Here is a 68,395-nt window from a genome sequence, read left to right as displayed (position 1 = left end):
TTTGGTTAGAATGCTTCCCTGCCTTGCCAATCTGCCGTGTGGTGTCTATATAGCGCTGTCTAATGACATGCTTTGATTCCTGTGGTAATGAAAACGTCCGGCGTGGAAGTGGCGAAGAGGGCCGTGGTGACCGGTGACCGGCGAACATGCTCGGCCCTACGAAGGTTTCTTTTTCGGACGTTGAGCCATCAAACACGAAGCTCACGCCAAACCATTCGTGATCATCTTGACAGTCCTCTTCGAGCGTGACGCCGCATCGCGACGTGGACTATCAGACTGGTTAAGGCATGATTCAGTAGCATCGTTTCATCGTCAGAGTGAGAACGTTCCTTAGAAGTTTTCATTGGACCTTTCCTTTCTCTTCCCGCGCCTAGCACCACCAACCATTTACTTCCCTTTTGTTCCTGTTCCTTTGCATTTGCATTTGGATGCAGCAGATGTGCTGCGCTGTCAATTGTTCGCAGCCACCTTTCCCCCGCTCCGTCACAGCCGCCACTACACACCGTTACCGTTGTCGTTGTCGTTGCCACTACCCTGATACTACCCTACCCATCGCAGGCATGTGTGATCCATGAAGAAGCCCGCTGATAACGCCGGTCTGGTGCCTCCTTCGCCCGAAAAAAAAACGGGTACCAAGCAAGGACTAGCTGCTACTAGCAGGCAGTTCCGTCGGTCTGTCCGGTATGTCCGACTCCGAAAAATATCCACCTTGTGCGACCCGAACGAGCAAACGCAAGAACTTCACAGAGAACATGAACGATCTCGAACACACAGCAGAATTCTTTTGATTATTAGTGCCGACATTGTATGTTTCATCTGCAACATGATCCCAAACTTCAATTGATCGCCTTTGTAGGTACGAGCAACAAATTTCCTAACTTGCAGGGACTATACGTATCACACTATCACTGCAATCCCAGTTCAGCAGTGCGGCTGTGCGCATACTATCCCCCATTGTGCTCTCAATTCTGTGTAAGGCGTATCTCCATATTGGCAACGTGCAATGATCAAGGTGCTCCCTGTCCAACTATTGTCACCTGGCCAGATGGGTAACGAGCTGTAACGAGTTGCCCGCACCGGAATACCGTACTACGGACCCTGCCACAAGCCACTATCATTCATGCCCTCCGTCCCTGCCTGCCAAGGTCATACACACGGAGTACTGCTACATACATGTCAGTGTCACCTCCATGGGATACGGGTACTGACGCAGAAACGATATGCTGTCACGCCAGAGGAGATCTTCCATATGGCTCTCTCCTCAACGCCCCAATCTATCACTCCGCCATCACGACGGAGTGGTACAGCCACCCTTGGTCCCTGCATACACTGCAGTTACCGGAAGGAACCCCGTCGATAGAAGAGAGCAACCCAGTCACTGCTCGTTGGCCCGTGGCATGGAGAGTAACAAGCGCTTGACTCATGACCCAATTCGGCACGCCTCGGGCTTCCCAGCCTGGGTCCCTGGACTATTATTCACATAGATTGGATCAATCGATGCTGTACGAGGCTCCCCGGAAAGACCCGATGTTTGAAGATCGGTCGCGCGGTCGCATAATGGATGCAAGGTATGCATCCCTATCAATATCATCTCATCTCCTATGTGCTCAATTTGCATGTCGGATGGCCGGCCATATGGGCTCGCTTTGTATGAAACAGTAACCGTGCGACGCGTTTCCTATTTCACGCGAGCGCTACTCTCTTCGATCTGAAGTCGGATATATTTGCTTAGCTTATATATTATATCAGGGTTCACCCCTGTTCTGCTTTTTCCGGTTTACTTCAGCTTCCTCGTGCTCGCCATGCGCGAAGTCTACAAAGAAAGAAAAAAACACCGAGGTCCGAAAGGAGCGTATTACCTCTAACACCACACCTTTCCCCCCCCTTTCTTTTCTCCTACTTAGTTGCTGCTCAACTCCGAGGGGCCCGCCCACACTCCTATGACCATAGTTCGGCTCCATTCGGGAACACTAACCTATGAACCGGGAGGATAGTGTGCGGCCCGCACATGCCAACCTGGTGAGATGATTTAGCAAAACGAAAAGACTCATCAATTATCCATCCCGTCCGTTCTAGCTGATATGATGATGCATCCCAATGGCGTATCGTTTATGTCTAGGTGCTCATCGCCTATCGGACTGGCTTCCGCTGCCAATTCGATAATGAACAATCTGTCGTTCCGAAAAAAAAAACTAGGAAACTGGTCCTTGTGATCCGAAAAAGTTGAACTAAGGTTCCATACACTGGGTACATACGTCCATACATAAACCGTAAGCTATAGCGGGCACTAGTGCTACACTTGTCATGCTATAGTCTCCACAGCAACTTGTTTGTGCGCCCCTTTAACTTCCATATTTGTGTTGTTATTTTTCTTTTTGTTCATTTCCACTTGTTCGGGAAAATCACTTTGGGAAATAAATTAAATAAATAAACAAGTAAAAAATATCGGGCCTCACTACAAATTCTGCTTATGTAATCTCCCGTGTGTCGGACAGCAAGTACCCATGCAACAATACAAACGTCGCCAGCGATCGCTGTCCAAAAGGTCCCAAGGTCGCCAGGCGCAACCTCCTGCCAGACAGGACCTGAAAATCAGTTTTTGAAACGTATGCAACGTATGTACAAAGTCGGAAAAGTCGAATTTGGAACACACGCTCAAAAATGATACCTCACCGTCGGATTGAACAGGGTATTATTACCTTACTCGAGGCTAGCGTCGCAGCAAGGGAAGCTGTTATACTGGTCGCGAATAAGGTACCCCTTTTATGTAGTGCTGTACTTGCCTTGCATGGTATGCGGAACAGCGTCGTCTGAACGCTGCGCTCGAGCTTAGCCAGCTCCGGGTGCCACGTGCTCGTACCCGCAAGTGACAGCCAACTTTGTCGCGAACTCACTCGACGGTCGTCGTCATCGTCGAGGCCATCTCGGCTGAAACACCCGATTCGAATTGCTAAAAAAAACATTAGAAAAAAAAAAGAACCTGCCTGGATCGATATAACCCTCTCTGTCCGAATTACGCCGTCCGTTTGTCGTCGTCGTCGTCGTCAGTCGAGTCGTCAATCGTAGTCGTGTCATTCCGAATCAAAACCCGAAATTGAAAAGTTTAACAGGAGAGAAATAATATTATGTGCCACAGGAGAGATCAAAAAAGCCCAAAATAAATATATATAAAAAAACAAAAAAAGGTAATGGCACAGCGGTTGTTTCTTTTTTGCAGTCAGCCCAGCCAGCACAGAATTTCACGTCATACCATATCAACAGCTCCTGTCTCAATCATATATGTCGATCCCCACTACACGTCCCGCGCTCGGAGCTACAGTGGCCGCCTGAACGGATGATGATGATGATGATGATGATACGATGATGATGATATTGATCACGGTGAGCTTTTGCTGACCGGTGCTGACCGGTAGGGCTGCTGCTGAGTGATCACGGCGGCGTCCTCCAGTACCTCCTAAGCATGAATGAGCTTGCCACCGATCATCATATCTACAGAAATTGACACGAACAGCTTCAGGGGCCCTGAGACCTGAGAGAGGATGATCCGTCGAATCCTGATTCAAAGCTGAGCAGAAGAAGAAAGTCGTACAGGACAGGTCTGACGACCCTTGATCATCGTGTCCGTTTTTTTTTTTTTCCACTGTCCCCACCGTAGTCAGCCTTCACTGCAAATATGCCAAACGGTATCACATGTCCCCTTCTTTCTTTTACGACTGTGCGTGTGTATATGTCTTGTGTCCTGTCACTGATCATATGTATGTGTCAAAAGGTCGCAACGAGTCACCCCTCGTTCACAAGCTGTACTTACACAACAAGTACTAATCGAAGCGATCCTCGTAATTAGCCCTTTGAAACCCCTTCTCTCATCCTTATAATATGAGGCGTGTCAAGTATGTCCCGGTTGTTTCTTTTTTAGAGTTCTGAAACTTACCCGTCACAGTATAATCGTAATAATGTGTGACTCCAAAACCCACGATCACATTCTGATCACGCACTGTCGCCCACATCGCCTAATCACGATGTGTCGATGTGTGTGTACACACATGCACATGATTATGGTTTGCTGTGTGTACCGAGAATCTATATTATCAGAAGCTCCGGGGCTGTTTCTCCCGTCCAGCCACCCTGACCCCACTGAGGGGCTCACACGGCTCGCAGCGCTGGCGATAACAGTCTGATCAGAACCACCAAAACGTCATTGTCCAACTAAGATGCAGATTCGGATGTGCGGCGTTGTTTTTATTCATTCCGTTATGCAGCTGTACATCATTACTAGCTTACTTTAGAGTCGTTCTGGTAACCGAGGAATATGGTAGTATCGATGGAGCGTGGAGTGCTGCGGTCCCAATTGTTCGCAGGAAAGAGAAAGGCAGCCAAATACGAACTAATGCGGTTAGGAGGATAATGATGTATGGATGAGGAGGCGTGACGAAATTGCTGACCTGAGTTGCACAAAGATAGACCGAGAGAAAAGAAAGAAAAAAGAGATACCCGTTCAATACTGTAGTACAATAAAACAGTTGTGTCATGTCCTCAAGTGAGAAATGTTATGCGGATGCCAATCAGAAAATGCCACGTATAAAGGATGAAAGTAATAAAATATTTGCAGAATGCCAAACAAACCAAGTAGACGACAAAAGCAGACGAAAAAGTCATCTGGCATACGCCCAGGTCTGTGGCGAAGGATATACCGGCGAGCCCCGGTGGTGAGATGCTTGATGGTGATACGGATGTGGGTGCTGGCAAGCGGGAGTAGACGCAGTCGTGTAGAACTGTACTCCGGGAGGACCAGCATTTGCAAATGGCGCAGAAGGGATGACACAAGATCCGTCCCCCCTCAACGGCGGAAGCTGCAGTGACTGGTCCCTGTCCACAGGAGACAACTTCATGTACATATGCGCAGAAACTGAACGTGCGGTTCCACATGTGGAAGACAGCTTTCTGGCCCAGATTGCATCGTGCAAGTGTGGCAACGAGGGCTGTCGGACACCCAGGGTCACATGAGAGTCGTGTGGACTCACGGACGCCGACTGAACATCCATAGGAACGTATGGAGGTGGCTGGACGGTGTATGATGGCGGGGGTTGCGGGGCAGGCTGGAAACACCGCAATCGAGCCTTGCGGTTCCCCTTGGGCTGCTCTGAGTCACCGTTGATGGATGAGCCAGCGAGGGAGTAATAATACAAACTCTGCGGAATTAATGAGATCACGGTACGTACTACAGGCTGGGAATGAATCATACCTCGGGCACATTGACAGGACGGTCCGCACGATAAGCGGCGACGAGGGTTTGTGGATGGCCTTCGATCACATTCGATCTCTGTTGCGACTGCGCAGCTCTCTGTGCATGCGGCGAAGAGGACAGGGTCATTTTAGCAAATGAGTAGAGAGAATCGAGTGGCGAAGAGCCAGAACTTTGGCAATTGGCGTAGTTGGTGTCGGGGATTTGCAAGGTCATGCCTGTGGGACGCTTGAGGGGTGGCAACTCCTTGAATGACGTGGAGGTCGGCGAGAAGGCATCGGCTGCGGAACGCTTTGTGCCCGAGCTGGGCGAGGGTGCGTGTTGGGGTGGAGTCACGTGATACGCAGATGCGGGCGGATTGGTGAGTTGCAGTGGGGAAGTCGAGCGTGCCCGGTGAGACGAAGACTGGCACCTCAATCGGTATGTGCGGGCGACGGGTACAGACGACATCGGTTGCGACTGACGACCGTGTCGCGAGTAGCGGGCGCGTATTCCACGCCACTTTCTGCTCTCCGTCTCCTTTGCAAGCACCAAGCCTTTCAGTAGGTTGAGCCACGACGCATATTGCTTGCCAGATACATGTAACGAGAAGTCGACTGCGGTCAAGAACTCTCGCTCCATTTTGTGGATCTCGCTGAGATCGATACCGGACACCTCCGACCACGTCTTGTTCGTGTAGGTGTTGCTGTGACGCGTTCAGTATGCATGGATAGACGCGTCGAATGGCACTCACTCGTCCAGGAATTTGTTCGCCATCATCAGTGCTGCGACTGCTATCCGGAACTCGCTCCCTGGTAGTCCGTTTGTGAAACGGTTGCGTTCCTTGAGACGCCATATGTAATGCAGCGAGAGGACGATGACAGACTGGCTGACTTGCGTCGTTTCGAGTAGCTTGTGCATGAACTGGACAAAGGCCGCGGATGGAGCGAGTTGCAGTGGCGATGTTGTGGCGGGTATCTCTGGAGAGTAAGGGGGACTCGGTATTTGCTGTGACGAGGAGAAGTGGGAGGACGGAGAGGGAGAGGAGAACCAGAGATAGCAGACCATCTCACATGTCTTCTCAGCGATGAAGCTGGCTGGACGTTTGAGAGTTGAGTCGAACCAGTCGATGAGGTGAGGGGCGTCATCTGGTATGAATGGCTTGTGTTGGAACGGTGGCTCAAAGACATCAACCTCGTCGTCATACCGCTGCTTTGTCCACGGAGGCGTGACTGGTGGTAGACACTGCTGGGTGGGTCGGCGGTCGAAGTGAGTTATGGGGGGCAGCGAGACGAAGGCGGTGGACATGGGCGGGGTGATGAGGCCATGGGAGGACCTTCGCCAGACATCAAGCGGTAGGAGAGTCGAGGTGGCCATTAGGATGAGTGTGGATGGGACAGGCCACCATGGTTGTTTTATAAAACCAGGGGCCCGCTTAGGAAAATCATAAAATAATAAGGAGGTGTGTGTGTTTTTGCAGAGGGACTCGAAGAATTTTGCAACCTGCCATGCATGCCACGGCGCCTCCGAACTCTCTCCGAGTCCCGCTTCGTAGGCGTAGCTGCTCCTGCGCAGATCTCACCCACCCACCCGTCTGGGAAACTCTCTCCCACGCTCTGCCACGGGGACTTTCCAGGGATTCCCCATAGCCTTGCCCTTATCCCTCCCCACGTGACCTCCTGTTTCACCCATATCACGGCCACAACACCCATAGTATAATGAAATTTAGCCTTATTATTTATTTTTCTTTATTTATTTATTATCGCCCGGCCAACTTCCACCGAGCCGCCACCTCGTCCCACTGCACGCCCTTTTGATCATTGTGCATGATAATAATTTAGTGATGAAACCATAATAATATCTCGCTCTCTGTCCCCCCCCCGCGGCGGCCTTCCCTCTGCGTTCCGGCCACCACGGTCCTCCTCCGTATAAACCATATCCTATCCTATTTGACTGCGCAACGACGTAAACCCCGACGTGACGGTCTAGCCTGCACCCCCTCGGCGCGTAAACCTGCCATTTCGAGCCTGCATTCTCGCTACATACCGCCACCCATTCTCCGGCTCCTCCGGCAATCCTTTACTGTACTAGCAACTGCCTTTGGCCTTGAAGTCTATTAGGAGGGGCGCGGCTCTACTACAGTTGTACGGATTATGACATTGATTCCGGCAATAATATTTTTGTCTGCCCTCCAATGCCTTCTCTACTGCTTTAGGCCCGCCCGTGCGGTAGCTCACCGCCTTTGTTCTAATTCATTCGGGTGTCCCGTTTATGTGTGTGGGTCTCCTGCCACCACTCCGCTCAAACTGTCCATGACATGATATGATGGTAATCATTCCCCCATCAATCCCAGGCCCTCCCGAAACTACTCGGCTGACCGCGCCGTCCAATTGTTTGTGGTCGCCGCCTCACCCCTGTTATAGGTAGTCACTTGCGAACGTTAGGGGGGCCCACTGCGTCGCCCCTTCTTCCAAGGAAACGCTTAATACTCGACAGTGAACCTTCTGGAAAATAATAGTTCGCCACATGAATTAAATAAAGTACATATTGGCAGGCTAGGCACCTGTCCGATTCATTATCAGACTGGACACGACAGCAACTTTCTTGTCCATCCGCATCGTATCGCGGCAATGTTCCTTTCTGGTGATCCCTTTCTTTATTCGATCACGAAACCTAAACGTTCTCGTCCACACAGTACTGCAACCCGCAATCGGAGACTCCCATCTGTTCTGGTATCTTTGACTCTTTCCTGTGTACCTCGCTCTCTCCCGTCCGACCGCGCTAAACTCGAAACCATCTTTCTCAACATCCCTTTTTGAGCCACTACCGTATCAGCGCATATGTATATGGCATCGCACTCCAGTCTATTACCTGTCCCTCACGTGTCCATATGCATCACGTACACCGGAATGTATCGCCTTGCTGCCACCCACTGACCGGCCAAAAACTCAGCTCCTCCCAACCTTTCCAGGTTTCTACGCCTCTGTGCCGTTCCCATGGCCCCTTTCATATCACGTGTGTCATTGTGAGTGTGCGTATTGCCATCCATCTTGTTCCACAGCTAGCTCTTGCCGAGTTTGGCTGACCCGAGAACGGGTGCAGAGACCGGTGTCCATAATACCCATCGCTTCCAGAAGGTAATACACACGATTCAGCCCATACAGAAGCTGTATGTGTGGATAGATGAAACTTACGTATAGCCATCCCCCAACCCCACATTACCCTGACCACCCCTACCCGCTGGGTAATTATCACCTCACACGAAATAGCGTTCAGGCAACACACGCATCCATACAGAAGGGGACCACGCACCTCTCTGATGCCGTGACCCTCGAACCCTCCATACCCGTACTATCCACTTCCCAAGTGGCGAAAAAGCGGGTTTCACCTGTGCGCCAAAACTGGATCCCAAAGTACGCCGATAACGCTGATCCGTGCCCACAGCTAGCTGCGCAGGGCCAGTGGTTACACAGAATGGAGTACGTCACTGATTTCGTTACTAAGTACACGGGCAGCTTATCATTGTCCGAACGCATCAAATTGGTGACTTAATCCGCCCCCAACCTCTGAAGCGAGCAGTCAGGGCAGGGTTGACACCCTCCTGATCGATTTCCTCACGCTGTCCAGTAAGTTAGACCGCTACAAGGTTTCAAATCTGCTTGGGTATGGTTTTAACTACTTACATTGACGGACCTCTTCCTTTGCTTCCGGCTGTTTGGTCCGTGCGATCCTTTCTCATGGCGCTCATCGGCGTTGCATAGTTTCCCCAGCCGGTAATGCTGCACGCACCTGCGATGGAACATATGTCACACTCCACGGAACAAAGCAAGTACATTCCGATCGTCTCTATTACTCAGACGCCGCGCTTGCTCTCGACCCATCATTATGGATCGGTGCATACATATGCCTGCGCGTTTTTGGCGCTTCGTCTCGTTCGCAGTGCGGACCGCCGACCCGCACGGTGGGCTATAGGCGTAGGTGGTAAGTACCGTGCATGTCGGGTATGTTTATGGAGATATGTGCACTCGCGATCAGTGTGTATGTGGCTGCAACAGATGGGTGGTATGGACTATAGCACGATGCGATATACATATGGGGTATTGTAAACCATGCGATTGGCAATGGGTCATTGTCGGTTCTAGCCACCTTGTAGGCAAGTCCGCCGCGATCATGGGCTCCGTTGGCGCCACAAGGGAATATCGTCTTAGTGCGTCCCATAAGTATCTAATGCATGCATGTGCACTCTAAAGAACGCACTAGCAACGTGGGCCGGCCGTCGACTAGAGGTTTCACATGCTTACTCGAATGTAGCACCACGTTGACGAGCATGTGCATATTCGAATCGAGTTGTGATTCAGTTACACGAGCGAGTTTTAGCCATAATAGCCCCACTAGGCTATCTAAGTTTCGAGGTGGGTACGTTCTAGTATGTACTTGGACATGGTGGGAGCGAAGTATGTACGTACGTATGGCCGCGGGGTTATGCATGTATGTACTTGGTCAGTGTCGGGTAATGTTCAGGTCTGGCCAAGTATGTAGTAGCGTTCCAGCTTCGGCAAGGTGTACTTACAGGAAGAATGTAATATAAAAAAAAACAAGTGCATCATCATTAGCGGAGATTTGCGGGCTAGCCTAAACTTCCTATTGCCCGACTGTCAAGCTGTCTCAACTATGAGTACAATTGCTAGTGAATTAATAAGTGATGGTGACCTCAGTGATAAAAGTTTGTATACTAAATACTACTGAACTGCCACAGACTAGTCTGACTCTTGCTACTAGTAGCTTCTTTCCCGACGTGATCTGAGCATTTCGTGGCCTTTCCCAAATGGAGGCGTGCAAACGTTAGCACGAATATGGATAAGTACGCCATAATAGCGGCAGAGTTGGGAACAGACTGAGTCCCTCATGACATGCCCAGTGCTTCTTCTGCAGGGATGAGTCATCGATATGATCCTCAGGTCGTTCGGACGCAAATGAGTGTTTTCACCGGCCCAGACCCGGATATATACGAGGTAGTATATGTACGATTGAACCGAGTGTCGGCGTAAGGCTCATCGGACGAAAGGAGAGTATGGACATACGGCACATGCCTGGTAAATCTCTTGTCCGCGACACAGCGCTAATACGGTTCATGGTAAGCTCTCTATTTTTCTATTTGTTCCCGAGGCCGCATCTAAGGGTGTATATCGGGAGGGCTAGGAACGATACGGTATATACGATACGTAGACAACACCCCCGGAATGTAACTGACAACACATAGTGCCGCAAACCAGGGACGACGGAACGCAGCGCGACGCACGCACACACGTCAGTCGGGAGACCCACCGACCAACGTAGCAGAAATTTTTCCTTGATTGCGGCAGATCCGACTCCCCCCCAACGGCGTCTAGGTTAAAAAAGGGTTGGGAATTCGAATTCTTTTTTTTCTCAGAATCTCGTGGCAGGCCGCAGTAGTGAGCAATGAAATGGTTTCGTACTACAGAGGGCATTCGCAGCCTAGCGTGCGAACGCACTTTGTGGTACTCTTTGCAATCCCTTTCTGTTTGCCTCTCTCAGCCAAGTCTGGATCGGCAAAGAGACAGAAAGAAAAAAAAAAAAAAAAGGATTCCGAATCAACGTCAGGCCGTCGATCATAACTTTCCTTTTCGCGCGCCACAGAAAAGTTGTGGTAAGCGGTCCCCTCCCTTCCCCTCCCATCTCCGGCCCGTCGCTCCTCCATACTTACCTTCCATAAGTACAAATACTGTCAAGTCAACGTTCTAACTGTAAAGCATTCGTGGGAGGGGAACAAAGAGTGTCAACATTGCTGCCAGATCATTCATGACAAAACCCGCGTGTCGCCGATCTATTGCTTACATAATTTCAACTTGGGAGAGCCGTACCTGGACATCACAGCCACCAATTCGGAAGCGGTGAATAATACCTGCCGATAAAAATTCCGTGAGGTATTTCTTTTCCTTCTTCTCCCAAATTCGCTTTGGAAAATAATATAATAAAGGGTCCCCCCGAGTCTGCGTGTGACGAAACGCAACTGGAGGACCCCGATATACTTATTGACGTGGACGGCGGCGATCTTTGAGTAACACAGGGTGAGATGAGACAGGAGGCGAGAGTAAGAGCGGCGATGCGCGTCTTAATTCTGAACCTGAGGAGTTGGATGTGTTTGGCGGTGTCAGTTTTCCAAAAGAGTGTGATAAGTTGATGCGGGGGCCCTTGTAGAACGTTCTGCGTCAACGTTTCGTTACTTTCTTCTTTGTGTCTTTAGTTACTAGGCGGACTCAGGAACTAGTAGAACGGCGTTGTATGACGTGGAAAGCAGTATAGTCCACGTACAGCAAATTTGGGGTGGTGCATTTCGCGAATAGTGGCAAGTGTGGTCCGGAGGTGATGCGACCCGGAACCTACAGGTACACAGTACTGGTACCCTCTTCTTCATGTTCCGGTGTTACTTACCCATCATAGTAGAAACCACAACCGCACAAAGTCCTTGGAATAACCCGGGCGCAATCGGCTCATGGCGGACCGTCACGGGGCTTCAGTCAGGTGAAGATCTTATATCCGAGAACCGCTTCTAAGGGCTGTGAATGGAGAGAGGAGGAAAAACAAAAGGGAAGAACAAACTTGGTGAACGTGTTTTCTGCTTAGAGATCTCCCAAAGAACGGACCGACGTGATAGTATGGAATGATGACGTTTCCCGCGGGCGTCCGTTAGTGGAACCGTCACATCAGCCCCTAATACGGTGCGGCTTGGACAGTGACATGCGCTGTGACACCGCGCACATGAATACGTCAGGTGTAAGCTCTGCGGTCGTGAGAAGTACATACATACAGGCAAGACATCACCGCCCGGATACCCTTTCCACGTCAGCCAAGAGGGAGAGGAACGTAGTAATCTCGAAAAAAACTTCTGGGGTGCATGACAGTGATGATATGATGTGGTTACTTATTACTTATCAGATATGGATATGTACAGATCAATTGGCCGGTACTCACCATTGCAATCACCCAGAACTATGCACGTAGCAACCATCCGAAGGATAGTGCCATAGCACGAGTAAAAATTTCCGCAACTAATCATAGCTACGCTGATGCGCTCACTGCGCAAAAAGTGGTTGCCGTCGCCCCTAGGTAGTAACCTACCTGTCGTAGTAACTTCTGCCAGATCGTGGGTCCATCTTGCATTGCCGCCACATCATCAATATATATCGCCCTGGCAAGGGGAATCACTGGCTTGGATATAGGTATCTTCGCGGGTTCACACTCGCAAGCGGTAATAGCAGTCTGTGATCCCTGTCTTTCTGTCTTTGCGGTGATTGCCAATGTCACGCCACGTGGCAAAATGGGGGGTCCTGTCTTTCTTTTTCTTTTAGATAAAAAAAACTCCTGGTCATAATAACACACCGCGGAACCCGGCTGGCGCTTGCAGACAGTTGCAATGCAGATCTGTCAGCCTGAACACGAAACAAAAAAATATATGCTATGCGTAATGAGAACGGGGGTGGCAGTCTGAGGTGACAGACTCCCTGTGGGTGTTGCACTCGGACATGATGCTGATAAACCATTTCATCCACATGTGCTGCCGGCGAGCCGGGCACTCATTGCATATCACGTGTTGTATTGATCAATCCAGCATGTACGACCCTTCTTACGTTTCGCCAGGTTTTGCCCCGTGTAGCGCAATATGCGAGCTACAGCATTGATCATGTTGTATTGTCTGGCTGGTTAAAAGAAAAAATAGGGGCGGGTCATGTGGACCGTCGGAATTTCGTTAGCCTTGTGAGTATTCCTCTGGAAGTCACCCGTATACAATTAGCGCGGAACTGTTCCGCTGCAAAGTGTCAATTGTGGTGAACCGCTGCAGCGATACAATCGATCTCTCAGTGAGGCCTGAGGCCCAGCGGAAGACAATCAAGTTCTGTTCCGTCTTGGACTAAGATGCGTGTCTCCTCTCAATCCAATTCAGTACGTATGTATACAGGTTTCCAAATCCACACATCTCCGCTGACCTTGCCATTATTCGACACTCCGATATCAGCTGGATCTAATTGAGGACAAGGCCCGAGGATGGTCAAGCACTGATTTGTGGTATTACAATGCACCGCTGATCATCGGACGCACTTGGACAGATTCAGCATCCTCCGACATGCTGGGGTCGAGGCCAGGTTACATACGACAAGTACTATCCGAGTCAGCGGTCTTTGGTGCCGGTGCGAAGCAGTCAAAGTGATCTGTGACTACTGGTATGTATACAAGTACCGCTCCCAGTTGTTTCTTTGACGTTTCCTGTGGCATTTGAAGATAAGTACCACCCCAGAACCTACTGCTACCATGCAGGTCTCGATGCTGGCGTTGTAGTGGATCGGATAACGGACGCCACGCTGTCGGATATATGGCTGGATGCCCTCGGATCATGCCATGGGTCATGGGTGGGCTTTCCGCAACCACCCATTCAATCGGGAAGTCGACGAATAAGAGAACTGCCACTACCGACGCTATATCCGGCAGCAGTGGCTGAGTTCCTGCTGAGCTGGTGAGAGGTTAACATGGGGATAGTATTCCACAGATATGTACTAATCCCGATTCTGGGCTTTCATGCTAATTTGCCCCTGGCGCGTGGTTCTGCTCGTTGACTCGGAGCCAGCGCAATGCCTGTGTGCTGGAGCTGGGTCTTGGTCTTCAATGCCTCACCGCCACAATACAATTGCAAATCCCTGCGTCGTTGTCAGGTGCCAGTGATCCTTGGTCGAACTTGAACGAAGGTGATTATTTGGATCGTCCAAATTTGCATCGGAAGACCAGGTATGATTCCACGTCTGATCGTGTTTGGAATGTGTCCTGTATAGAGCAAACAATATCGATGGTGGCCAACAGAAAACGTTTCAAGAGGATCGATATCGATGGGTCTTTCATATCGCCATCGGGAACGACGACAAAAGCGATGCGCCAAAGAACGGGTCGATAGCTCGAATGAGACATTCCTGAGTCATACCAACAGATTGAGGATCCACAGGAGCCACTTGGATCGCGCCTGTGTACCAACGTTTCAGGCCATACAAGGAGTCGCACGTTCCATGTAGGTGTGATGTTTGTGCCATTTCGTACTTTCAAGTCCCTGATTAAAATCGATGAGCTAATACGCCATTTATACGTATGCGATGAAGTCATTCCATCGATCGATACGGTTTTCGATGGATAGTCTGGGATTCGGACTTGCATGCAACGTTGAGTTGGGAAAGTTCGAGGTGAGGCGGCTCCACATTTACGCCAGCCGAATATAGTCGCGTCTGGTCTTTCTTTCTTATTCTTATTCTTCTCCTTTGGTTCCGAGTTGATTTGGAGTGGATAAGTTTGGTCGATGGCGGACTCATGGGATGCCGCTTTGCGTATGTGCAGGCTATACAGATCTCACGGCCTGTTGGAATCAGCAGGTAAGCCCAAGGCAAGGAAAGAGGTAAGTCGCCGCGCCCATCTGTCATGGAAGCCACGATGTCGTGTTTCGTTCCGGTTTCAGGAAAATACCCCATACATACGGATATTTAATTTCACCAAGTTCCTTGGACGTACCCGTCGGATGATGGTGCGTCACGAGTACTGCCGATGGTGACGGTGGCGGTTCTGTAACTTCTTGAGGTGGAGTACTCGACCCCGGTCAGCATCACCGCTGTACGAGAGAATTGAAACGGGGGGTTTCGGGCGTCCAAGGTCCGCGGATCCATCTCCCCTTCCCTCCGCATCTGTATGTGAGAATCCCAATATGGGGTTATTCGGGGTCTCGGACTGCTCGCAAGTTTAGGCACGACCTCGATGTGCCTTACTGGAGGTCTCAAGTGTGGCTGTGAGGTCTGCTTCGTGCCAGCGTGGCAAAGCGTGGCAGTCGATTTTCTTTTCTTTTCTTTTCCTTTTCTTGCGATGATGTTGCTTAACAGCGTGTTTAGGAAAGGAAGCTTTCTCGGGACGAAAGTCGATGCATAGGTGCGGGGGAACTTCAACGTAGCTCGGGTACTTGGTAATACCGAGTGCTGTGGCGACGGGGTGAATCTCCGAGAATCAGTTTCGTTTCGTTGTCGATAGATGTTCCATGTACCTACGGAGCTGTATTGATGCCTGATAATTAATTTCTGGCACAGAATACTGTTTGGTCCAGGGCTATACTCAGTACAATATCAAAGTTGGAAGGGTCATTTTTGACGTGATGATGGGTGGACTTAAGTAGAACTTGTCGCAAGCTAGAAGTCGATGCAGAGTGACATCGTCTGGCTCATTTATTTACGCTGTACATACCGGCTCGACGTCGTGTGGGATGATGGCGGTGAGGTTGTGTGTGTGGCGTGGTAACTAATTGCACGCAGCCCCGTCGCGGGCCGTCGTCGCAGTGGAATCCAAATCGAACTCATTGGAGTCGGCGGCTGGCCCCTTCTGCTCAGCGTCTTTGGCAACGACGTCGACCTTATTATCGAAGGACTTTTTGTCTGGGACATTTCCAACTTTATTTCATTCGCTCTCTGCCACTGACACGCACGTTCTCGCTCAACCCAAGATCCTTCGACGACGTTGACATTCTGCAGTCAAACAAAAGCTCTGCCTAAGGCTGCTATTCCCCTGAGAAATGGGTATCAGTTTTGGGTCCTTCGATGGCGTATGTAGCACCGCTGCGCTAGTCATCTGCCCGCTATTGGGCGCATCTGGTCAAGGCATCGAACCCAATTGTTATTCTCGCAACGTGCAAATCGGGTCCACGCTCATCTTCCAACCATGTAAGTTCTTCCTGTCCTGACTCTCTCTCCCTTGGATCCTCACCTTCCGTGGCCACAATTATTCAGCAACATGCTTCGTTCACATCGTCGCCATTATCATGACTGCGATCATGATCTATCACATCCGTTCCAAGTACACCGCAGTTGGTCGTAAGGAAATCGTCATGTTCTTCTGGTTGTACATGGTTATCGAACTGCTTGCGATGTTTCTCGACTCCGGAATCATACCAACGGCCAACATTAGCTATCCTGTAAGCGTCGAATAATATTGTCGGATCTGAACGTGGCACGCTCACCGAGGAAAACCCGTAGTGGTTTGCCGCTGTTTACACAGGTCTCATTGCAGCTGCATACTGCTGTCTTCTGATAAACGGCTTTGTCGGGTTCCAGTTCGCAGAAGACGGCACCCCTCTCTCGCTATGGGTTGGTTTCCTCCAGTGGTTCTTTGTAATTACGTTTACGTTTCTGACACCGCTCTCCTCTTCAGTTCCTCCGATTATCGTGCCTTTTCATCTTCGGAGTCTCATTCCTCATCGCCATTGCAACCTTCAATTCCTTTATCGGTTTTTCCCCAACCAAGACCACTGCTCTGTTTATTGTATACCTCATTTGGCCCATCTTCTGTGTCACGACGTACACACTGTCCCAACTTGTCCTCGTGTTCCGGACGTTGGATGACCGCTGGCCACTGGGCGATATCATTTTCGGCATTGCATTCTACACTATCGCCCAAGTCCTTCTCTTCGCTTTCAGCGTCACCATTTGTAATGCCATCAAACACTATCTCGATGGACTCTTCTTCTTTACGCTCTGCGTTCTCCTGAGCGTTATGATGGTATACAAATATTGGGACAGTATCACGGTACGTGTCAAACGCCACTGATCTCGCATCCAACATTCGTACTTACGTTGTCTTGTCTGTTTCTGCGATCATTCTACTTTCGTTCGTCCGTCGGCCATGTAGCGGGAGGATCTGGAGTTCTCGGTCGGATCCAAGGCTGCTGTCTGGGAAGTCAAAGATCCGCTGCTAACGGCGCCCGTTGCCGCGGATTTCGAAGAAGACACGACAAGCAATTATCATACGGGTGGTACCGCGGCGAGTTTGGTCGGTGGCGTGAGCGGTGGGCAATATTATTATGGCGGGGGAGGCAAAGGCGGAGCAGGAGGAGGGTACTCGCAGGGGGGATACGGAGGTGCACAACGAGGTTACCCACCTACATCAGACAGGTATTGAAGACTTCTTTCGGTGACTTTTGGGGGGATGGACCTGGATAAGTTTAAGCTAAGTACGACGACACGGACGTCGTTTAATGATCCCCTCCTTTGGTTTACGATGTGCATTACAAGCTGAGCTGTAGACTTAGGTTGAGTTGCATCTGGTGACCCTGTCCTTCCGAGTTGTTTACAAAGTAGTACTTAGAGAACATACAGGTGATATATCATACATCGGAACCGCCATGTCAGAGTCCATCGGTCCCCAAATTCCATCCCATCTGCTTCTAACTGTACTTGCCACCGCCGACGACGACTCAGACGAAGATGATTACATGCCAGCGCTACCACCCGACCTGACAACTGCGCGAACTAAAACTGGTCCGTCTCTGCCACCCAAGGGTCCGATTGCGCCGTACTCTGCATCTGTGTCTACCGAGAAGTCAGCGTCAGGCTCACGGTCTTCCTCGAGTGCTCCGGCTCCTTCGAATGCAGGTGCCAGAAGAGTATATGGACCTGCGTTCCCCACCGTCGGTCCTTCTGAAACAAAAACTCGCGCTGGACCGTCTTGTTATTCAGACAATTCGGACGGGGACTCAGACTCTGAAGTAGGCCCTCAACCTCCTCCAGCACATCTTGCCTCTGCCAACGCCCCCAACGAAGGAAATTCGGCTGTAGAAGAGTTTATCGAGAGGGAGGAGAGGAGACGGAAGAATGTGGAGGAGGCGAAGAAACCTAAGAAGTTGGAAAGAGAGGAGTGGATGCTCGTTCCACCTAAGAGTGGGGATTTGCTGGCATGTGAGTAGCTCCTTTCCTTTCTTTTATTTGCGGGGCCGGTCGGTGTCGAGGATATCGTGGGTACACTATCCTACCTTACTGTATGCTGTCTTGCCGTGTCCCCTGTCCTGCCGTATTCCACCCACGCACTAAACCTCCAATCTCATCAATAAATCCCAACAGCACTCGATCCCACCAAACTAAAAGCCCGCCAATTCGGGCGAAGTTCTGGCCAAGGCCGCGACGTCGACAACTCCCTCTGGACAGAAACCCCCGCCGAACGACAACAACGTCTCGCAGACGAAGTCTCTGGTCGGAAACGGAAGGCAGCGAATGCAGAGCCCGTAGAAGACCCTGAGGATGCGAGGAAGAAAAAAAAGAGGGATGAAGAGATTCGGAGGGGTGTCGAAGAGCATACGGTATGTTTATCTATCGGCGTTTCGCCCTATCTCTTTATTATCTATTGTTCTGATGCTATGATGTTATTACAGCGCAGAGTTCGGGGTGCCGCATTGGTCAATTCGCATATGGAGCGCGAGGCGCAGAAGAAAGGCGACGCCAACGAGGAACCAGCCGCCATATGGGATCACTCACGCGACATGTCAGTCGGGGGTCGTCTCATGGACGAGAAACAAAGAAGGCAAATGTTGAGAGAGGCGAGAGCCCTTGGGGACAGGTTTGGAACGGGGAAGAGTGGCGGGTTTCTGTAGAAAGGTTTACACTCCGTACGTATGTGCCTCGAGTTTTCCTGAGTTTCTGTGATTTTTTTGTGCTGTGTGCATGTCTTTAATTTATGTTGAATTCGATGGTTCCAGCGTCTATCATGTCAGTCAAGGAGAACTCTACATCTTTCAAGCGCATTCTGTTCGACTTTGTGGAGACGTTGCTGTCCGATTTCGAGGGTTGGGTCATGGTCACATCAGACACATACGGTCTATCTGAGTTCTGCGTATGCTGACGATACCTTGGGGTTCTATCGTGAACTCATAATAATCTGCGGTACGATCAACCCACGCTCAACTGCGATCTTATGTGCGGACATGAATTCTATGACCCGAATCCCAATGAGTCGCGTCTTAGAGTATCTCGCACCGTAGGTTCGTGATAGGTGACCGTCGTTGGCAGTCTTGCACTCAACGGCAACTACACTGTTTAGCAAATCGGAACAGTACATCCCTTCTATTTCGCTGATTTTATTGCGTAGGGCCAGTTGTCACTCATGGCCACACTAGATGTCATAGGTGTTCAGATGAAACCAAGTAATTCACACGTCCCCGTCCTCACTCATCCTCTGGAAAATAATGGCCGCTGTCACCTCGCGTGAAGTCGTCAATGCAAGAAGCCTTGGGCTCCTTGGGTAGTAATATGCCTTGCTCTTCCCCTCGAGTGAGTCCGGGACCATACGGTGTTTGTGCTTGACGAGTCGACAGTTGAGCCCCAACCACATACTTGCATTTATAAATTTATAAATCAGTTTCGCATGTGGGTTCGAGACCTCGAAGCGGACTTGGGCATTAGGTGGGCACCGACACTCCTGTTTGGCACTTTTTGTTATTTGTTAACTTATGGGAAGTAGTACAGAGAACCACCCATCATTCCTTTTCGTAGACAATACGACCGGGTATCCCGAGGGCAGATACGTACCTGAGCGACTTCGGATGTCAAGTCGTGAACACAGACAAACTTCACTAACCAACACCGCACACTAGAATTCTCTTGACATCCATTTTACACACCCGACATAAAAATGCATAGTACAGGCTATATTGGCTAGTTCTACGTGGGGTACACTCAACTGGGAAGGGACATGAACGGGAACGAAAGGAAAAAGAGAACCAAAAACAAAGGGAAACTCGAGGACGTTAGTCTCGTAACCCGCCATTTCAGGACGCATGCATCTGGGGGAAACTGTCTGAGGCAGAGACCGAAACATCTGGTGCTGGGACTATCGGAGATGCAGCTACTACCACGGGTAAATGTTGGTCATTAGCCTCTTGAACCTCTGTTCAAGGTTCGGTTTATGGCCATGAACGAATTCGTACAATTGTCCCTTGATACAAGCTGCATGCAAATCCATGGGGTCGACCCATGATGACTGAAGGAGTTCTTTATACAACCCTTTGAGAGAGAATTTCTCTTCAACTGTTCTGCAATTGAAAAACCCGTAGTCCACAGCAACAGACGGCACAGGATCCACATCTGGGGAGTTAATGAAGAGTTTGAGGTACCATACACTAGGGCGCACATCGCATCCGAACTCGAAGGCCTCGAGATTCCGGACTTGCTTTCGTTCTGGTTCAAGCCCCTTTGCATCCATCAACGCGACGAGGCTGTTGGATTGAAATGCAATCCAAAACTCCGCGAAAGAGCATTGAGAGATGAGTCTCCTGTACACCTGGGACAACACCTGTTCGCCTTCGTAGTCGCAGCAGGTTACGAAGCCGAATTCGACATAGAGGTCGCCGTTCATATTATCAGACTTCGAAGTGGGATATGGATGGTACCCGTTCAACAGAATAGCATACAACAAGAACGACTTGCGTTTCGCTTCTGGGATTAACTGGTGGGGATTCTTCTCCCTATCCGCTGGATCGAGGTATGGTCTGGCAACCGCTAACATGTCGGGGGGTCCACCTTGGGAGTTGAAGATGTGCAAATTCTGGCGGAACCATGCATAGTACGCGCCAGGAGTGTAGTTGGTCATGGTTTCATGCTTTGCTATGATATTTTCAGTCAGCGTGCCCTCAATTTGCCACTTGTGCAATTCCCGGCTTCCGACCTTCAAAAAGCGGACCAGAAAGGAGTACAGGCCAAAGAGTTTGGTTGAATCGTAGGCCGACGCAAACTTTGTGAATCCGAAATCTTCTTTGGTGTCTTCATCAAGGTCATCGAGCCAGTCTGTACAGCAAGCCCGGACGAGGTAGTCGGCAGTATCGAGAGGTCGACCTATGGCACACTTGAAAGTATGTCTATAGGAGTCCCACTCGTTCTCGCAGCGTTCACTACACAGCCACGGTCCGCGACATTTAGAGCACTTCCTCGTAGTCTCGCGTTCGCACTTTTCACATTCTCCAGAGAGCTCTGGAGTTTTGTGGCACTCCGAAGCTATGGGTATATCGTAGGTTTCAGTGGCTTCAACGGTTTCAACTTCTTTGACTGGGTCAGAATTCCTACAAATACCATGGTTGGCGCTCACGATCGGCTACGCAACGGAAGCACGCACATGATTAAATCCATTATACTGAAACCAAGTTCACGTCGACGGACGAAAGACGACTGGTGATTATAATCCGTAACTGCAGCCGTTGATTCGGCGACATGAGGAGTGGTCGTAATAGCCTTCATCATCTCGTCAACTAGGAGGTTCTGCATCTTTTTCAACGCGGAATGGAGGGCGGTGACCATGTCCTCAAAAACCCCACCTATGTCCGGGATGGACCACAGCGTGTAGATTTTGCCGTGACCCCCGCGAGTCCTGAACGTAATGCCATCGTGGTTGAAGCTCTCAAGGAATGCTGCACAGAGAAAGCAGGATAACTTGCTGCATCCAATGTATGGGTAAATTTCCTTGTCCACGGTCTTGATATCCATTGTCTTTATGATGTGAACAACAAGTTGAAGCTCTGCATGAGTCGGGAGATGTTGCCGAGAGATGTTATTCTGAAGCTCTTTGAAAGCGCGTTCCGCACCAATAACGCCGGACTTTTCGCTGATGAATTTCTTAACAAAGGTCGGATTCAAGGTCTGACCCAAGAACTTGATCGCATCTGTCAAAGGCGGCAAAGTGGCTGGACAGGTACGATGTGGGGAACTCTTCACAAAAATGATGGATAGACCGGAAAATCCTGGTAGATTGAGCGCCGCTTCCATGAGCGTATAATAGCAGGACCTCAGACGGCCCAAGAAGAGGATGTCCGAGAGAAGCCCACGCCCAATGGAAACCTTAGGACCGGAATTGATAAATATCCTGAGAAATGTCATATGCCGGATGGAATAGGTATGCTCAACGAGAAGGCGCCGCTGAGTCGCTCTGTTTCCAGTGCAAAAAATAGCATCAAGTTCGAGGATATGCTTCTGTGCAAGCTTCATGTAGTCGTCATGAGTAGCCTCTGAGTACGGGCCAATGCAAGAGTCGTCGCAGAAAAATTTGTGTTCAGAATCATCATCCTGTGGTAGCCGAGGGCTGTAATGAGGAATGCTGTCCAGGGATCCAGCCGCTTTGAACGCTTTCAAATTGGCTCGTAAGCTATCTGCATAAAAATCGAGGCGAGGTTGGTTATAACACAACAGTTCCTCCCAGAGCTCATTTTTGACCGCAGATATATCTAGGATGCATGAATCATCAAGTCTGATATGGATGCAGAGAAGAACGGGCCTACCGTTTTGCTGTCCGGAAACAGATGTACCGATAGTGGCAAGCAGCTTTTCAAGCCTGCGACGGAAATTCTCGTCCAGATTCTTGAAATTAGCATTACGAGCAACTAACAAAGAAATCTTGACGTCCTCCTCGAGGCGTTGATCTCCAGACTCGCGGAGCGCTACGCAGCAGACATGTTTTCCGCCCTTGTCTCTAGACATGATCTCCGCGAACCTGTCTAAAAAGCGCTGCTTGAATTCATCTTCCTTACCACCCCAAACGGTCGACTCGTCGTCCGCACAAACATCATTGTCTTCATGTTCCTCCTCTTCCTTCTTGCTCGGTTGAAGCTGGCCACCGTTGCGCAGGGATAGCAAGTTAACTAGGCTGATGAATTGTTCAGGGTTGTCCAACCGAAACTTGGCCATATTAATCGAGCTCTCTCGAGGGAGTCAGACGAGATGGGTTGACCAGGTTAGAAGGGGGGGGATTCAATAAGCAATAGATTGACGCTCGTAGATGTTACCGTGGGACACCAAAAGCAGATATTGAGAGAGGCCAGACCCCTCGGCCACAAGTTTAGAATGTACAAGAGCGGTCTCGCTTACTGCCGGTACCTGGATGGCCCAGTTCACCTTCTGAAAGTGATGCTGTGCCATCCTCGCAGTGCTTTGCACCGTAGTTTCGGGACAGCCAACAGTGGCCAGGAACTTGCACTCGACAGCGAGTAAGCTCTTTAGCAATTCGGATCAGTGTAGTGGCATTGGGCCTTAGTGGATAAACCGCTTCGACGTTGTTGATGTTGATGCATCGGACTGCGACCGGGCCACAGCTACGGAGTGGTCGACAATGCGGAGAGATTGGCCTATCCGGGCACACTTGATGAGGTGTGTACGTCCATGATTACTAGTCCCGTTGTCTTGGTAAAACATTTACTGTATAGTCACGAGCTGTGATATCCGAAGAGTCTCCTCGCATTTCCTCGCTCACATCTCCGCATTCTCCAGAGAGTTCTGGAGATTGACAGTCAAAGAGCCCGAGAACGTCGATTCACGCCGAGCGACCGGAGTCTAGCCATGTCGATGAATTGGGCATCAAGTATTCGTGGCAGGCTTGGAGGCGGAGCTGGCAAATTCGACAAAATGGACGTGATATTTAGTATAATAGCACGTACTCCTAGCTCAAAGCGTTCGAGGCGGATCCGGCGAAATGGGTGAATTTCTGTACAATCATGTGGCGACGTGCGTACTTGTGGTCGGTGTAGCAGAGCGAGAAGAAAGAAAAGAGTGGGAAAAAAAAAGAGGTTAAACCGTACAGTATACTGAACAAAGGTGAGTACTTGTGTCTATTCATCATCTGTATCATCTGTAACTTCGGCAGGTGATTCAGGGCGATGAGGAGTTGATATGATAGGCTTGTTGAGCTCGCCGCGCAGTAAGTTTTGCATATCCTCCAATGCAGAATCAAGAGCCATGACCATGTCATCATGCAATCCATCCATGTCCGGGATGGACCATCGGGGGTAGATCTTCCGGTGACTCCCACGCGTTCTGAATGTAACACCATCCAGAGTGAAGTAGTTGATGAAAGCAGCACAAAGGAAGCATGGTAGCCTGCTGCATCCGATATACGGGCATATTTCTCTGTTCATGTTTTCACTATACGCACACCTTGTGATGTAAAGGATGAGCTGAACTTCGGCATGAGTAGGGAGGGGCTTCCCAGAGACCTTGCTCTGAACCTGCTCGAACCTCAGTGTTGCCTTGATGACGTTCCATTTTTTGCTGATGAATTTCTTGACGGTGGTCATACTCAGAGCCTGACCCAGATGTTGCATCGTCACATCCGCCAAGGAAGGTGATGTGTACGAAAGAGAACGACGTTGAAGGTTCTGTACGAGAATTATAGATAGTTTGGCGAACCCCGGGATGCGCAGCGCTGCTTTTACGAGCGTACTGAGGCAAGATCGAAAACGGCCCAAGAGCTGAATGTCTTGGATGAGCTTACGCCCAGTAGAAACATTAGGACAGGAATTGATTAGTATCTTGAGAGACGCCATGTGTCGGATGGAATAGGTATGCTCGGCGAGAGGGCGCCACTGGGCTGCTCCGTTGCTGGAGCACAAAAGATTATCAAGTTCGAGTATATGCTCCTGGGCGAGTCTCATGTGGGCGTCGTGAGTATCCATAGAGTAAGGACCGATGTTAGGATTGTCACAGCAAGTGGTAGGTTCAGCATTGCCATCCTGCAGTGATTCGGAGCCAGTGCTATAAGGAGGGACGCTGGCCAGGGATCCAGCATTTTTGAATGCTTCCAAATTGCTATGCAAGCTTTTCACATAAACGTTGAGGCGCGGTTGGTTGTAATGCAACAGGTCCTCCCAAAGCTCCTCTTCGACCGCAGAGATATCTAGGATGTGCATGTCATCATGCCTGGTCTGAGTGCAGAGAAGAACAGGTGTGCCATTTAGCTCTCCGTAAACAGACGCACCAATAGTGGCGAGTAGCCCTTCAAGCTTGTTACAGAATGTTTCGTCCAGATTCTTGAAATCGTTATTGCGGGCAACGAACAAGGAAACTTTGGTATCCCCATCGAGGCGTCGATCTCCTGACTCACACAATGCTACAGAACATATGTGCTCTCCACCCTTGTCTCTCGACATGATCTCCGCGAAGCTGTCCAGAAAACGTCGCTGGAGTTCACCTTGTTCGCTAATACTCCTAACGGAGGGCACTCCTTCATCTGCTTCATCGTTGTTCGGTCCCAACTGACCGCCATTGCGCAGGGATAGCATGTTGATGAGGTCGATAAACTGTTTGTGGTCTTCCCACTGAAAATTGGCCATAACAATGGTGTCTTCGCAAGGGAAACAGACAATGGGCTCACTGGGTTGAGGGGTTCAGTAAGATGACTATGTAGCAGGATGCAACGTGTCAGAAGGCGTCAGCTTGACGGCCATGAAGCTTCCAGAGCCAAACAATAGTGCACGAACCTGCGTTGCCCATCGTTTGTCATTGTGCGCAGCAACAATGACTGCCCGTTTGAACGTAGGCACTCAACCTAATACAAACCTGACTTACTCGCAACCGTGCCTGTCACTGTCGACGACGACCCGGATGAAGATGACCACATGCCAATACTACTACACGACCTTGCAGCTGCGCGAGCTAAACTGGCCCGTCTCTGCCAGCTAAGGGACTGGCCATACCGTATCTGGGTTCCCCACTGAGGAGCTGGCATCGGGTTCATGACCTCTGTCGAGTGTTCCAGATGCAGGTGCCAGAAGAGTATGCAGACCTGCATTACCCACAATCAGTCCTTCTGCACATCCTGAAAGCACGACTACCCCTGAACCGTCCTACTCGAACTACTCGGACGCGGACTCGGATTCCAAAGTAGGCTCTCGACCTCCTCCAGCACATTCTCCCTTTTCCGGTGCCCCAAACGAAGGAAAGACGACTGTAGAGGAGTTTATCGAGAGGGAGGAGAGGAGACGGAAGAATGTGGAGAAGGCGAAGAAGCCTAAGAAGTTGAAGAGAGAGGAGTGGATGCTCGTTCACCCGCGCACTAAACCTCTGATCTCATCAATAACATTCAAACAGCACTCGACCCCACCAAACCAAAAGCCTGCCAATTCGGGCGAAGCTCTGGTCAAGGCTGAGAGCTCGACAGCTCCACCTGGACAGGGACCCCCGCCGAGCGACAACAACGTGTCGCCGATGAAGTGCCTGGTCGGAAACGGAAAGCTGTGAATGCAGAGCCGTTGGAAAACCCTGAGGATGCGAGGAAGAAGAAAAAGAGGGATGAAGAGACTCGGAGGGGTGTCGAACGACGAAGAGCATGCGGTATGTTTCTCGGCATTTTGTCCCATGGTTTTATTCTCCATTGTCTGTTTCTGATAGGCTGTGGTGTTATTACAGCGCAGAACTCGCAGGGCCGCACTGGCCTGATATGCATGCGGAGGGCGAGGCGCAGAAGAAACGCGACACCGCCGAGGAACCAGCGGCCATATGGGATCACACACGCGACATGTCAACCGGGGGTCGTCTCATGGACGAGAAACAAAGGTAACAAATGTTGAGAGAGGCAGGAGCCCTTGGGGACAGTTTGGGATGGGCAAGGGTGGTGGGTTTCTGATTTTCACACACCTACTACATATTCTCTTTGTGGCAGGAGGTGACAGTATACAAGAACTCAATAAAAGGTAAGTACTTGTCTCATAATGATTCCACCAATCCCAATCTCCACTTGCATATTTGTTACTAAATACATTCACCAGATTTTGGAACATCCCTACTTTTGGTTGCAGATCAATTTGGAAGTTTTCCCACAATGTGTCAGCCATGAAGAGACTTGCAGCATGAGACTTTGAGGACTTATTACAGGTTTGTGTGAGCCAGAGACAAACATTGTCTACCTATTTGACTTTGGCTGGATTAGTGTGCTATGCCTCCCTTCGAAAATTTGCTGCCAGAGCCTCACAACAGTTGCATGTTGAATTTGAGATCATGTGACCTCAGGGCCAACTACCCAACCACTGCCAAGCAGTGAACAAGTAAAGGAAAATATGACCAAGCCAGGATTTCAATGGTGCTTGTAGGATTAGTGCAGATTACTACTACTATTCGACCTTGCTACTTGGCATGCATATGCAAAACTTCAGCTCCATACATCTGACACACTAGACTTGTTTGACTCTGCAACAGTCTCTCTAGGTCAGATGGTCTGTACTTTCATGAAGACAATGTGTGAGTACTATGACACATGTGAACTACAACTACCACAAGAGACAGCTGTCCATGGCCACCATACTGCAGCAATGGCAGTAAAGACTGGTATATCAAGCTCAGCTGGGTCATCTGGACCCAAATGCAAATCCCTCAATCTGCAAACATACTGTCATAGTTGTGTCTCACCCTGGCTGGACTCAGACTTGCACTCATTCAGTCCAGCCTCAGCCTTGCCAGTCCCTTATCCCCATATAGTCTAGCATGATTAACACTGCTTTGCAGTGCATGTCACTTCAGTTAAGCTCTGACTGGTCTTGTCCCCAGTGTAAGTTAGGTAAAAAGCAATGCTAGGGAGTGCAGGGAACTCCTAGGGCTTGATAGGAACAGGTCTAGTTTGACCCAGAGGAGTTCTGAGCTTGGAGTGGTGAAAAGAGGTGAAGGAGTGACAGGAGTTGATCAAAATGAATGGAGTGGGGAAATGAGTGAGTAAAGGCATCTGGAGGTTGTCTGGGAGTGCCTCAAAGAGGGCTTGTCACAGTCTTTTGTTTTCTGTCTTCAATTTTGCTGTCTCACTGTCTGGTTCTTCCTCTTTTTTTAATTTGTGTACTCTAGATCTACACTAGTGCACAAAAATGCTGGCTAAGCTACCAAAAATGCGCCACACAGGTGGGCTAAGGGCCTGAACAGTAGTGGAATTTCCACTTCCTTATGCAAAACATATACAAACCAACTCTGTGTGGAGTTCAGCAGACTTCTAAGTTGATACTCAGCTGTGGTCACATGGCAATTGACCTCATATGCCACTACACTGTTGAGACCATTGCTATGGTCGAGAATCACCCTATCACTGTGAGGGACAAGAATGATTTGGACAAGGAGGATGAAGATTCTGATACCTTGTCTGATATTGCTCAGAGGGTGCTAGTCTTGCAGCAGATTTGGAACTACATGGTGGTTGCCACTACACTTGGTCTATACCAGGCTGCAGTCTCAACACTTTGAAGTGCTACCCCAGAACCTTACCATATGTCTGCTCTTTCAGGACAGGGATGGCTAAATGAGTTGCTTAATGGGCACCCCAAGTGGATCAGAACTGAGCTCAGCATCTACAAACATATCTTCCTCAGGCTGATATCCATCCTTCATGAAGGGGATCTCCAAGATTCAAAGAATGTCATGTTAGAGGAGCAGCTGGTGACTTTCCTGTATGCAATGGTGACAGGCTTATCAGCTCAGCACATCAGTGAGCAATTCCAACACTCAATGGATACAATATCATGGTGAGTGCACTGTCATTTGGATTGAAATTTTGCTAAACTTTACCCAGGTATTTTAAATGAATGCTCCATGCATTCTCTGAGGGTTGCATTTATACCACATATGTTTGCCTTCCTAGAGCCAATTCACCAGTCCCCAGTTGTATTGCCACCAATCCCAAATTTTATCTGTACTTCAAAGACACCATAGGTGCCCTTGATGGTACACACATCGCATGTGTGCCATCTGCAAGTGAATGAGACCTTATGTGCAACTGCAAGGGTTTCTTATCTCAAAACTGTCTCATTGCATGTTCATTTGATGGTATCATCACATACATTCTCAGAGGCTGGGAAGGGTTGGCTGCTGATGCCATGGTCTACCACAATGCCCACTTGTGGGACTTTGCTATTCCTGATGGGTGGTATTACCTTGCTGATGCAGGGTATCCATTGACTCCACAGCTACTCATACCATACCATGGCCAATGCTATCATTTGGCTGAGTGGGGGCAAGCCAATCTATGGTAAGTACCACTACATTTTTATGTGCATTTGATTCTCATTCATTCCCTACAGGCTGAGGGATGGCAAAGAGCTTTTCAACCTTTGCCATGCCATGCTCCAAAATGACATTGAGTGTAACTTTGGAGTTATAAAGCAATGTTTTCAAACCCTCATTCTCCCACCTGAATATGACATGGCAATCCAGTCCTGACAACATTGACATGCCAGATCCCAATGAATTCAATGAAGATGACAGGCCACTTTTACAGCTGTTTGCAAAACGATGCAGAAAATCTGTTTGACAATTAGTCTGTTTGGATATAGCCAGGATAGGACCCCGAAACCACCTCTATGGTAACATTGTGTAGTGTAAGCACATACTTAGACTTCATCCCTACAGCAGACTTGTTTTTCAACATGTCATTGCCATCACGATCCCCCACTCCTGTTGCAGAAAAATTACATTCTTTCACAATTTCACTTTCTGTCTATGGACCCAAGAAAAAGGAGAAGGGAAAGGCTGCACCAAAAGCGACCATGAAGACAAAAGAGCTTACTTTTGCTGTCAATGATACTAACTACCTTGATTTTCTACAGCGTGTACTGGACAAGCATGGTCAAGGACAATATAGGGTCTCAAGCAGTAAACATTTTCCCTTCAAGTTTGTACCACCCAAAGCATGGAGGTAAGTCGTTTCTCACTCTGCAAATCTGTGCTAACCATGCTTTACCTTAGCCAAGCTGTCAGTAATGCGATTGATGTTGATAACAAAGTCGACTACAAGGATATGGTCGAGAGGATTTGTAGCATTCACCCTGGCCCAACAAAGATCTATGTTGATATGGAACATGTGGAGAAACTTCTGACTATCGATGGCTCTGGAGATGAGAGCAACTTGTCTGGTGAGGATAGTGGAAAGCAGAAACATTCGGACCTTGATATGCACCTTGCCCAGTGGTGCATGAAACTCCTGAGCTGGTGGATAGTCATGTACAATGCATATCTTCAACTAACTTGCAAATTTCCTCACCATGGTGAATGCGGCAGTTGTCCATAATAATAACGCTGCAGGGGCCAGGATATGGGTTGGTAAAAGGCATCTGTTGGATAGATTAGCATGTACCGGCTTGAAGATGATTCACTTATGATGTGCTCCTTCAGAAATTGCAGAAATTGCTCTCCATCAACACCACCCTCGATGATATTGTATGTGATGATGCCATCAAGTGTGATGGCAGGGAGAATAGAGTAGCGCATTCCATGTATGAAGTACCTCCTGACTTGGCAACATAGACCTCTGACTGTTCGCCCATGTGGGCAAGTGGAGGTACACTTGTCCTTGGAAGCTTCATCAATGAAGACGAGCATATTCAAGTCTGGTGCTTCTGCTGCAATGCAATTCATGTAGAGTGCACGTGACTCCTTGTTCCTCTCAGAGGCAGATGTGGAGATGACCTTCCAAGTGATGTGGAGGCCCTGAAGAGTTCGAGAAAGTGTAGATGGAGTGATATGAACTTGATGCTTGAGCCAGAGCTCCTCTTGAAGCTCGTCTAGGTAGAATGTGCTGCAATGTTGAACGATGGCAAGGATAAATGTGATGTCTTTGAGGCTGAGAATGTGATGATGACTGATGGTATGGGAATAAGTGTTTGGGTTGTACATGACACCGTACCTGGTGTGAAGCCTGAGAGTTTTGTAAATGAGTGTTTTCTTGATGCCTAGAATACTACAGATTTGCTTGATGCTATAGCCATTTTGGTGAAGGACAGGAATATGAGACTTGAGGTTGATGAATACCATGCGAGAGGGCATGTGGGCAGTATGTTTGATTCTTAGTGTACTACAGTAACAGACAGTAGCTACCCACTAAGGTACTTCTGGGGTCCTATCCCAGCTATATCTGAACAGTCTGATTGTTGAACAGATTTTCTGCATCATTTTGCAAACAGCTGTAACATCTGAAGAAATGGATGTCAGAGGCCTGCAAGATACTCCATTGAATGCTGGGTCACATAGTCAGATGAATGCTGTGTGTGACACAATTGCAGCACAAATGTGGGAAGATTATTGTGCTGAGCTTCGCAAGAAGGGGTTGATTCAGTAGTTCAGTAGCTAGTTTTGCATAATATCCATGTATCCACTATGTCACCCTCAAATTTCATCCATGTCTTATCTGCCCTCAATTTTCACACTTGCATGGCAATTTTAAAACAGTGGTGATTGCTGTATAGATGCACAAGTACAGATGAACTACTTATTTCCCACTCAAATTTGCATATTCTGGAACCTTGTAGCCAGCAGCCTTGAGCCTCATCTTAACCCACAACATTCAGTATGTTGCTGACTGAGCAGTGGTGTTCTTGTAACCTGCAACATAGGAGGATTTCTCTTCAAACAACATTTGCAAGTGGACTAGGTTCTGCTCTGAAAGGTTCTTCTCAAGCTCAAACATCAACATGTATGCTTTGTTGAGACTTTGGCCCATGGGATTGTTGAGGGTAGTGAGCATCTTGGAGGTACAGTCTTGCACACCAGACATTAGATCCCACACCACATCTTCAGGGCCAGCCATCTGCAAGCACAACTTCCAAGAACTGCTGGAACTACCCAGGGAAGCCACTGTGGATGTGGTGTTGAGCTTGGCAGTGGCATTGCTTTTGTGCTTCTTGCCACAAGATGACAAACTAGATGATGGATTGATGGAAGTGCTTACTGATGTCATTGCAGAGGATGGTGGTGATGTAGGAATGGATGAAGGGGAAACCATCAGGCCAGGCAGGGACACAGGTGGCACACTGGACAGGGCCTGTGAAATACCCTGTGGTACAGGTGTTGTGAGTCAAAGTGTGGTTCAGTGGTGAAAACCAACCAAAACCAACACAAAAGACAAAAAGAGTGAGTGGTGGTGTGCCTATGTGGTACCTAGATGGTGGAACCTTTGATTTGGGTGGGGTTTTGCAAGCTACAACACTCAAAGACAAGTGCTGAGGGATGGGGGTGCTCCTAATGAAGAGGGAGCAAGAACGTGATTGAAAGTGATAGGGTAGACTGCTGTCAGCCTACAGAAGGATGGATGGCAACTTAATTTGATGTCCTAAGCTGCACTGAGGGCTTGGAGTGAAGTATATTGATGATAGACAAGGATAAGTGAAGTAGACAATAGTTAGACCCTTAATAAAGTCTCAACTATTGGAGCTGCTGAATGAATTACTGAGTGATGATAAAATGCGAGCAAGAGGGGCTCTCTCTGATGTCTTCTTCTTTTTTGCTATCTAAGTACAGTGATTTATATACAGTACAGGGGTGTTGCCCTTGGAAAACAAGGTGCAAACACTTGGTAAGTGATTGGTAACTGATGAGTAAGGAATGAAAGTGATGGGTAATTGTCTTGGAAAGCATTGGTAAGCATTGGTAAGGATTAGCAAGCCAAAAAGCGAAGAATCAGTAAGCAAAGTCAAAAGATTGGTAAGTATTGGCAATAGGTGAGTCAAAGACAGTCAAAACATCAAAGTATGAGTCAAGTAATGTCAGGAACTGGGAAAGTGCACTGGAATCACATTAGGGGGAGGCTGTGCATGTCACATCTTGAAGAGATTGCTTCTAGGCCAGGGTGGGATGACAGAGAGGCAGCACTGATCTGATGCCAATACAGTACATCCAAAAGTGGACAGGGTGAGTCAGATGTCAGCAGGGGTAAAGCTTTGGGGGTCTGTGAGGTGACAGGAGCATAGGGGATCACAACTTTCCCCCCCAAACCATCCTCTCAGTGAAGCAAATAAAAACTTCATGAATGAGGCTCCATTGGAAGAGAGGATGAAGGGGGAGTGTCTTCTGCTGTATCTTGCAACAAGGAGGCAAGATGTGCATCATACTCATCCTGGATGTGATCAGGGAGAGTGGAGAACAGTAGATTATACTGTAGCTGTCACAATCTTGGAAGAATGATGGATGAGACTGGTATGAAGACATTGCAGGGAGCAGGGAGGAAGGATCCATATGCTTCTTGGACTGGAGAGACTGAAACAACCACATAAGACCTTTCCAAGTGACACATCAATCATTTCACTTGTCCCCTTTGCTAGGGACCATGGCTACATATATCTACCAGGAGTTCCTGCTGGCCTCAGGTTCATTGAGGTCCAAGACCTTGATTGGCCTTGTACTTGTCTTCACCTGTTTCTGGTTGCTGGGCCCAGCCCTGGCATTCTCTTCATCAACTTTCCATTTTTTGCCTTTGTCAACCTTGCCAATGGCCTTGGGACTGGCCTCAGTGTCCTTCCCATCCCTGGGCCACCAACACTTCCCCTTCAACTGATTGCATTGCATGCAGGCAATGCACTTCTTGTTACCATCCACAAGGAATTCACAGACAATTTTAGCCTGGGCACAGCAGGTACAGCTAAAAAGTGGGTTAAGAGGAGAGTGCACAAGGATGAAAAGGACACTCACCTGGGGTCCATCACTACTTTCTTCACTTCAACCCTGGCCTCACTGCCCTTCCCAACCTCAGCCTTATGTTTTCACTTGGCCTCCTTTTCCTCCTCAGCCCTGTGCCTCCTCTCATCCTCACATGCTGCTTTCTTGGCCTCAGCCTTCTCCCTCTCCACTCTCTTGGCCTCAAGCCATGCCTGCTCTTCCTGCCAGGCTTGCTCAGCTGCCTTTTGCCTTTTTCTCTCCTTTGCCTTCACCCTCACCACCTCCTCTTTGTCATCAGTGTTGTACCTGATGTTGTCATCAGGGACTTGGGCCCAATCAACAATGACTCAGCCTTCATTGTTGTTGTCAGCAGCAGCAATCAGTCTTGAGTCAGACATGATGGATAAGGAGTGAGAGAAAGATGCAAAGGGTTTAGCAAGCCACAAGTAGCAGTTTTTCAAACTCAGCCAGGTTTTGGACTCAGCCTACCACTCTTGCAGGGGTCTCATGGGTTGAATCCCTAAGAGGGGGATACTCTCATAGTCATGTCTCACCCCAACCAGACTCAGACTTGCACTCATTCAGTCTGGCCTTGGCCTCACCAGTCCCTTATCCCCAGATAGTCTAGCACAGTTAACACTGCTTTGCAGTGTGTGTCACTTCAGTTAAGCTCTGCCTGGTCTTGTCCCTGGTCCACCCTCTCCCAGTCTCTGTTACCTTAGTCATACCTTACTAATACTAGTCTTACCAATCACCTTAGCAATCTTTGTGAGACTGGCATTACCAGTCTCTGTACTATAGTTATCTCTAGTATATGAACCCATAGATACTCAGCCTGTATCCCCTCAGTCTGAAATCAACTAAGTTACTCTGATAATCCTGCCTTGGCCTCAGACTTGGACTGAGACCCATGCAAGGGAATAGCACTGTAACCTCAGCTGCTAAGTCCAATCAGTCCATCCCTCTGTATCTCTGCTACACCTCTGACCCTGACCCCTCTCAGCCTCATGCCTGCTTCAGTCTCTGGTCTGGCCTCAACCCAGACATCATGAACTTAACACATACAAGTTCCACACCCTAGGTGACTATCCAAACATGCTCTGATGACGTGGTACAACAGATAATTACACAACACAACCAGTAGGATTGCTTTCACACAATTGTAAAACACTTACAGATGAATTTCATAGGGTGAATTTGAACACAGGCAGTTGAAGTGGCAGTACCCATGAACTTTGAAGAACCATGCTACAACAATGGCATTCATGAGCAAACACAAGGCTCGAGAATGAGTTATTGACCAAATAGTCAAGTCTTGATAAATTGGCATGTGACAACACTGAAGGAAGTGAAAGCAGTGGTGAAAACTGCCCAAGGCAGAAATGTGAGAGGTCTTCACCTTCTCAACATTATCACATTGCAGCATCATCACAAATTCCTGTGGACATCCCTGGTTGGCTGAGTTCATTGGCAGGTGACAGAGCTACTGAGGTATGTCATCTGGTGTGCATGGCTGCATGCGACCAACTAACTCTTTGCAGGACTTTATTGACTGCCTCAAAGACCATCTCCTTGAATGTATTCTTGGAGTGGACTACACTGGTGACCCACTGAGCTTTTCTGATGCCAACTGTGACAATCTTATCATCTCACATAATATGATGTATGAGCATCAGACATTGCATGTCAACTATACAACCTATGACCTCTGCCAAGAACAAGACACCATTAATCCATGCACTCATGCCAACATCATGCTCTTGTCACACAAGACAGATGGTTGTCATCACCTGTATTGGTACACACACATCATGAAAATTTTCCACATCAATGTATGGTACTATGACAACAATGCCTCATCTGATGGGATAAAGTGGATGAATGTGCTCTTTGTGTGGTGGTTTGGCCATGATAACAACAGACCAGGGGGATCAGGGTTTGCTGCATGCCAGCTGTATCAGGTAGGATTCATTTCTGACAATGACCCAGATGTAGTCATTCATGGTGTCCATCTGATTCCAGCTTTCTCACTCAGACAAACATCTGAATATTTGGGACCATCATTCATGTGGCCTGATGAGGACCTCCATGAGGACTGGTGATATTTTGATGTTAACATGTAAGTGAGGAAATAAATCGACATGGATGCATACTTAAAGCTCAGATAGGTTTGTTGATTGAGATATGTTCATGCAGTTTTGAGGTGGCACCATCAGTGTAGGGAACAAGTTTGAGTTCCCTAGGAGAAGTGGTCTTGGTCAGGAGTTTAGGGATGGAGGAGTTTGTTTCTCTTTTTGTTTTGTTTTGTTTTGTTTTGTGTTTTTGTTTTTTGTACCTCTGGACTTGGTGATGAGCAGCTGCATTGCTGACTAAGCACGTACACTGTGTTCACACAAGTTCAGTTTACCAAAAGAAAATCCATGTCACAGGCCCTCAGTAGTAGGGTGATTTTGTCTTGCATTTTGGTGAGTTTTTGAAGTTAGAATTATTATTTTGGGGAGTACCCAAAGGGCCAGGAGGACTGGCAAGAGGTATTAGACAGGCAGAGCTAAGTATTCATTTCAGTTCACATTTTTACATTTTTACTCCACTTCTTTCTCCAGAGAGAACCTCCCTTTTGGGTCAAGCACTATACTTGCCCATTTACTGACTAATTTCTATTTCTAGGTATCTTCTCTTACCAATTCCTACATCAGGCATAAGGTATCCAGGGAGTGGGATTCCTTCTTACAATCAGACTGTCAAATTGCTGGTGAGGAGGTCAGTGGCACACATGAAGAAGCTGATACAGCACAAGGAGCTGAGGAGGACAACAAGATGAGTGGAGAAGAGGAAGATGATGATACAGACCTGGATGAGGATGAGGGAAGCTCCAGCAAGCCTGATGATGACAAATTGGATGATAATGATGGTGAATTGGTGGCAGGCCTTGATGATAACAAGAACTTGTATGCCCAGGAGGGATATGGGATGCTTTAGTCACTCATCATTTTCATTCAAAGTCAATGATTTCTTCTTCTTAGATGCCTCTCAGCTTGAATTTGTAACATATATTCACACTAAATCATCATATATTTGATGTCATTTCTCAACAGATGCAATTATAGTTTGTAATTTGCATTACCAGAATTTGCCAATCTGCTTCTAAGTGGCAGTGGCCCTTTTGCTTCCAACATGGGGCCTTACTACAACAGGGTAATAATGGCAGGCAAAATCAGGGCAATGACTGTCAACATGCTTCAAGATGTCATGTACCTTGAAATTAATGGTGCCCTTTCATCCTGGAACATGCATTACTTCGATGTCAACATCACCACCCCTGGCAGGAAATGAGTCATGTTTCATCTGAAAGATGTCTGCAGTAGGTAACACAAGCTATCCTTTTACATTTAAACATGTATTCTAATTGTTCCCCTATCCCAGGAAGCCTTGTCATGATGTTGCTATACAAACAGCATCAGTAAATCACTTTTGCTGTCCAGAGCTGTCCAGCACTGGACAGGTTCCCTAGGACTGCCAGCACACAAAGTGGTTTACTGATGAGACAGCAAGGAGACAAAGGAGCAGGCCACACAAGCCAGTGACCCCTCCCTCACCCAAGCTGATGATACTACACTCACAGTAAAGTGTGAGCTTACATTGCAAGATGTGGAGAATGGAAAGTTTAGGTGTGCTGTTGGGTATTCTTTGTGGTTTCTCTACTGATGTCTGCTCACAGCCCATGCTCTGCAACTCCCTGCCAGGTATTCAAGCAGCACTCACCCTCTGAATATTTTGTCACTCCCCTTGTTCCTCTGGTCATTGTCAATGAGCTTGCTATGGCACACAAGAAGCTTAAGGTGCTGTTCACCCTCCAAAGTCAAAGTCAAAGTTTTCAACTTCAACTTCAGCAATGTAGTCACATGGTGATTATATAAGGTGTGCATGTGCTTCAGTAATGTAGTCATGTGATGATTATACAAGACAACAACACAACTTGTAGTTCAATAGATAACATTGTGATAACAGATCAGACAACTCTGCTATGGATCTTGAAGCACAGCAGCTCCAGCACCATTGTCATGACTCAGAACCAATCCCCTACCATACCTCAATCCTGACTGGTGAGGGGTGGATGCTAGAGCTCCTGAATGGTCATCCAGACAGGATACAGACTTGCCTTGGTGTCAGCCATGGGGTTTTTGATCACCTGATGCAGGTGCTCACCCATCATGGTTTTGTGCCTTCTTGCACTGGAATTTCTGTGGAGGAACAACTTGGGATATTCCTCTACACCTGTGTTACTGGGTTGTCATCCCAGCATGTTGCTGAGAGGTTCCAACACTCACCAAGGACCATTACTAGGTAGGGAGTTCATTGGACTGTCTGACATTTTTCTCACAATTTTTTAGATATTTCAAAGCAATGTTGGCTTTCTTTTCTGGGGGACAATTCTATGCATCCCAAGTGCAATTCCCCACCAACAACACTCCCATATCAACTATGATTACTAGTGACCCATGCTTCCAATTTTTCCAGGATTGTATTGGTGCAGTTGATGGCACTCATATTTGAGCATTCACTGCTGCTGAGGACCAGCCTTGCATGAGGAACTGGAAGGGCTACCTATCTCAAAACTGTCTCTTCATCTGTGATTTTGACTTCTTCACATATGCCCTCACTGGCTTTGATGGGTCAACTGCAGATGCACACAGGAATGACTTGCACATGCCACCTGGGAAGTACCTTCTTGCAGATGCAGGGTTTGGGACCTGTGATGCACTTCTGGTTCCCTATTGAGGTGTTTGTTACCATCTGAAAGAATGGCACCAGGCTGGATTAAGGTAAGTTGCTATTCCATCCTGCTCAGTGTACCTGTAACTTCTATTTTATAGACCTCAAAACCAAGAGGAGTTATTCAACCTTCGCCATGCTGGACTTAGAAATGCCATTGAATGGATATTTGGTGTTATAAAATGCAGATGGAGGGTTCTTCAAATTCCCCCTGAATATAGCATCCACACCCAAACTCAAGTACCTGCTGCTCTCTGTGCCCTCCACAATTTCATACAGCACTATGATCCAGAAGAGTTCTCTGACCCTGAACTTGCCATGGACATAGGAGAGGGTGATGGTATTGGAAGCCTTGGTGATGGACCAGTAGATGCTGCAGAGAGGAGAAGGGCTGATAATAGGTGTGACAACATTGCAGAGGAGATGTGGATTGACTATCAGCACCAGCTTACAATTAGGGGCCTTCTCTGAGCCTGAACATTCAGATTTCATGGTGTACAAATATATGTTCTTACAATTGTTTCACACTCATGTAGAAAAATAACTTCCATTGTAAAAAGGAAGCTAGTCATAGTCATGTACATTTTATTATGTACATATTTGTATAAAGGGGTGGGGGGACTTGAAAAGATATGCAGGGGGGGGGGGGGCACATTTGTATATTGTAAAAAAAACAAAAAAAACAAACACCTATCTCTGCCCATCCCAGTATTTCATCAGCTGACACTGCACCCAAATCTGCTTCACCAGCTCCTGATGCTTGAGGAAAATATTCACTTCATCCAGAGATGCACTGAGGAAGTAGTCACCAATGTTGATCTGATTGTCTGTTGAGAGCTGCAGCATGTTGTTGATGTAGTCCATGGCAGTGTCGATGAGGGGATTGGTAATGGGTGGTGGGGGCAATGGGGCAGTGATGGTGTGTGTGAAGTTATCAAGCCTGGAGGTGATGGTGGTGATGAATGAACTGTGATCTTCTTCAGCATATGCTTTGGCTGATGGGGGCTGAGAGTGCTTTGATCCACCTTCAGACATTGCAATGGACTCAGCTTTCCTTTTTACATGACTGATGCTGGTGACAGCTGATGACAATGATGACCTGGCTGACACATGCAACAAAAAACTTGATGGTGCAGAAGGGGGGATGAAGTTTGGATCCATGGAATGTGTGTCCTTGCGACAGTGAGCATTGAGAGCATGTGTCATGTTGAGGAGGGAGAGGGAGGGAGGGGTGGTAGGAATAGTTGAAGCAGCAGGGGGTGCAGTAGAGGCAGGAGTATCAAAGGCAGAGGTTGTGGTTGTAGAAGGCATGGTAGTGGCATGTGGCCAGTAGATAAACCAACCTCAGCCATGTGAGGGGAGAAGGAGCTCTATGCTGGCAAAGTGGGGGAACCTGGAATTGCAAAACAGCTTCACATCTTTGTGTGCCTGACTAGATGTTAGTGGATGATTTGACAAGAAAAAAACTACATTACCTTTACATACCAATCCAAAAGATCAGCATTGTCCAGTGAGACCATCATACCATGCTCATCATCATAAGCAAAGCCAGAGGCCACCAATTTAAGATTGGCAATGGCATAGTAGGATTTTTTAAGCTGGATAATTGTTAGCAAGGCAAAAAAAAAGAATGATACAATGACTTACCACCTTGAACTTCCACTCACACAATTCAGCTGTCTTATCACTGTTATCTTGACCCAGTCAATAATTATGAGCCATGTGGGCTGCTGCAGTGTTCCATGTAGCCTTCTTAAAGTTCCCATCACTGCGCTGTGAAAGATGAGAGGCCAAGAAATCCAGTAATGTGCCTTCCTCCTCTGTTGTCTATACTGCAGCTTTCTTGTGAGTCCTGGGGGGAGGCAGGGGGTTCTGTGGGTCTAGAGGATTGATTGTAAGGCCATGTGAGTGCAACAAGCAGGTTGATCCTGCAGATGAGCCAGTCATTTGATAATCACAGTAACTGGGTGACAATGGTTGCATACCTCAGGTGGATGCACATGATAGTTCACATCATGTGAACCTCTTAACTGAAGCTGAAGTCAAAAACTTGGACTTCACATTTGCAGGTTGAATGGCACCTTAGTGCTCCTGGAGCACTTGGCATTTGCTGAGTTGAATAACAGTACTTGCCAAGCTCTTGAACAATTCAAAAGCTGTCGAATGTGTATGCTGTAATTTGACCATTTTATAGATGAAGCAATTGTTTCTCATGTCCTTTGATTGATACTTCTATCGAAGCCCTCGCTAGTGGCGAGCTCAATTCACCATCGTTGCACCAATGGCCCTCCCAAAAGATGCATCCCGACCTCAATCATCATTGAATAATGATATCAAACCTCCGCTTTCCATCGCTGATTCTCTCACGAACATCCCTGATTCAGCGAGGAATTTTTTTACCACCGTATCGAGTCCCACCGACATTTTGTCCTCGAAACTCATCTCCAGAGTGGAAGGAATCGATGTTATCGAAGGGGGTTACAACTTTGTACACATCCTTAATCTCAACACCGGTGAATCTGGCCACCCCTTTCCCTTTGTTCTGCGCTTTCCAATTGATCCAGATGCCATCTCCCGATGGCAGACCTGTACAGCTATAGGCTGTATGTTGTACTGTCAGCAACACCCCGATCTCAACATACCCACTCCAGCCATCTACGCTTATAACTGCACCCATGGATCGGAATTCATCGCAATGGAATATATCGATGGTGATACCCTGAACAACGTGTGGCCGGACCTTCCAGAAGAGGAAAAGCAGAATACGGTCAACCAAGTGGTAGAGATAATGCGTACGATGAGGACAAAGGCGAGCTTTAAAATGATCGGGGGAATCAGGCCAGATGGTTGCTCCTGTCCTCTAGTCGATGGCAGGGATGCCGCGAGTGGGAGGGTATGTTTACCTGGACCGCATAGCTCCGCAGATGCTGAGCCTCGTACAGGGGGTAGTTGACGGTTTCGGTCTATACAATATTGGGCCGTTAGTGCTTCGACAATCACTTTCGCTCATATCTGCGTGGTGTACTCAGTTTAAACAGGTACGCTTCCGTGCGAGAATACGTTCAGTCCGTCTTCGACCGTCAATTCCATTACATAGATCAAATGTTGCACAAAGGTACACTCTTGGCTCACGAGGCAGGGTTCAGGGAGGAGATGAGCGAGTGCCTTCAGAGTTTGACGCCGGAGGAGGCATTCGAACTTGTAAAGAGAAAAAGGGATGATTTCATGGCACAGTCATACGACTGGAAGTACCCCTTCGTGTTGCGGCATGGCGACCTACATGGGCGGAATGTCATAGTGAGGTATGTTCTACTTTCTCTTGGAAGTCTTCCAGAACGAAGTCAATACAACGCCTAGCCACTCTTCCCCCCGCCGTATACTCGCGATTCTCGACTGGGACTTTGGTGGTTCTCACGCACTCCCGTTTGCTGATAAAGCCTTCGAGGTGTCTTCCCCAGACAGCGACGAAAATACTGATGTGCGCATAACACAAGCGGAAGGGTTGTATCACACACAACTCCAGATCGATGAGCTCGTCGGATTTCTCCCAAGAGACGATCAGCTGACCAAACTAGTGGCATCCATGAAACTGTTCATCCTCGACCTTGAAGCGGAAGCAGCGCGCGGCAAGGATGCCAACGCGAACGTTGGTTCTGATCCCAGTATCGATGCTGTGGCTGATGTCCCCGTTGATGCTGAGGAATAAACTGGTGTTCGGAGTATGTGCACGAAACCTGTGTGTGAAAGTGGATGCTCTGCTGACTCGAGCTTATGCTGCAGAGGCTTCTGTGAATGATCGTACAGCACGAACCGGGGCAGGACCCAAATAAGGATGAGTCCATTGACAATAGGAGATAGCTAGAATATGTACGACTTACGTGCCGAGTGAGCGGTAGGGTTCAAATGGGAATTGAAGGGATGCGTCGTCGTAGTCGTCGTCCCTGACTTTGTGCTCTCGATGATCCCATCTGTGTCAGCATTAATGACTGCTCCCAGCAATACACAACATCTTGACTTTTTGCATTGAAGACTGAGAAATGGAAGGTGCGACCTCTGCATTGAATGTGGTGCCTTGGTGGGCATGCATGATTTCCATTGCTTCCTCTGCCCTCACCATCAGTAAATCACTTTTGCTGGCCAGAGCTGTCCAGAGCTGTCCAGCACTGGACAGATTCCCTAGGACTACCAGCTCACAAAGTGGTTTACTGATGGCTTGAACAGCCACAGAAGGATGAGTGCTCAGTGACTGTAATGGGTCCTATGTATGAATTACTGTTGGGTGGCAGGCAGGCCAATGACAGCACCTATCACAGTGAGTTTTCCACTATATAGTACCCTGTTATATGTAATACAATGCATTAATCTCACACTTACGTTTGTGATGGCATACTGAAAAAATCCACACTTGAAGTTTAGATCCTTTTCTACATGTTTGCTCAAGTTTGAAGTTGGAGCAAATGTCTAATCATTGTGTAATCAATAAGTATGGTTGAATAGCAGATGTTGTCCAAGAAGGAAGTTATGGCAACATGTGCAGTGCAGGGTGAAACTTTAGGTTTTGTCCTAATTTGCATAACTGACAATACATGAAGTACTGCCAAAATTCCAGTAGCAAATTTTACTTCAAGTCTAGAATTAGTGTTCCTACATGTGCCTACACTTGAATTTTTTCCATGGCCTGTACTAATTACCCAACAGTCACCTGTTCATTGTCCAATGATTGCCCAGTGTGATCATCCATTTTCACATAGATGTTCTCAGTATCTATATGTACATACATACACTACATTGGGTATCTAGTATCAGGCAATGGCTATCTCCATCCACAGAAATGGTTCCTCTGACACTTTCAGGCAGTCCTGTTCATGGTGAGTAAGCCCAGAAAGCCAAATGGAATCATAGATAGACTGTAGTAAGCCTGGGACTGGAGTGCACAAACTTTGAGGGTTTCCAGGGGCATGAATCCTCTGGATAGGCTTTGACCCTTGGGGTGCAAAAACATCATTGTTGACAAGTCTCTGGAGGTCAATAATATCAACTTCCTGTTTGACACTGTGTTGCCATGCCATATTCTTAGCTTGGAGGATAGTCATGACATTATTGTCAATGTCACTGTCCTTGGAACTCATCCCATGCTTACCCAGTGTGTGGATCAGCTGCAGGAGCCATTGCCAAGTATGGAGATCACCTTCACCATTCATGGAGTCTTTCTTGAGAGCAATGATATGTTTGAGAATGGCACATCATTGTTGATATTTCTAAAACAGGTTGAGTTACTGGTATGAAACAGCAAAATCAATGCCCTACATTTCATCATCATGTGGTCTGTCTGCTCTTTTTGAGTACCCAGGTTCATTCCACTACCAACAATTCTTCAATCTCAGTGGAAGTTTCTACTGTGCCCTTTGTTGTAATATCTGGCTGAGCTTTCCACCATGTCATGTGTAGACATTTGTAGGGTTCACATAGGATTTCCAACATGTAATCATTGGACTTCATTACAGGCCAGTGTTCTTCATTGCCTTGTCTCTGAAATTCATTGAGAAGGTGGTCGATGATGAAAGAATTTCATGGTGAGGAACAGCCCTGTGTGAGGTTGAAAGTTGGTGAGTCCATGTTGGGTGGTGGACCATCTTTGTGATCATATGCATGGACATCATTGGGGGGGGGGGGCTGTTTCATTCAAAATAAATTCATGGTCCAGACTTCTTTTGAGTTTTTCCTTGAAGAAGTGATGGACTTCACTCTATCACAGCTGGTTTATCACATGAACAGAATGAGCAATATGTCACTTACCAGTATAAGATCACAATGTCCTTGTGGCTTTGTAGCCTTCTGTCTCCACTTCTTTATTCACCTCCTTTTGTTTTTGAGGTGACTGCCATGACCACCCTGTTTGTGGCATAGTGATAGCACCATCACCAAGTACTTTCCAAAGTGCAGCTTCAACCCCCTTGGAAATTGCTTCCACCATTGATACAGGATCACTGTTATTTGCTGGTCACCTTGTTTACAAGGTCACTGCACCTTGAAATTTGTCACTCATTTTTTGACATCTGTGAACATTCCCCTTTACAAAGTCTGATTCAAATCATGTGGGTGAAGATTTGTTGGCATGCATTTATGTACTTGCATTTATGTATGATTGTAACAAGCTCAAATGTAAAGGTGGTTAACTTGCAGATGAAGATCAATTGATGGTGGCAGCAAATTGAAGTCATGTGCCTATGTACAATTGCATGCCCAGACTGTCCCCATTCATCTGTTTGAACTCGAAGCCCAAGGGTTTACATGTGGATAAAGACCAATTGATGGTGGCAGTGAATTGAAGGCATGTGTCTTTGTACTCTGGTTTGGCACAAGTGCAATCTATGTCACTTTGGCTCTTTCCCAGTCTAACATTGTCTTACAATTGAGAGCCACAAGCCTTTGGTCCTCTTCTCACAGATATTTGCCCAGATGTTGAGTGAATATCTTTTCATTGAAATCACACAACAGTTAACTTGTATCCCTGCCCCAGCTGTGCAACAATGCCATGTATGCATTGAAGGGTGTAAGCCCCCCAGAACCCACCTTGTCTTGCACTTTCTGCATCATCTTTGGTATGCAGGGCATGACATCAGCTATCACCAATCACTGTACACCTGTCAAGTATGGGTTTACCCTTGGGTGACAGGGGTTAAGTCCAGTTGACCAGAGTCAAGGCCAGAGGTCAGGGGCCAAGTCCAAAGGTCCAGAGTCAAGGCCAAAGATTAGGGGCCAAGTCCAAAGGTCCAGAGTCAAGGCCAGGAGCATGGGAACAAGTCCAGGACCATGGGAAGCCAACTGGTCTTGGAGTGCACACAGGGGGAAGCCAGTCTGGGGTTGGATCTACCTCCCTTGGTCTCAGTTTATGTGCTGTACCCTTATGCAAGCCAGGGAAAGGTCCAGGACAGGGTCAGGGATAGACTAAGGCTCAGCCTTAGCTGTAGAGTAGACTCAGAGAGTAGTACAGGGTTGAGGGTAATACTAAATTGATATTCTGACTGGAGTGCTACAAAGTATGCACAGGGGTTAAATACATGAGGCTGGTCCAGAATAACAAACATGAAGCTGGACTTGTTAATAAGCTATTAGCAAGAGGATTAGCAAGGTAGGACAGCCACAGAGGCTGTGCCAAGACTAATAGTCTAAGTCTGGGTGACTGGCATAACTGGGGTCAGACACAGGTTTGTACAGTAAGCAAAAGTCAGACAAGAGGACTAGACTAGATATAGTACAAACATAGGAAAACAGACTGGAGTTGTGTCTGAGTGACCTGGACATGGACCTGGGAGGACTGGGGTGGAGCAGCATGAGGCTGAGAGGCCAAAGGGGACTGGAGATAGGGGTAAAACACTGGACTTGAGTTATCTAGGCCAGAGTTAGGTTATTTAGGGCTGGAATTGGGTTTCTTAGGTCAGACTAGGTTTGGACTTGACCAGACATAGGGGCTAGGGGTCTGGGCTGGACTGGGATTGAGTCTGAGAGTCATGGATATGACAACACCCTCAGACCTAGATATTTATGTGCCCTTGCACCAGATGTGTTACTTGTCCATGAAGCTAGAATGCAAAGGTACATCTTTCTCATTTCCATCACACATTAACATTCTCTGAGTAGAAATACACCACATGTGGTGTCAAGTTTGGCAGATGCCAAGAGTATCATCATTTGCCTTACAGTTGCAGGTGCATGCCCTGCAATTTGACTGATGGTGGCTGTCTATGGCTTCAAATGTCTGAACTTCATCACAATCTTGTGAAGTCCACTGACATCCTCAAGTGCTTGGGGGTCATCTGTCATGTGGTTACTGGGTGGGTACATATGCAGCATATATCCTGCCTTTCTGGATGGCTATTCATTCATGTTCAACAACATGTGAGTTCCTGATACTGACATTCCTGTGCATGCACTCATTATCTGAAGGGATCATCTCTCCAATCAGTGCTTCATCAGAAGTGGGGAAATTTAGAAGATGCCCACCAAAACCTCTGAGGAATAATATCACATTGTTGATGATTCATTAGCATATAATGAGGTGATGGAGTGGAGTGGAGGGCAGGAGATAGGCTGTGTTTAGAGTGTGGGTGGTGATGCTGATGTGGCAAGAAAGGGGTGAGACCTCCAATGGCACTGCAATGGAAAAGTTAGACTGGTACAAATATTGATTGCTAGCCATAAATTATGGGAATCAATGGCATGTCTGTAAACAAGGTGCCTGCTGTCCCCGATGGCCCTATCCTCTAGTGATAGCTCAGGTTCTGAAGCAGTAGATCAGAACTCTTCATCATGAATAGGCTATTGATGGTGAGATATTCATATCAAGTTGTATATTTCCTTACTTAGCTCATGAGACATCCTGATGAGGTGGGTTCTTCATTAAACTGCTTGGGTTTGTTTGGCCTTCTTGATAGTGTCCAAATATGGAGTTCATGCATGCCAGGGCAGTGGTGCAGTGGATGCTTGTTGTGGTGTTTGCAGCTGGTTGTCCTGGAAGGTAGGAGACTCCAATTCAGCTGGGAAGCACACTAGTTCAGCTTGAGATGCTGTTTGCATTGTCCAAGGGCAGTCAGCATAGCCTGACAAACTACATAGTTTGTTCACTTACATGTCTATGTTGCATATTGTGTTGAACCATTGCTGCCAATTCCCCCTCTTTCTTTGCTTGGCAGCATGTCACCACATCATCACCAACCTTCTTTAGTTCTGATCACAAGTGCTCTTCCATAGCAGCAGTATGTTGCACAATCTTGATTTTCTGTAGTTGATCACATTCTTTCAGTGTGATGTAAACTATCAGGAGTGTATAGTGATCCACAATGACTCACCTGCAGTTCACTTCAGAACCTCAAAAACTCCTTCTTTTGACCTGCCAGTAAGGTATCATGCTGATGTGTTGTTCCTTCATTCATTGAGCAATGGCCTGACAGAGCACTGAGGATGGCATACCTGAATTTCATCTCTGAGCATGGTAAGTTCCTGCTCATGAGATTTAAGAAGAGTTTCCTGCTGTCTGTTGTTTTCCTTTTGAACACATGAGTGTGATACTAAGTAAAGCTATGGACTTCTCACACAAACCTCTTCTTGGAGGTTTTTCAAAACACTGCTCTTGGTGATGCTCCTTGGTTCATATGAATACAGTCTAAGACAATGATATGTAGCTGCAGTTAGTTATCATTGTGGAATCCAATGCATACATGTATGGGTACCAAATGCACCTGGCATTGAAAATGGGTTAGAGTTAGTAATTGTGGTATGACTGGAGACCTAGAGAGTTAAGTCAGAGGCAATCAGTGCCATGACTCCCTAACAAAAAAAGGAAAGACAATAGAAAGTCACATGGAACAAAAGTGTCCATGGTTGGGAATCAGCAGACATATAATGGAGTACAGCAACATGTAGTGCACATCTGGGATAAGGTTAGAGGGAACAAATGAGGTCAGCACTAGGCAAACAAAAGCAGACAAAAATGGGGCAGTCAAATGTGGGCACATTGCCATATGGGAAATAAGTTGATATCACAGACATACTCACATCACACATGCAGAGGTATGGGCCTATCACCAATAATTGCCCAAGTCAGGTGAACAGAATGGGTCTGGAGGTAATTGCTCAAAAGTAAAGACCTGATCAGTCTCCAGCACAGCCAGGCAAATGCACTTCTATTGTTGCTACAGGCATCTACTATCTGATAGTAGTTATGGTAGTAATTTAGCTGTGCCACTTCATTATGTAAATCAAATTTCAAGTGGAGCTTTTTGTTCACCTTGTTAAAATCAGATTGGGCATTCTTCCCACAATTAAACCTCACAAGCAGCTGAAATAATAGGGAATGTTGTAATGGTCATAGTCAGGAGGAAATGCACCTTTATTAGCCATGGTAGACACTGTTGTGAGGGTGTGATAATAATAAAATTGTCACATTAGCAATGCTCAGGTTATGCCTTTACGACATTATGCAAATTAGCTGCTAGACAATAACAGATGCAACATATTGTTAAGTCTGGTTCATCACCAGTCCAAAGCTGGCCTGGAGTCTGGTCAGGGGTCAGAGGGGAAGATGAAGATATGAGGGGGTTTGGACTATTGGACTTGGCAACTGGGTAGCAGCACTATTCCCTTGCATGGGCCACAGTCCAGTCAAGAGGCAGAAAGTGGGAGACAGAGGAGACTGGGTTAGACAAGACTAGTTTGATTTCAGACTGAGGCCAAACAGATGTTCCTACAGCTTAAATACTAGAGGTAAACCAAGTGTAACATAGCACCAGAGACCAGTTTGCACCAGTACAGTGATCATTGGTAAACTGATTGGTAAGTACAAAGAATATTATCAAGCAAGGTATGAACAAAAGGTTTACCAGGAACTGGGGCAGGACTAGTGATGGGGCCAGGTATTATGCCAGTCTGGTCTTGACTGAGTGAACAACTTGATTGGGCACTGCCTTGCAGTGCCTCATGAGCTAACATATTTTTGGGTTGAGGTGTCAAGGCTAGGACTGGAGTAGAGCTGGTCTAGGGTAGTCTAGACATGGCCATGACACATATTTACATTGATGACAACTTTGCCTTACTGATGAACAATTTTGCCTGATGATATTCAGCTCTATTCTCAAGTTGCTGATGAAGTATGCACTTGGGTGCTGCTTGTGGGGGCACCAGGATGCAATCCTCTGTCTAGCAGTGTTGAACTCTGGAACACTGTTGGCAAGTGGAGGTAGGAATTCAGCAGTGTTAATTTGAATCCAATGCATATTAGCCAACAGGTTTCAATGGACTGAGGGTATGGGACTTACACAAAGGGGTTCATCTACCCCAACCTCCACAGATGCAAAGTCCCAAAGATCCCATTACAAATATTACTTGGCTTGCACAAAATGACAGTATACAAGAAACCTTGTGCTGCAGTGTAGGGAATGGGATTGAATTCCCTATGAGAAGTTGTCTTGGTTGGGAGATAGGGGTTGGGGACTTTTGTTTTCATGTTTGTACCACTGGACTTAGTGGTGAGCAGCTGCATTGCTGACTAAGTGCACATGCTGTGTTTGCACAAGTTCAGTTTGCCAAAGAGGCAATTCATGTCAGAGGCCCTCAGTGGCAGGGTGATTTAGTCTCGCATTTTGGCAAGTTTTTGAGGACAGATTACTACTTTGAGGAGTACCCAATGGGCCAGGAGGACTGGCAGAGGTTTAGAACAGCAGGCAGCAGCTCAGAGCTAAGTATTCTTTCTAGTTCGCATTTTTCACATTTTTACTACACTTCATTTCTCCAAAACAGAATATCCTATTTGGGTCAAGCACTACACTTGCCCATCACTGATAATTACTAATTCTAGGTACATCATTTTACCCATTCCTACAGTGGGACAGGACTGGGCTACTTGCTGATCTGGAGGCAGCACCCACATACTGTGGTTGAATTTGAGGAAGTCATTGCCAGGAGGATTAGTGGGGGCCATGAAATCATGGCCATTGCTTTGGATGCAGGTAATGGCACAGGAACTCATATCATCATAATGACATGGGACAAATGAGTTCAGACCTGGACAATAGATTCTAGGAATCAACTGTCAAATGTCTTCCACTTCAAGTTAATGATGTCCATTCTGCATGCTGTGTACCTCCAAGGCTGCAATGTCATAGTTTTCAGGATGTATGATGGAGACATGTAAGGTGATAGGACCTGACACTCATGAATATAAGATCTAATGAGATTGCCCTTTGCAAGCCATGTTCTACAAAGTGACAATGGGATGGTTGTTGAAATGAGGTCTACAGGAATAATGATGTGAGTAAGAGATCTTCAGTTTCAGCAAACCAATCAATCTGACCTGTACCTAGAGGCTCTCCATGTGTTGACAAGACAGGAAGTTTATTCATCATAGACAATGCTATAAGTGGATTTAGCCTACATTGACTGAATGATGGAAGCTGCTGCATAAGGACATACAATACCAAACTGCTAAAAATGAACCCCAAACAAGTAGCCTTCATGGAGGATAGCATGATATTGTTGGGAGATCTGACAATGAGTTAGTATATATCATCGAAATGAATACTGGGACCAAGCAACAGGTGCTATGGCACTCAAGGATGGCACAGACACAGATGATTATGGTGAGCATCCCCATAAATGTAGAAACCATCTTACACCCACATGTACCAGACATATGACAGTGAGGATCATACAGGGATCATTGTGGAATCCTCCAATAATGATGTGAACAATATGATAATGGTCTGAAGAAAGCCAAAGAGGCATTTGCAATCATGGCCAGGGCAGAAAGCAAGCTCATTGCAGGCCCTGTACAGGGCTATATGTGCCACAATACAATTCTTCCCACTCCCTCCACTGTGATGTTGGCCACAAGTGCACCTTCAAAGGTTGTGTTCCTGAAGAAAGCAAAGTGCAGAAGATCTGTGACTGGCCTGAGTGCCACAACCTGACACAGGTTCACAGTTTCCTTGGTGTCTGCAGTGTGCTCCACATCTTCATCAAAGACTTCACCAAGATCATGCAGCTGCTAGTCAGCACTTGTGCAGAAAGACATACCATTTACATGGGACAAGCTGCAACAGGCTGCCATGCAACAACTCAAGGATGAAATTGTAAAGTCCCCCACACTGTGGCAGATTGACTATGAGTGTGGTCACAAGTAATTTTAGCAGTTGACACTTCAGTCATTGCAGTTGGCTACATCCTTTTTTTTTTTTTTTAATTCAATTTTTCAAGTGCTTGAGGGTAATTGTAACCCTATGTCGCACTATATGAATGTAGTTTATCTACCTAACCAGAGGACCCCTGTGGCCTGCCTTCCCTTACAAGCGAAGTGAATGCCCTGGTGGCAGGGCCTTTGGCCCTCCACCAGTCTGCTGTTCCTGCCAGCTGTTTTAGACACTCTGCCTTGGAGTAAGGGTGGTTTAATACTTCTGTCAGGCAATAATTCTATCTACACATAACCGGCTGCTTTTTAAGGCTAGCTGGAGTATGGGTATTGTGCTCTTCTGCCTCCTTTTGGTGACTCTGCTGTGATGTGCTGAGATTGCATCTGCAATGGTAGGGTGGGTTTTTTTTTCTTTTTTTTTTTTTTTTGTGGTCTTCAAGGCATTTTTAGGAGGTTATAGCTTATAGCCAGGGTGATTGGTTTATGGAACACGTCTAATCTCATGTGTGTCAGTTGGGTGGGGGGAGGGGGGATGTGAGTGTCGATGCAGGTGGTGTTTACACTGAGTACATGTTTGGTCTGCTGACAAGCATTCTGGTCCTGTGCTGGGCTTTATCATTTACCATGGTGTTATTTGAATACCTCACCTGGTGTTTGTTATGGTAGTCTTTTCATAGCTGAAATGTACTTGAACAGGTGTGACTGCGCTGCTGTGTTGGAGAGGATGTAGGATAGTGATGTGGCATCTCTTCCCAGTGCATTGTGGAGTATGTGCTGCTCTCTGTCATATCTGGGGCACTGGAAAAGGAAGTGATGTACATCCTTGGGAGTGGTCTCCCTGCACTGCAGGCACATGGGAGTGTTGCTTCATTTAAAACAGCACAGATGTTTGTTAAGTGGTATGTGTCCTGTTTGTAGTTGTATGTATAGTCTGGCCTGTCTTTTGGGTAGTGAGGCGACTAGTTTTGTGTATGAAGCTCCTGGGAGTAGGGGGTCTATCATGGATACATGGTCATGGCGAGGGGATTTTTGCCATTCTTTCTTCCATAGCGCTTTTAGTCTCATGGCATGGTATTGTTTAAGGGTGGAGGCACTGATGGGGAGTTGCTTGTTTAGGAATGGTGGTAGGTCTCCTGGTGGGCTTGTGGTTTCTGCTCTTTTTGCTGTGAGTTTCGCTTCTCTATCCACTAGTTCATTTCCCTCCACTTCCACATGTCCAGCTATCCATCGGAGCATCATGCTCTCTCTTGGTAGACATTCTTCATTGCGGGTTTTGTGGATCATCGATCTGAACTGTAACAGTAGGTGATGTCCTGGTTTAGCTGAGGGGTGCTCACTGGATCTGATGACTGCCTTGTTGTCTACAAGCACCAAGGCCAGGTATGTGACCTCATCTCTGGTGGCTAGTATGTGTGCCACTAGAAGGAGCACTACTGCTTCTGCCTCGAACACTGTGTGTTCCGACACCTGGCCTAAGTGGTGACGCAGTGTGACAACATGCTTGAAGTTGATGTATAGGACGGCTGCTGCTCCTGTTCCTCCTTCCATGCTTGATCCATCTGTGAATATCAGTGTTTTGTCATTTGTCTGTGCAAAGTCTCTTATTGCATCTTTTTTGCTGGGAGTGATGACAGTCAAGTGTGATGGGCATGCACTTGGTGGTATTGGGCATGGGTGGATCGTCTTGATTGAGCCTGGAGAGATTTCTAGATCATGGATTAGTCAGTGGAGCGCAGTTCTGTGGCATTTAATGTTTCTTTTTGCCATTCTTTTGATGTGCAGGTGTAGAGGGTGCATGTCTGGTAAAGTTGATATGTGGAGGGCAGCTTTATACAATGTGTGTTGAATGAGTAGGGTCGCTGGCAGTATGTTGGCATGTGCTAGTAGGGCATCAGTAGGCATAGCTCTTATGGCTCCCATTACTGCCAGTGCTGCTGTTCTTTGGATCATTGTGATACGTTTCACTATGCCTTTCGATCCTCTCAAACAGGAGGAGTGGTCTCCAGAGTAGGCTGGTTGGAGCCATACTGGAGCAGCATACATTACTTTTGGGACTACTACTGCTTGGTGGAGTTGGCACATGAGTTTTGTGGGGATTCCCCAGGAGGTTGATGACAGTCTTCTCAGGAGCAGGGCTTGTTTCATTCCCTTGGCTATCACTTGGGCCGCCTGTGCCTTCCACCTTAGTTCCTGGTCCAGTATTACACCTAAGAACTTGTGAGTATGCATCAGATTTATGGTAGAACCTCTTAGCGTTAGCGGTGGTCTGGGTTTGTTTCTGCTGAGTGTGAAGTCCATGAGGGTGAACTTGCTAGTTTCGAAGCAGGAGTTGTGACTTTCGGACCATGCATAGGCTCCATCTTCGCATTCCATCATGCTTTTTAGTGTTGCGTGAGTCTCTTCGAACGTTTTTCCTATGGCGATGAGAGCAGTGTCGTCTATGAAAGCAAGTGTTAGTTTGTTTTTGCCATTGGCCATTTCTACTAGGTCCGAGCTGTAGATGACATATAGTATCATAGAAAGTGGATCTCCTTGTCCTATACCGTTCTTCACATTGAACCACTTGGATTCATAGTTGTTGAAACATATCTTGGTTCTTCTGTTCATCAGCAATCTTTCCATGTACTTTACTATCTCTGGTGGTAAGCCTCTCTTTCTCATGTTGTGCAACAGGCAGTCAGTGACCGCATTTGGGAAGGCTCCTTCTATGTCCAAGAATAGCATGGAGGCTACTTTTCCTTGTCACCAGGCATGCTGTACTGTGGTTTCGAGCAGGAGCAGTGAGTCTTCAGTTGATCGTCCCAGTCTTCCACTGAAGTGTGTTGGCAGGAGCAGTTGGTATTTTTCGAGTATGAACGATGTGTTGCTGGCTACTATGGCTGACAGTAGTTTTGCAGTGGTGTTGAGCAATGCTATTGGTCGATAGGCTTTAGGTGTCATATAGTCTGCTTTGCCTGGCTTGTGTAGGATTACCGTTATGGATTCCCTCCATGGGTTGTAATATGTTCGTAGTGTTACTGCTGCATTGAAGAGATGTATTAGGTATTCAGAAAGGATGGTGGACTTCTGGAACATGACGTTGGCTACCCCATCTGGTCCTGGGGCCTTGTAGGGGCTGAGGTTCTTGATCGTGCATTGTAGTTGGTCCCATGTGATGGTAGACCAGTGGGCTGCTGGCTGGGGGTAGTCATAGTTCTGTGGGACTGATGAGTGGGGAGGGGGGGGGAGGGAAGAGCACTTGCACAAACATTTTGCTTTTGCCTTCATTTGATCTGACCAGTGGTGGCTACACCCTTGTCATTGATCTTTCTGAGTGTCGGTATATGGGCCTTACTGCCATCTCCATATGGTTTGGATATGTACCCATTAGCTATCCACAGGTCTTCATTGTTTGCTTCTTCCAGCCAGTCCCTCCAGTGAGATTTTTTGGCCGATTGGATGGCTTTTTCATAATCTTTTGCTTTCTCCTTGCATAGTCTGTGACTGGGGTGGTCGCAGATTGCCCAGAAAACATAGGAGGCTTTACTTAGCGTTTTCAGGTCGTTGCATAGCATTGTCAGTTCCCTCATCCACCAGCATTTTTTGTGCAGGTGAGGGCGTGTCCTTGGGACCTCCTTTTCCAACATCCTGCATAGCACTGTTTCAATGCCCCCCACCGTCCTTTGGAACTCTCTTTCATTAGGTATTATCGCTGGTGGTCCTATCCTTGCTAACTCAGCTTGGAGCATCTTGTTGAATTTCTTCCAGTCAACCTCCTGGAAGTTGTAGGAGGGGGTCAATTCCATTGGTGTGAGTCCTATGTCTAGCTGCATTAGCACTGGAAGGTGGTCAGTGTTGGGGCTGCAGTTTTCTGGACTAGTGTCACAGCTGGTCAGGCCTTCCAGCATCAACTCTGTGCAAAAGACATTGTCTGGGCATGTCCAGTTTCCCATTGAGGAGGACTGGAGGGTCGGTGTCCCCCTGGGGAGGGCTTGTATCATACTGTAGTCTGCTACCAGGTCGAGCAACTTCTGCGCTGATGTGAGTGCTGTCACTGTGAACAGGTGATGGTTTCGCTCCTTGTCTCACATTGGGTGGTGCCTGTTGAAGTTTCCTAATCACATCATCCTGTCATTTGCCATTAGCCGTGCGATTCTTATGTTGGTTGCTAGGTATGTCCCCAGTTTGTCAATTGTTCAGTCAGTGTTTGCAGTCATTGTATATGTTGAACAGTGTGTACATCCCTTTTGTGGTTCTCAGCTTTGTTACTACTACATTGGCCGATGGGAATGTGATCTGTTCCCATATGTTAGTGCTTATCTTTGCATTAACTAGAGTTACCACTCTGTGTTTTTCACCTTGGTTTAGCTTTGATGACAGGTATACTACTCTCCATCGTGTATTTGCTCTTGTGTTTCTGATTTTGTCAATGGGGGGTTCCTGCAGGGCTATTATGTCCCAATCGTCTGCAGCTTGGCTGTTAATAAGTGAGTGTAGGGCTATATGGGAGTTATTAAGGTTTTGTTGCCAGATGTGTAGGTTGTTTAGGGCGTTATCTTGTTGTCAGTTGTTGTTCATCATTCAAGAGGGTCAGGGGGGGGGGTTGTCTGCTGGTGTTGGGTTTGCTGTGGGCATGGGATGGGGAGTGGGTCAGGGGGGTAGTGGGTGGTATGGTCCTAAGTTACAGGGAGTGGGACCTCCCCTGCCTCCACATATTCTGTTGATGTTCTGGCCTCGTCTTGGGGTGATGGTGTGGAAGCGCATTGCTTCACCCAGCATCATTTGTCTCATTTGGCCTTGAGGGGCTGGTTGCATTAGCAGGGGTCTGGTTTGCCTGATGGGATCTTTGGGACATGGGGGGAGCTTGACTTGGGTCCAATCATCTGCAGTAGGGAAGTAGGGCATGCAGTTTTCTGGGGTGCAGTTGTTCATGGCATTGCATTTTCTGATAAAAGTGGGGCAGTTTTGTCTGAGCTGGGGTGGGTGTTGCTCTGGCAGTTTGCACAGTATACAGTGGGTGAGTTACATGTCTGTGTGTGGTAGAGTTGAGTGCATATGCCACAGATGTCCTGCTTCTTGTTTGCAGTCTTTTGCCAGATGACCTATTTGCTGACATTTGAGGCAATGGATTGGTTCCTTTTTGTCCTTATGCAGACATAGCCTGTCCAGGCCCCAGTAGAGTCCATCCCTGATGATCTGGTTAGCTGTCTCAGGAGAGGCATTTTGAAGGATGCTGTAGGTATCCTCGGTAGTGCAACAAGCTACTTATGTATTAGACCAACCTGTAGGTATCTACAGGACATCAGTAAGTATAACACTGGTAGTGAAAGTGAGCTTACCCTCAGTAGTGCAACAAGCTACTGAGGGAACAGTGAATAAACTACTGTAAAATGTGCGCTCTAAGGTGATTATGTAAGCACCCAAACATCGCACCAAAGTGAGCAGAACACAGGGGAGAATATATCTCCAACAAGGCAAAGGCTGCTAGTGCATGTGTTACACATTGGTTGGGGGATCATTTGGTTGGGTCTTTGATCCATTTGATCTGGCTTATGGAACCCGTTGGGATGTTGTTCTTGGTTTCCATTTCACATAGTGTGTCAGGGCGATCTAGGTCAGTTGTGGTTGAGAGGAATGGAATCATGATGCTGTACATCCTGTCTTTGATCATGGTTGTGCCTCCTAGTTTCTCCAGGAAGGTAGCTCTGTTGGGGACTTTTTTGATCCATGCTGTGGCTTCTTGACTGTTGAGTTTGAGGAGGATGCCATTGTTTTGTAGGCAGGTGATTGATTTCAGTTGGATTTCGGGGCCATCTACCCTGTCTACTGCTTCTATTGCTTGCTTGATGAGGTTGATGGCTGTCTCTCTCTTGGTGGAATCATTGAATATTGGGTGATCTCTGTCAGGGTCAATCAGTATCTGTCTGTCTCTGATAGCAGCATAGGCCTTAGCATGTTCCTGTGTTGGGCATTTGCCCAGTGGGATCTGGTTCAGATTAGCGGTGTATGTGGCTAGGGCATCTCTGTATGGTGTTGGGAATGGTGCTGGGGGTGTTTGGGTTTTGAGGTGGTCTTTGACTTCTTCTATCACAGTTTTGATTGACCCTATGTCATCAGTGAGCTTTTGTACCTTACCTTCGAGCAGTTCAAGGCTTGTGTCACCTGCAGTGGTATCATGGGTTCCAGCATTCTTGGCAATCTCAGTGCTTAGCATTGTGATTTGTTCATTGGCGGTTTCGAGTTTCTCTGTGGTTGACATGATTTTGCTGATGTGCAGTGATATGGCAATTAGGATTGAGGCATCTAGTTTGCTCGATACTGCCTTGGTTATAGATTCAGCTATTGCCAGCACTGCTAGGTCTCTGACTAGATATGCTGTAGCTCGAATGGCTGATTGTGTGGTGCTGTTCACCATTTTGCTTTGTGAAATGTAGAACAGGGCTTGGGACAGGTGTTCTGGCGTTATTGGGTCTCCATGTACAGTGTACAGCTGGTCTAGGAATTTTCTTGCTGAGTCTGTGTCTTTTATTTCTGCATCTGGGTCGTTGATGATGTCTTCGATGGGTAGTCCACTGCTTCTGGTGGTCTTGCCATGCAGAGTGGATCCTGACACACAAGGTGCTGCCTGGGGTCCTGGCATGGTGTGGGAGTTAGACCTCAGGGTTGTTCGCCCTGTTGAGGTCATGGGTGGTGGGTGTGAGAGTGTCTTCTGGCTCCTGCATGACTGGGAGAGTGTGTGCAGGGGTGGGCTTTGGCATTCTAGAATGACATTTCTGTACGTTGCTGTTGGCAGTGATGGGCTCTGCTTCTGTGGCTAGCATGACAGGGTCAAGGAATTTTTTGGGGTCCTAGTTGGGGTGCCACATGGAGCAGAGTCAAGAAGTGTTCTGGCTACATCCTTTATCAGCTTGGTGAAGATGGAACACAATACCCTAGTCACTTCAGATCCATTACCCTCAATGAAGTGGAAAGCCATTACTCCCAGGCTAAGCTTGAGTTGTATGGCCTCTTCTGCACATTGCACACAGTACATGTATACATCTTTGGTCTCACTAACTTCACTGTGGAGGTAGATGTGAAGTATATCAAGGGCATGATAAATAACCCAGATCTGCAGCCTAATGCAACAATCAATCACTGGATCACTGGTGACCTCCTCTTTTCATTCAAACTTGTGCATGTTCCTGCAGACAGGCATGCCAGCCCTGATGGCTTGTCCTGCCATCCATGGGTGGAACTTGCCCTGCCCAAGGATGATGACCACAAGGATTGGTTAGACCATTTTTACTCTTTCTCTACAAGGTTGTCAATGACTGCCTGCCTCCTATGTCTCTTTCCAACCAAAATCATCCTTACTGCCACCTGCTTACCATTGGGCAAGCCTCCTGCCCCCTACATCCTTCTACCTCACATTCTCTGTGACTGCCAATGCTGATAACCCTTCCAATACCCCTGACAACCCCACCATCTGCCATCCACAAAAGCTTGGGCATGTGAGGCAAAGATGGAAATGATCTGTGCATTCCTTGTGACCTGCAAGCGACCTCCTGACCTTACTGATGTGCAGTACTCATCTTTCTTTAATTTGGGCAGCTGCTTCTTCCTCCTAGATGGAAACTTATGGCATAGGGAACCACATGGATGGCACCAGCTAGTCATCAATGAGTCCAAGTGGTATTGCCTCATCAAAGAAGTGCATGATGACCTCAGACACAAAGGTGTCTTCACAGTCCACACCTGCCTTCTCCTCCACTTTTGGTGGCCTCTGCTTGTTGAGGACATGAAATGGTATGTTCATACTTGTCATGAATGCCAGATCCACCAGACACAGAAGCTTCATATCCCTCCCACTGTGCCCATGATAGGGGGCCTGTTTCATAAAGATCACATTGACATGGTGCTAATGTCCAAAGCTCATGGCTACTGGTACATAGTACAGGCTTGATGCATGCTAACCTCATATCCAGGGTGGTGCATGTTGCACATGGAAAATAGTACTGTGCTCACATCCTTCATCTTTGAGGACATCCTATGCTGCTGTGGTCTGCTTGCCAAAATCATCACTGACAATGGTCTGGCATTCATTCAAGCCTTGGATTCCCTAGCCACACAATATCATATCTGTCACATTTGTATTTCTCCTTACAACTCTCAGGCTAACAGCATTGTAGAGCATCACCACTATGATGTACACAAGGCTATCATGAAGAGCTGCAAGAATGATGACTGCTGCTGGCACACTGTCATGCACTCTGTGTTCTGGGCTGAGCAAGTCACCATTCTGAAGTCCACAGGTTTATCCCCTTACTTCATGGTGCACAGTGTTGAGCTGCTGTTTCCATTTGACCTTGCTGAGGCTACCTTCCTCTTACCTCTATCCTGCAATGATGTGACTCCACTGACTACCACAGAACTGATTGCTTGGTGCATGCACCAGTTACAGAAGCATCAGGATGACCTAGATCAGGTCTGCAACAACATCCTTTGTGCACATTTCCAGTCTGTCCAACAGTTTGAAGCTGCCTTTCAGCATCACATAAAAGACTATAACTTCACTCCTGGTACCCTTGTGCTCATTCACAACTCCTGCATAGAGAAAGAGCTGAACCAGAAGATGAAGCCACAGTACACTGGTCCCATGGTCATCCTTCATCAGACCACTGGGGGCTCATACCTGCTGGCTGAGTTGGATGGCTCCATCTCCAAACTCTGCTTCACCACATTCCACCTACTTCCATATCACCTGCAGTCTCAAACCTGTGCAACTGTCACTCACATTACTGGGTTAGATGACAAAGAACTAGACTGCCTTCTTGAGGAGGCTGAGGATGACTCCACTGATGACAAGGTAGAGGCTTTTGCCTCAGACAGCTGACTATCTGCCCTTTCCAGCACCCACAGCCTGTCCATCACACCCTCCCCTTCTTTCCTTCCTACTTGCCTCTGTACCCTCTCCCACAATACCCCTACCTCCTTTCATGGCTTCACCCTCTTCTCCATGGCTTCTTCCACTGCCCTCATTCCCTCTCCTGTGCTGACTGGGGACAGTCAGCATTCAAAGTCCCCCACAGGGGTGACCTACATACCACTCAATACCAGACATAGTTTGTTTCCTTTTATCTGTCTTACCCTGGCTTTCATCTGGAGACCTCTGTTCCACCCTGGGTTTTGTTTGGTGATTCTACTGACAGCTAGTCCTCACTCACAAAACATAAAAACTGCTAACAAAAAGTCCAAAACCATCCAGAAAGATAACAAAACACCAAATAAGTATATAACTAGAATAATGTCTCTCCTATGCCTTCTCTTACTAGTCTCACTGATGCCATCCTTGGCCACTATATACTGTGAATACCCACTACTACCCTGTGCATTTCTCCTTTGAACACACAGTCAGTGTGCACCCCTTGATCTGTTTCCCTTTCAGTTCTTCTTCTGTCTCCTTGCAGTTGATACCCAAAGACCATCCCAGTTACCCAGTAAACAGTCCCTTCACTCCCTCATCAAAAAACCATCAAAACCTACCATCAACACCATACCATGAGGACTTACCACTGAGAGAAGTTGAAAGTCACATGAAGAAGACAAGTTGGGTGGTGGTCATATCCATGACTCTTGGACTCAATCCTGGTCCAGTCCAGACCCCTAGCCCCTAACTCCAGTCAAGTCCAGTCCTAGTCTGTCCTAGAAAACCCAACTCTGGCCTGAATAACTCAAGTCCAGTCTTTTACCCCTATCTCTGGTCCATTCTGGCCGCCCAGCCCTGTGCTGCTCCACCCTGGTCCTCCCAGGTCCATGTCCAGGTCACCTGGACATAACTCTGGTCTGTTGTCCTTTGTTTGTGCTATATTTAGTCTAGTCCCCTTTGCTGATCTTGCTTACTGTACAAACCTCTGTCTGACTCTGGTTATGCTGGTCACCTGGACTTTCACTATTAGTCTCAGCACAGCCTCTGTGGCTATCCTCTTGCTAATCATCTTTCTAATAGCTTATCAACAAGTCCAGCTCTATGCTTGTTACCCTGGACTGGCCTCATGTATTTAACCCCTGTACATACTTCATTGCACCCTCAGTCAGAATATCAATTTAGAATTACCCTCAACTCCATACTACACCCCAAGTCTACTCTATAGCTAAGGCTGAGCCTTAAGCTATCCCCAGCCCCTGTCCCAGACCTCTCCCCAGCTTGCATAAGGGTACAGCAGATAAGCTGAGACCAAGGGAGGTAGATCCAACCCCAGACTGGCTTCCCCCTGTGTGCACTCCAAGACCAGTCAGTTTCCCATGCTACTGGCCTTGTTCCCATGCTCCTGGCCTTAAGTCCAGTCCACTGGACTTAACCCCCAACCTCTGGCCTTAACTCTGGTCCAACCAGACTTGGCCCCTGTCTCCTGGCCTTGACTTTGGCCACCTGGACTTAGCCCCTGTCACCCAGTCTTGAAGCCTGGTCACCTGAGGGTAAACCCATACTTAACAGCAGTACCCCACACACTGTATCTCACCATTGCTGCTCTGTCCCACAGAGAGTGTTCAAGCCCTTCAAGTTGTTTTGTGTCACAATCTCACACTGAAGGGAAAACAGCAGTATATTTAGCATGATGCATGCTGATATGCAGTCAGGACAGTGTAATGAGTCTAAACTAAGTGCAAATGTTCCTACTCCACCCCAATCTTCTCCAGTGCCTTGGTGGGCTGATCCATGTGTACCTGAAGTTGAAGTGCACAACAGCCTCAAGGACTGCAAAAGGTCAGCCACAACCTTGGTGTCAAGCCAGCTGATACCAGTGCCTTTCCCTTTGCATGGGTGTGACTTTTGACCACCTTGACTTCATCATCATTGTCATTGCCATCTATGACCCTCTTGGACAAGCTTGCCTTTGCAGTCTTTGAGGCCCATGCTGCGAACCATTAACTTTGCACCTCCTGAGGTGGGGTTGCTACTTACTGACTGATGTGCCTGCCTGTGCCTTCTTTCCTGCAGCCTTTGTTGACTTCTTGCACCCCTGCTTCATTTGTGTGCAGCTGTCACACATCCACCCAATGGGTCCAGTGCAAGCTGTCTTCTTCACCATGCACCACATGCATGGGACCTTGTGGAGGATCGAGCTGGGAGGAATGACAATCTTGGGCTCATCCTCATCTTCACTCTCTGTGATGGTCTGCCACAATTGCTTTGGACTCCAGTGTCAGCCACTACCACACCATTCTGACTGCACACTTACCTTCCAAACCAGACAGGACACCATCTCAACATGCAACATCTTCTCTGTCACCACAGGCACTACAATACTTGCACCCAGCCCTCTGGTCTCCTGTGTGTTCTCATCCCCCATCTGGACATCCTGCTCAGCCCTCACACATGCATTGGCTTCCTCTGCAGTCCACCACTTGTAGATGTCATCTGCTTTAGCCAGTATAGGCACATCCACTGCATCCACCCTTACCATGACACCAAGCTCCTTCCCATGCTTGACCAATGGCATAAGCCCTGCCTGCAAAAGAAAGGGATCAGCCCCCACACTACCATACTACTGATGCACTGTCACCTCACTGTCTTCTCCTCCTCCATTCCCTTGCAATCCTCAGGGAAACACCTTGCCTCAGCCATGAGGCCAGCTGACATGGCTGCAAGTTGCTCTTGCAGGGCAGCCTTCTCCACTTCTGTGGGGTCTGGAGTTGATGCATGAATGGATTGTGAAAGTCAGGGGGCATGGTTAGCAGACATGATGAAGGTGTTAGAGGTGATTGATGGGGGGGGAAAAGAATCAAATTGATGCAAAGGTTTGAGCCATGCACTAACAATTATATACTTAGTGGCCATGAAGCACTTATGTCATTGGTCTGGACACCTATACATGGCATTCAGCAGTCTTCTCACATTCCTCAGCACCATGCTTCCTTCGCTTCTGCATGGAATTCACTGGTGTTCTCAAATCCTCAGCACCACACCTTTGCCATCACCATGTGGCAAGGATATTTACATCCTCTGTGCCATGTGGCTGACCAGGGACAGTCAGCATCTAAGTCCCCTGCAGGTGTAAGGAATCCACATTCCTTGGACATGTAAGCCCCTATCATCAACTGTTCCATGACTACCATTACATTTTCAGACCTCTTGCATCTGCCATTGTTCATGTGCTACCTTCCCACACCCTTTCTCCCTCTTCATCAGTAAATCACTTTTGCTGGCCAGAGCTGTCCAGAGCTGTCCAGCACTGGACAGATTCCCTAGGACTGCCAGCACACAAAGTGGTTTACTGATGTTGTGCTATGCTATGCCTGCAACTGCTGTGCTCTGGTTGCTTCCTTTCCTTTGGACTCTTTCTTTTACCACAGTCTATATTCCTTTAGCACTTGTAGTATACCTTTGGCCTCTGTTCTGGTCTGTCTTGTATGTACATGCTGTCATGTGGCTTTCCTTTACTTGTACCTTGTCTTGCTTAGGTTCTGGGTTTTCCCAGACTATAAAGCCCTGTACTTAGGTACAGAATGATACCTTTTGGCACTCAGAAGGTCACTACAAGTTTCTTTTTTCACTTTGTCTACACCACACATCTTGCAAACCACTGTGCATGAACTATGTATACCACTTGCATTGCCAGTACTACTCCATGGGCCACACCACACACATCACAAATTGCTACTGCTACAAAGTGCTGAGTCCCACCTTCTAGTTTTGACAGTCGAGAATCCCTTGGGATGAGTGATTCATTCCCTTCATTTTTATTGTTGTTATCTAAGCCATCTAGCTCATATCGTACAGCTACTTTGATTTTTCCTACAATGTTGTAGGAAAAGGGATTTAAGAGTGTGAAGACTGGGTGATGGATTATCTGAGGGGATGAGTAAGCCAAAGGGGCTTCTATAACCTGGGACTGGATCCTGGTAGTCATCTGAAGGTTTCTATGGCTGTCTTGGTGCAGGGAATGACCTGCTCAAACTCATCTCTCATCTGTGGTAACTTGTCTATTATTGCTAAAGGAAAAAACCATACACTACTGCTGACTAAACAACCCAAAATACAAAATCTAAGTGCAACTCATAGAAAAAAGTATCTAGAATGAAAATGAAGTAAAACAAGCAAAATAAGGCAATTCCCCTGGTAGGAAAATTGCATTCCCTACAGTGTCAACTGCCCCCAGGCCAGTCATTAATTCCATTCCAAACAATCCCATCCATGTTACAGAGAACCCAGCTGTTAGTAAAACTCTGGTTGTCTCTAATCCCACAGATCCCAGGAAATCTAAGCCTACAGCAATTCCAACACCCCAATTTTGATACCAGAGCAGCTTCAATGAAGTGGTTGCTACCAGACAACTCATAAACCAAGTCTTAGAGGTGAAGATGGAAATTTCTACCAAAGACCTCTTTGCTGTCAGCCTGGAGATTTGCAAGCAGGTCCAAGAACTGGCCATGATGATAATGATTGGGAGCTTGGAAATGGAGTTGTGGCATCACCTACCTGGGCATCCTATGAACAGTTCTGGGTCAGAGATGTCGAAGGGAAGTGTGTAGGCCTTGCTACTGCCCCCTTACATGCCATCAATGGCATCCTAATGGACAAACTCCACATTGAATGCATTCTGGACAGTGGTTGTCAGGTGGTAGCCTTGCATTGTGAACTATGGGAGGCCTTAGGGGCTCCTCTTCATTCTGACATGAGCATGACTCTTGAAGCTGCTAACCAATCCAAAGAGAGTACTCTAGGGGTCATAGAGAACACATCATTGTGCATAGGAAATATTGAAGTGCACCTCCCAATTCAGGTTGTGCCATTTGATCTGCTTCTTGGGCAACCCTTCTTCTGCCTGCTCTCCAGCATCCTATGAGATTTCCCTGATGGAGAACAGTCCCTGGAGATTCATGACCCTAACATGGGTAGACAGGTGTTAATTCTGACATGCCCTCAAAACAGATTACAGCCTCTTCCATGGTTTGTAAATTCCAAAGACAAAGAAGACTACTTTGCATGCAAGGAGATGTGTTGCCACATGAAACAACCTGAGCAGGGTTTTTAGTGTTGGTCAATGACTTGTTTGGATTGCAAGGAGGCCATGATAATGTTTTCTCTGTGTGTTCTCTCTATGTTTCTGATCCTCCTTTGTTACCTTTGAAGCTGGCTTCTCTTTTCTCTACAGACACTACTGAAAATTCCACTGTGGAATTGCTCTATGATTTACAAAGCAACAGTATGCCCCCCATTGATCTGTTTGATTCTAGTTCTGTTTCTTTGAATGACCCCTTCTTATTTTCTACTAGCACCACTGTTTCACCACTGACAATTTCAGCTTTACATTCCACTTACCAGTTCAATCCCATTCTTCATATTTTAAAGTACAAATTTGTAGCAAAGAAGGTCAGGCCTGTACCAATGTCAATGCCTGTGGAATTCTGGGCAGAGCATTGGGAAGCTGAAGATCCTCTCGCAGATTTAACTGTATTACCTACTCATCCTCCCCCATTCATGCCAGGCTCCAGGTTCACCCAGGAAAGGGTTGACAAGCTCGATCTGGACCCTTCGAAGTTCCTCTGGCCTAGGGAGTTAAATCTGGTATGATGGCTGGTCAAGACACATGAGACTGCCTTTGCTTGGGATGCCACAGAAAGAGGAACCTTCTGAGAAGTTATGTTTCTGCCACTGAAGATACCCATGCTAGCCCACAAACCCTGGGTTGAGCAGAATATCCCCATACCTCCAGCCATGTTTCATGACATTGTCAGCATAATCAAAGAAAAGATTTCTGCAGGTGTCTACAAACCATCTACTTCATCCTATTGCTTGAAATGGTTCTGCATAGTCAAGAAGGATGGAAAATCTCTGTGCCTTGTCCATGACTTACAACCTCTGAATGCTGTATCTATACAGGATTCAGCCATTCCCCCCTTTTTTGACTCGATTGCAGAAGCTTTTGCCTGCCACTCTGTCTATGGAATTTTAGATCTTATGGTCAGATACAATCATCGCACCATCCATGATGAATACCATGATCTCACTACTTTCCAAACCCCTATTGGTACCCTTCAACTCACCAAACTACCTATGGGCTACATGAATGCTGTCCAGATTTTCCATAGAGACATCTGTTGGATATTGAAGGATGAAATTCTGGAAGTTACCATCCCATTCATCAATGACTGCCTGATCAAAGGCCCCAAATCCCATTACCAAAATTCTGACAGTACCTACCAGATGATCCCACAAAACTCCAGGATCAGACACTTCATCTGGGAACATCTGCAGAACATCAACCACATCTTACATTGTCTGCATCACACAGGAGCTACTGTCTCAGCAAAGAAATGCATCATCACTGCACCATCTATCATAGTGGTTGGGCATAAGGTGTTGTTTGAGGGGAGAATTCCAGATGAAGCTAAAGTCCAGAAAATTAAAGATTGGCTCTACTGCACTAATGTTACTGAAGTGTGTGGATTTTTAGGTCTTTGCTTGTACTGCAGGATCTTTATCAAGGATTTTGCTAAACATGCATGTCCCCTCATCAAGCTGACCAAGAAAGATGTTGTCAAGTCCAGGCCTACTCTGACCAACTCCGATGCTAAACAAGGTCTAGAGGAGGGTCCGGAAGCAAGTCCGACACAGAAGAACAGAACTCCGACTAGTGGAGTGTCGGCAGGAATGAAGACCGTTGAGACAAAGGTGGAGTGGAGTGAGGGCGTCGGGTTTAGCTCGTGTGCTACCCCCTTGCATAATCTCAGCCCTCGTATTTCAGAGGGAGAGTACAGACAGAGAGTCAGAGATAACTCCAACAGGCAGAAGATGGAATCAGAGGGAGTAGGAACTAAGTTGATATTCATACTGAAGAACAGTGGAGTACAGTACATGCTTTTATACTGCTATGGAGGTACAGTAACTGGAATCGGAACTGACATATGGAGACTCATAAATTTTCAAGTAAAATTTCCTGGATGACAAATGAAGGGTAGACAGAGGACATACGAACAGGTAACACAGAACATCCAGAAAAGGAAATAGTCCAGGCACTGGACCATGCAGTGAGCATGCTGTGGAGTACCTGACTGCAAAGGTAGTCACATGACCCCTCAGAGAATGGACCACTCGGTCCAGTAGGAGAGCAACACAAGTCCAACAACAGTCAGAGTGGAGATGGTTCGCAACCAACAGAAGTTGGGCGGAGTTGGTGTGGAGCGAGCAGATGACTGGTGGAAAAGGTTGTGGAGTGAGCAAAGACCTATAATGAATGCATGGTTATGACAGTGCCCCCCCCTTAGGGCCTGAACCCCTGAAGGCTGCATGTACAGGACGAGATCAACATGAGTTGATCATTTGAAATTATTTTGATGCCTTGAGGATGATGGCTTCAGCTGCAGTGGAGCTCCATTGGAGTTCGAAGTACTGCTTAAAAACATGTGTTAGGGTACCAAACCTTTGTACCTTCTTCCCTCATCACCATGTCCTTCCAGTGCAAGAACACAACCCCCCAGCCAACCCCAGGCCACTCCCATGACTACTCCCCAGTCGCAGACAACACATTGGTCGTCCTTACTGATGACTCGACCAACACCGAGCGCGAGAAGAATGCAGAGAAAGCACATCGGCGAGTGGAGGCAGAGCAGAGAGAGAAAGAGCACAAGGTGGAGCATAAGGCCAAATGGGAGGAGGCCAGATGATGAAAGGTGGAGGAGGCATGACTGGAGGTGGAGCAGAGGCAGAGAGAGGAGGAGGAAGTGCAGCAGAAGAAGGCAGTGGAGGAAGAGGCTGAAAGGCAAAGACAGAGAGTGGCAGAAGAGGCAGAGAAGCAGAGGCAGAGGGCCCAGGCCAGGCAGGATGAGGCTGTGCAAAGGTGAGTGACAGAATCCTACGAGTCAGGCGGAGCTGACTTGTATTTTTATTTGTAGTATACCCTCGGCCTCTGTTTTGGCCTGTCTTCTGTGTACACGCTGTCATGCAGCTTTCCCTTATTGTACCCTGTCTTACTTAGGTTCTGGGTTTGTCTGGACTATAAAGCCCTGTACTTAGGTACAGAATGATACCTTTTGGCACTCAGAAGGTCACCACAAGTTTCCTTTACACTTTGTCTATACTGCATGTCTCACATTCCACTGCACATGAACTATGTATACTGCTCGCACCACTCACATCACCAGTACTATTCCACAGACCATGCCACACATGTCACAAACCACTACCTCTACAAAGCACCAGGTCTCACCTTCTAGTCTCGACAGTCCAGAATCCCTTGGGACAAGCAATTCGTTCCCTTCATTTTTTTATTGTTGTTATCTAAGCCATCTAGCTCATATTATACAGCTACTTGGACTTTTCCTACAACCTGGAGCCCACCGCGAGGGATTCTGCTGTTGCTTCCAGAAGGTCGCTCAGGTGCACCACCGAACTGCACCAAACTAGAAAATTTACACCTGCACTTTCGCAATCTCAACCTGTCAGAAGACTCTGACATTTTCCACCCTGTTTCACCTGTAACACCAGATCATGCGCAATTACCTGCTGACATTCTGTGGGTACTACCCACGATCACTCCTCCTGATATCTCAGCAGATCAGATATCCACCACGTCAGATTGCCTAGATCTCACTGCCCCTGATTTTCCCGGTGGCTTTATCCACTTGACTCCCCGAAGGCCTGAAACCCCGCCATCACCTTTAACACCCATCACATCACCTGATTCACCATCACCAACACCCTCTTTTTCCCATCTCTTTGATGCCTCTGAATCTATACCCAGACTC

The 68,395-nt window shown here is 47.4% G+C and overlaps 13 protein-coding genes across 13 annotated transcripts; 8 read left to right on the top strand and 5 right to left on the bottom strand.

Annotated features, from left to right (window-relative positions):
• Window positions 1-571: 571 nt before the first annotated feature.
• Window positions 572-1,865, top strand: F5J12DRAFT_785789 (uncharacterized protein; the record flags this gene model as incomplete). The annotated part of the gene is made up of 6 exons (XM_051743292.1): window positions 572-805; window positions 857-935; window positions 978-1,049; window positions 1,181-1,404; window positions 1,456-1,568; window positions 1,787-1,865. The coding sequence occupies 6 exons, from the start codon at window positions 572-574 to the stop codon at window positions 1,863-1,865; spliced, it is 801 nt and encodes a 266-aa protein (XP_051596178.1).
• A 2,787-nt stretch (window positions 1,866-4,652) lies between these two features.
• F5J12DRAFT_726346 (cyclin-domain-containing protein) lies at window positions 4,653-6,598 on the bottom strand (the record flags this gene model as incomplete). Its single annotated transcript, XM_051741713.1, has 3 exons — window positions 4,653-5,189; window positions 5,243-5,927; window positions 5,976-6,598. The coding sequence occupies 3 exons, from the start codon at window positions 6,596-6,598 to the stop codon at window positions 4,653-4,655; spliced, it is 1,845 nt and encodes a 614-aa protein (XP_051596177.1).
• Window positions 6,599-8,222: 1,624 nt separating this feature from the next.
• Window positions 8,223-9,411, top strand: F5J12DRAFT_414617 (uncharacterized protein). The gene is made up of 3 exons (XM_051739311.1): window positions 8,223-8,700; window positions 8,801-8,867; window positions 8,983-9,411. Exons 1-3 carry the CDS (start codon window positions 8,405-8,407, stop codon window positions 9,325-9,327), a joined length of 708 nt encoding a protein of 235 aa, XP_051596176.1. The 5' UTR covers window positions 8,223-8,404; the 3' UTR covers window positions 9,328-9,411.
• A 5,961-nt stretch (window positions 9,412-15,372) lies between these two features.
• Window positions 15,373-17,445, top strand: F5J12DRAFT_857163 (chitin synthase III catalytic subunit-domain-containing protein). The gene is made up of 5 exons (XM_051746726.1): window positions 15,373-15,975; window positions 16,042-16,226; window positions 16,288-16,398; window positions 16,463-16,837; window positions 16,940-17,445. The coding sequence occupies exons 1-5, from the start codon at window positions 15,828-15,830 to the stop codon at window positions 17,207-17,209; spliced, it is 1,089 nt and encodes a 362-aa protein (XP_051596175.1). The 5' UTR covers window positions 15,373-15,827; the 3' UTR covers window positions 17,210-17,445.
• On the top strand, window positions 17,391-18,771 carry F5J12DRAFT_857161 (uncharacterized protein). Its single transcript, XM_051746725.1, has 3 exons — window positions 17,391-17,985; window positions 18,148-18,383; window positions 18,456-18,771. Exons 1-3 carry the CDS (start codon window positions 17,433-17,435, stop codon window positions 18,672-18,674), a joined length of 1,008 nt encoding a protein of 335 aa, XP_051596174.1. The 5' UTR covers window positions 17,391-17,432; the 3' UTR covers window positions 18,675-18,771.
• A 1,156-nt stretch (window positions 18,772-19,927) lies between these two features.
• On the bottom strand, window positions 19,928-22,877 carry F5J12DRAFT_962479 (uncharacterized protein; the record flags this gene model as incomplete). The annotated part of the gene is made up of 2 exons (XM_051749953.1): window positions 21,188-22,877; window positions 19,928-21,134 (listed from the first exon to the last, which is right to left on the bottom strand). Exons 1-2 carry the CDS (start codon window positions 22,747-22,749, stop codon window positions 19,928-19,930), a joined length of 2,769 nt encoding a protein of 922 aa, XP_051596173.1. The 5' UTR covers window positions 22,750-22,877.
• A 582-nt stretch (window positions 22,878-23,459) lies between these two features.
• Window positions 23,460-25,606, bottom strand: F5J12DRAFT_414377 (uncharacterized protein). Its single transcript, XM_051739310.1, has 3 exons — window positions 25,314-25,606; window positions 25,204-25,232; window positions 23,460-25,144 (listed from the first exon to the last, which is right to left on the bottom strand). Exons 1-3 carry the CDS (start codon window positions 25,334-25,336, stop codon window positions 23,667-23,669), a joined length of 1,530 nt encoding a protein of 509 aa, XP_051596172.1. The 5' UTR covers window positions 25,337-25,606; the 3' UTR covers window positions 23,460-23,666.
• On the top strand, window positions 25,592-26,073 carry F5J12DRAFT_785784 (uncharacterized protein; the record flags this gene model as incomplete). The annotated part of the gene is made up of 2 exons (XM_051743291.1): window positions 25,592-25,608; window positions 25,659-26,073. 2 exons carry the CDS (start codon window positions 25,592-25,594, stop codon window positions 26,071-26,073), a joined length of 432 nt encoding a protein of 143 aa, XP_051596171.1.
• Window positions 26,074-35,651: 9,578 nt separating this feature from the next.
• Window positions 35,652-36,564, top strand: F5J12DRAFT_785783 (uncharacterized protein; the record flags this gene model as incomplete). Its single annotated transcript, XM_051743290.1, has 4 exons — window positions 35,652-35,696; window positions 35,899-36,179; window positions 36,327-36,337; window positions 36,359-36,564. The coding sequence occupies 4 exons, from the start codon at window positions 35,652-35,654 to the stop codon at window positions 36,562-36,564; spliced, it is 543 nt and encodes a 180-aa protein (XP_051596170.1).
• F5J12DRAFT_929433 (uncharacterized protein) lies at window positions 36,359-36,900 on the top strand (the record flags this gene model as incomplete). The annotated part of the gene is made up of 4 exons (XM_051749495.1): window positions 36,359-36,499; window positions 36,558-36,596; window positions 36,655-36,686; window positions 36,776-36,900. Coding segments are annotated over exons 2-4 (186 nt in total), but the record flags the coding sequence as incomplete, so codon positions are not given.
• A 3,385-nt stretch (window positions 36,901-40,285) lies between these two features.
• Window positions 40,286-42,115, top strand: F5J12DRAFT_915236 (uncharacterized protein; the record flags this gene model as incomplete). Its single annotated transcript, XM_051749146.1, has 5 exons — window positions 40,286-40,897; window positions 40,947-40,984; window positions 41,043-41,306; window positions 41,362-41,723; window positions 41,785-42,115. 4 exons carry the CDS (start codon window positions 40,286-40,288, stop codon window positions 41,708-41,710), a joined length of 1,263 nt encoding a protein of 420 aa, XP_051596168.1. The 3' UTR covers window positions 41,711-41,723; window positions 41,785-42,115.
• A 14,065-nt stretch (window positions 42,116-56,180) lies between these two features.
• On the bottom strand, window positions 56,181-57,305 carry F5J12DRAFT_915235 (uncharacterized protein; the record flags this gene model as incomplete). The annotated part of the gene is made up of 1 exon (XM_051749145.1): window positions 56,181-57,305. One exon carries the CDS (start codon window positions 57,303-57,305, stop codon window positions 56,181-56,183), a length of 1,125 nt encoding a protein of 374 aa, XP_051596167.1.
• A 4,016-nt stretch (window positions 57,306-61,321) lies between these two features.
• Window positions 61,322-62,288, bottom strand: F5J12DRAFT_896712 (uncharacterized protein; the record flags this gene model as incomplete). Its single annotated transcript, XM_051747969.1, has 5 exons — window positions 61,322-61,372; window positions 61,448-61,563; window positions 61,611-61,824; window positions 61,888-62,157; window positions 62,217-62,288. The coding sequence occupies 5 exons, from the start codon at window positions 62,286-62,288 to the stop codon at window positions 61,322-61,324; spliced, it is 723 nt and encodes a 240-aa protein (XP_051596166.1).
• Window positions 62,289-68,395: the final 6,107 nt, after the last annotated feature.

This window comes from Pisolithus orientalis (assembly GCF_024613125.1).
Source record: "Pisolithus orientalis strain OTSU chromosome Unknown F5J12scaffold_42, whole genome shotgun sequence".
Taxonomy (NCBI): Eukaryota; Fungi; Basidiomycota; class Agaricomycetes; order Boletales; family Pisolithaceae; genus Pisolithus; species Pisolithus orientalis.
Note: the sequence above shows the minus strand (reverse complement) of the source record. Positions and strands in the feature narration are given on the sequence as shown.

Coding starts and splice junctions, on each gene's coding strand:
- F5J12DRAFT_414617 (XM_051739311.1), top strand. CDS start 8,405: ATGAAACTTACGTATAGCCATCCCCCAACCCCACATTACCCTGACCAC. Junction 8,701..8,800: donor CAGTGGTTACACAGAATGGA/GTACGTCACTGA, acceptor TGAAGCGAGCAG/TCAGGGCAGGGTTGACACCC. Junction 8,868..8,982: donor GTAAGTTAGACCGCTACAAG/GTTTCAAATCTG, acceptor GGCGTTGCATAG/TTTCCCCAGCCGGTAATGCT.
- F5J12DRAFT_857163 (XM_051746726.1), top strand. CDS start 15,828: ATGGGTATCAGTTTTGGGTCCTTCGATGGCGTATGTAGCACCGCTGCG. Junction 16,399..16,462: donor GCACCCCTCTCTCGCTATGG/GTTGGTTTCCTC, acceptor TCTCCTCTTCAG/TTCCTCCGATTATCGTGCCT. Junction 16,838..16,939: donor AATATTGGGACAGTATCACG/GTACGTGTCAAA, acceptor TCGGCCATGTAG/CGGGAGGATCTGGAGTTCTC.
- F5J12DRAFT_857161 (XM_051746725.1), top strand. CDS start 17,433: ATGTCAGAGTCCATCGGTCCCCAAATTCCATCCCATCTGCTTCTAACT. Junction 17,986..18,147: donor GAGTGGGGATTTGCTGGCAT/GTGAGTAGCTCC, acceptor AAATCCCAACAG/CACTCGATCCCACCAAACTA. Junction 18,384..18,455: donor GGGGTGTCGAAGAGCATACG/GTATGTTTATCT, acceptor ATGTTATTACAG/CGCAGAGTTCGGGGTGCCGC.
- F5J12DRAFT_414377 (XM_051739310.1), bottom strand. CDS start 25,336: ATGACAAACGATGGGCAACGCAG. Junction 25,233..25,313: donor ACAAACGATGGGCAACGCAG/GTTCGTGCACTA, acceptor CCTGCTACATAG/TCATCTTACTGAACCCCTCA. Junction 25,145..25,203: donor TGAACCCCTCAACCCAGTGA/GCCCATTGTCTG, acceptor TTCAGTGGGAAG/ACCACAAACAGTTTATCGAC.